General features: G+C 49.6%; 16 protein-coding genes across 18 annotated transcripts; 5 read left to right on the top strand and 11 right to left on the bottom strand.

Annotated features, from left to right (window-relative positions):
* Positions 1-3,733: 3,733 nt before the first annotated feature.
* FOXG_06484 (uncharacterized protein) lies at positions 3,734-5,524 on the bottom strand (the record flags this gene model as incomplete). Its single annotated transcript, XM_018385172.1, has 1 exon — positions 3,734-5,524. One exon carries the CDS (start codon positions 5,522-5,524, stop codon positions 3,734-3,736), a length of 1,791 nt encoding a protein of 596 aa, XP_018242393.1.
* Positions 5,525-11,623: 6,099 nt separating this feature from the next.
* On the bottom strand, positions 11,624-16,633 carry FOXG_06486 (uncharacterized protein). The gene is made up of 3 exons (XM_018385173.1): positions 15,582-16,633; positions 12,487-12,827; positions 11,624-12,427 (listed from the first exon to the last, which is right to left on the bottom strand). The coding sequence occupies exons 1-3, from the start codon at positions 16,549-16,551 to the stop codon at positions 11,648-11,650; spliced, it is 2,091 nt and encodes a 696-aa protein (XP_018242394.1). The 5' UTR covers positions 16,552-16,633; the 3' UTR covers positions 11,624-11,647.
* Positions 16,634-19,147: 2,514 nt separating this feature from the next.
* On the bottom strand, positions 19,148-21,813 carry FOXG_06487 (uncharacterized protein; the record flags this gene model as incomplete). Of its 2 annotated transcripts, XM_018385175.1 has the most annotated exons (2): positions 19,664-20,466; positions 20,533-21,444. In XM_018385175.1, the coding sequence occupies 2 exons, from the start codon at positions 21,442-21,444 to the stop codon at positions 20,077-20,079; spliced, it is 1,302 nt and encodes a 433-aa protein (XP_018242396.1). In that variant the 3' UTR covers positions 19,664-20,076. The 2 variants fall into 2 exon arrangements, with proteins under 2 accessions (XP_018242395.1, XP_018242396.1); XM_018385174.1 differs by having other exon boundaries at positions 19,148-21,813.
* Positions 21,814-22,660: 847 nt separating this feature from the next.
* FOXG_06488 (uncharacterized protein) lies at positions 22,661-24,627 on the top strand. 2 transcript variants are annotated; one of them, XM_018385176.1, is made up of 3 exons: positions 22,661-22,897; positions 23,143-23,374; positions 23,433-24,627. In XM_018385176.1, exons 1-3 carry the CDS (start codon positions 22,841-22,843, stop codon positions 24,326-24,328), a joined length of 1,185 nt encoding a protein of 394 aa, XP_018242397.1. In that variant the 5' UTR covers positions 22,661-22,840; the 3' UTR covers positions 24,329-24,627. The 2 variants fall into 2 exon arrangements, with proteins under 2 accessions (XP_018242397.1, XP_018242398.1); XM_018385177.1 differs by having other exon boundaries at positions 22,661-23,374.
* A 456-nt stretch (positions 24,628-25,083) lies between these two features.
* On the top strand, positions 25,084-25,622 carry FOXG_06489 (uncharacterized protein; the record flags this gene model as incomplete). The annotated part of the gene is made up of 2 exons (XM_018385178.1): positions 25,084-25,471; positions 25,606-25,622. 2 exons carry the CDS (start codon positions 25,084-25,086, stop codon positions 25,620-25,622), a joined length of 405 nt encoding a protein of 134 aa, XP_018242399.1.
* Positions 25,623-29,336: 3,714 nt separating this feature from the next.
* Positions 29,337-31,519, bottom strand: FOXG_06490 (uncharacterized protein). Its single transcript, XM_018385179.1, has one exon. The coding sequence runs from the start codon at positions 31,424-31,426 to the stop codon at positions 29,741-29,743; it is 1,686 nt and encodes a 561-aa protein (XP_018242400.1). The 5' UTR covers positions 31,427-31,519; the 3' UTR covers positions 29,337-29,740.
* Positions 31,520-36,887: 5,368 nt separating this feature from the next.
* Positions 36,888-37,267, bottom strand: FOXG_19273 (uncharacterized protein; the record flags this gene model as incomplete). The annotated part of the gene is made up of 3 exons (XM_018399469.1): positions 36,888-36,992; positions 37,047-37,152; positions 37,220-37,267. 3 exons carry the CDS (start codon positions 37,265-37,267, stop codon positions 36,982-36,984), a joined length of 165 nt encoding a protein of 54 aa, XP_018242401.1. The 3' UTR covers positions 36,888-36,981.
* Positions 37,268-37,429: 162 nt separating this feature from the next.
* On the top strand, positions 37,430-38,966 carry FOXG_06491 (uncharacterized protein). The gene is made up of 3 exons (XM_018385180.1): positions 37,430-37,589; positions 37,655-38,430; positions 38,486-38,966. The coding sequence occupies exons 1-3, from the start codon at positions 37,544-37,546 to the stop codon at positions 38,837-38,839; spliced, it is 1,176 nt and encodes a 391-aa protein (XP_018242402.1). The 5' UTR covers positions 37,430-37,543; the 3' UTR covers positions 38,840-38,966.
* Positions 38,967-43,404: 4,438 nt separating this feature from the next.
* Positions 43,405-44,351, bottom strand: FOXG_06493 (uncharacterized protein; the record flags this gene model as incomplete). The annotated part of the gene is made up of 2 exons (XM_018385181.1): positions 43,405-44,254; positions 44,338-44,351. 2 exons carry the CDS (start codon positions 44,349-44,351, stop codon positions 43,405-43,407), a joined length of 864 nt encoding a protein of 287 aa, XP_018242403.1.
* Positions 44,352-45,011: 660 nt separating this feature from the next.
* On the top strand, positions 45,012-49,651 carry FOXG_06494 (uncharacterized protein). Its single transcript, XM_018385182.1, has one exon. It carries the CDS (start codon positions 45,251-45,253, stop codon positions 45,731-45,733), a length of 483 nt encoding a protein of 160 aa, XP_018242404.1. The 5' UTR covers positions 45,012-45,250; the 3' UTR covers positions 45,734-49,651.
* On the bottom strand, positions 47,116-48,840 carry FOXG_06495 (uncharacterized protein; the record flags this gene model as incomplete). Its single annotated transcript, XM_018385183.1, has 3 exons — positions 47,116-47,211; positions 47,291-48,634; positions 48,781-48,840. 3 exons carry the CDS (start codon positions 48,838-48,840, stop codon positions 47,116-47,118), a joined length of 1,500 nt encoding a protein of 499 aa, XP_018242405.1.
* A 1,488-nt stretch (positions 49,652-51,139) lies between the features above and the next one.
* On the bottom strand, positions 51,140-51,337 carry FOXG_19274 (uncharacterized protein; the record flags this gene model as incomplete). The annotated part of the gene is made up of 1 exon (XM_018399470.1): positions 51,140-51,337. One exon carries the CDS (start codon positions 51,335-51,337, stop codon positions 51,140-51,142), a length of 198 nt encoding a protein of 65 aa, XP_018242406.1.
* A 294-nt stretch (positions 51,338-51,631) lies between these two features.
* On the top strand, positions 51,632-52,686 carry FOXG_06496 (uncharacterized protein; the record flags this gene model as incomplete). Its single annotated transcript, XM_018385184.1, has 3 exons — positions 51,632-51,700; positions 51,853-51,880; positions 51,950-52,686. The coding sequence occupies 3 exons, from the start codon at positions 51,632-51,634 to the stop codon at positions 52,684-52,686; spliced, it is 834 nt and encodes a 277-aa protein (XP_018242407.1).
* A 5,190-nt stretch (positions 52,687-57,876) lies between these two features.
* Positions 57,877-57,984, bottom strand: FOXG_19275 (uncharacterized protein; the record flags this gene model as incomplete). Its single annotated transcript, XM_018399471.1, has 1 exon — positions 57,877-57,984. One exon carries the CDS (start codon positions 57,982-57,984, stop codon positions 57,877-57,879), a length of 108 nt encoding a protein of 35 aa, XP_018242408.1.
* A 27-nt stretch (positions 57,985-58,011) lies between these two features.
* On the bottom strand, positions 58,012-58,958 carry FOXG_19276 (uncharacterized protein; the record flags this gene model as incomplete). The annotated part of the gene is made up of 2 exons (XM_018399472.1): positions 58,012-58,152; positions 58,812-58,958. 2 exons carry the CDS (start codon positions 58,956-58,958, stop codon positions 58,012-58,014), a joined length of 288 nt encoding a protein of 95 aa, XP_018242409.1.
* A 3,392-nt stretch (positions 58,959-62,350) lies between these two features.
* On the bottom strand, positions 62,351-63,345 carry FOXG_06499 (uncharacterized protein; the record flags this gene model as incomplete). Its single annotated transcript, XM_018385185.1, has 2 exons — positions 62,351-63,162; positions 63,300-63,345. 2 exons carry the CDS (start codon positions 63,343-63,345, stop codon positions 62,351-62,353), a joined length of 858 nt encoding a protein of 285 aa, XP_018242410.1.
* Positions 63,346-67,611: the final 4,266 nt, after the last annotated feature.

The raw sequence follows: 67,611 nt of genomic DNA on the forward strand, positions 1-67,611 counted from the left end.
GGCATTGAAATAAGAATGGCGAGATAACAGAGAAGTCATAGTTAAAGGTATCACGAAAAAGCTGCAGTTTAAGAAGTGGTTAGAAGTCACAGGGAAGAAGAATGACTATTTATCTATGGATACACAGCGGTCTGCTATGACTGAAGCCCTCAATGAAGTCACTGACGGATTCATGATAGATACACAACACCCTCCTGATCTTCGTGAGTCTATTCGCAACGCAGCCTTTGCAGCAAAGCCTCTCGAAGCTGTAGACTTTTCCCTCCTCCCTCACAGTGACGATTCCGTCACTTTTCACCTCACGAGGCCTGAAGAAACACCATGCCCCAGCGATTTCAGCTTCAACAGTTAAGTCGTGATGCCCTCATCGCCGCCCTGCCTGCCTGACTACGAGTCACCTCCCCAGTCATCGTTACCCTCAGTCCCCTCAACACCCTGCCCCTCACAACACCAAATACAGTATCGCGAGTCTCTTCGAGATCTCATACAGAGAGAAAGGCAGGTCGCAGAGGCCACAGTCACAAGGAAGGGGAACAGAATGCCGCCCATTTTAGCAGGGAAATCGTTCCTCAAATCGGGCCCGGTTGGGTGCCGCCACAGTCATATCCCCCCTTCAGCTATAGTCAATAGTCAATTCAGTATCACGAGAAGCTTCAAATTAGGCATTTTTATCATTTTCAACTAATCACGACATTATGAGAACATCAGGCTATTAAAAAAGCTGTTTTCGCCACCTAAAAACTAACCTTGCCGATGTCTCACGGTTTTGTGCGTGTCTCAGGGTTTTGTGCCCAACTAAGCTTGCTTAGTTGGCCCCCCCCCCCCCCCCCCCCCGGCTCGAGCCAACGGGTATAGCACTGCTAGCTTCTTGAAAATTTTATCCATAGTCTCCTGAGCAAAAAGTCATATATTTGAGGTTCCTCCAAACCATTCGGCGGTCTATTCAATGTTCTATGCCTGAAAATAGGAGAAAAGACAGTGCGAATACAGCTTTTCCTCGTAATATTCTAAATAATACAAATGGAATTTAGAAGACGTCTCTTCTGTGTATTCCCGTTGTTCATTGGCCTGAATCTAAGTTTTCAGGTAGTTTAAGCCTGATTAAGGCTTTCGATGTAGTTTTTTAAAATGGCAGTTTAAGGTGTAAAATGTGTTTGGGATACTCGCTTGTATGGGACACTCACTTGTGGAGTACGTTACCGCTCTTTTCTGTATTTTTTAGCCTTATTCTGTGACAACAATATGAAAATGCCTAGGTCAAGACTTTAATGGGAATACATAGAGGAAGATATGGCAGGGGCCATATTTGATGTTACTGATAATGGTTTTTCACCTCCTCAAGCCGCTCAGAGACGGGGAGTGCCTCGGAGCACTCTAATCGACAGACTTAACGGCCGCGGGGCCGTGAAAGAGCAGGTCCACCCTTATTGACGTTTGTCTAAGAGCCAAGAGGATAGGCTCACTTTCTGGATACTCTGTCAGGAGTCTTTAGGCTATACTCCGTCCCACAGTTAGATCCGCGCTTGCGTCATGGGCCTGCTGAGACAGCAGGGCGAACATCCCGACTTAGGACGTAACTGGGTGATCAAGTTTATCAATCGCCGCGCAGACCTAAAGATCAGAATGGGTAGGCGTCAAGAAGCCAAGAGGTTCGACTCTTTCACGCCTAAAGCGGTTCATTGGTACTTTGATATCCGGGAGGGCCAGTACGGTTGGATCAAGCCTGAAAATACCGTCAACGTCGATGAAGGGGGTATTATGACTGGTTTCGGCAAGCATATACCTCTATCCCTTATTAATGCTTGAAATTTGACCGTCTAATCCTCTGGGTTCAGGTCTAGATATCCTGGTTGTTGGGAGTGTGGACCCCAAGCGCAAGGCGTTTCTGAAGGGACCACAAACCCGAAATTGGACTTCATTTATCGAAACTATAACTGCTGACGGCCGCGCTTTAGTTCCTGGCATAATATTCAAGGGGAAGCAACTGCAGAAATAGTGGTTTCTTGAAGAGTTCAAGCAGATAGCAGACTAGTATTATATAGCATCGCCTAACGGGTGGACTGACGGCCATATTGGCATTAAATGGCTCGAGAGAGTTTATCTGCCCCAGACCACTCCTGCTGACGACTTAGACGCGAGAATGATTATTTTAGATGGCCGTGGAAGCCATGCAACAGTAGGTTCTTCCCTTTCTCCACCTCGAGATTAATGCTGAGTGATGGAAGGATGAATGGATGGCCACGTGCTTTCTGAACAACGTTTATTGCTGCTATCTGCCAGCACACTGCTCTTATGGACTCTAGCCACTGGAAAACGGAGTATTTAACGCGTTGAAGGCTGCATATCGACGAGAGTTGGAAATGTTCGCTTCGTTGACTGATTCCGCTCCAATGGATAAGGTTTATTTCATCAGGGCTTACGTCAAGGCTCGCCGAGTTGGAATGACCAAGAAGAACATATTGTCTGGCTGGAGTGTCACTAGAAATTGTCCGATCTCACGTTCGAAAGCGCTGCGGCACCCTGAAATCCGACAAGGTAGACCAAACGGCAGCCCAAGAGTGACTCCTGAACCCAGGCCGTATCTTGGCTCGGACGATATGCCACAGACGAGCCGTCAAATTCGTGATCTTGGGTTGAACAAAACCCCAAAGACGCAGAGACGGTACAACGTAATAGCCAAGGGCTTTAAAGCTCACCAGCAGACAGTAGCGGCGCATACGCAGAGGATTGCCAGCCTAGAGGAAGAATTGACTTGGCTAAAAAGAGGGAAGAAGAGGAAGGCGGTGCGGAATCCTAACAAACGTTTCATGACTCTTGGAGAGACTCTAGCTGGTAAAGAGTCCATACCAGAAGGGGCGACTCGTTATATGCCTATCGGAGTGAAATTTGTCTCTTTAAGCGAGCAAGAGTCAGAATTGGAGGCTGGCTCTGTCATCGAAGTCAGAGAGGAAAACATACCGCACCAACCCACCAGGCGGTCGCGGCGGATGGTTAAAAAAACCAGATTACAATAGATAACTCTACTTATGGCTCATTAAATGAATGATTTTACGCATTTCTCTCAATTTGGTCAAATTCTGTGCAAGTGAAGTTGGTGAGGTTTGGTGGAGCTTTTTTATTTTATTTTGCCTGGCGAAAGAGGGGTTGTGGATGGTACACGTGAAAGTCGATTTATACCCCATAATGCACAAATTGTGCCCAGTTCAGTGGCATACTGAGATTCTCTGCACGTACGGCCATCACCACCTCCTGCAGCGCCGATGCCACCTTGTTGTTGGTAACCGACTGGTTCCGCTGCAATACCAAAAAGTAGAACCGCTTCGATACCTCTACACGCTCCGAATCCCCGGCGGGCCACAGGCACCCTACAACATGAGGGGACCCTGCCACCTGGAACCCGCTCATGACGTGTATCACTTCATCCGATAACCTCGCCGCCTTATTCTCCGCTGTAGAGCACGACGAGAGGTACGCCATCTGCGCGTATCTAAGCCGTAGGTCCGAAACCCGTTGGACTGTGAGCCGGTTCTTGTACCAAGCGCTCGTCAATTCCGGTACTCTTCTGCAAAATCAGACCACTATTGGAAGGGTCTGAATAGACTGATGTTCCGTGGCATGCGAAGTGTGCGATACGGCAGGTTTTGAGGGCCTCTAAGACTTGATCTGTGCTGGGGTGTGTATAAACTGTCGTACGCATATGAGAGCGAGTTAATATAAGAATCTTCCGCATCTCTTATTCTACTCTAGGGAGCTCTTTCGGCGCTTTCTCGTCGCCTGATCCTTTTGGTGATATTGGCATGGCTGCAATAAGCATTGTGTTTGTATCTTGCGCCATCAAGTCTTCCTGGGCGCGCTTCGCCTGATTCTGTGCATAGGCAAGTTCCTTGATCGATGGTGTGTAGGAAGATATTAGCCTGCAATAGGCGTTCTCCGTTGATCCTCTTGTATGTACCCCTGCAGCGTGGAAGAGCATCGAGCTCGCCAGACCGGAGCCTATCCACCATACTCGTGGAAGGCCTTCGCTTGGATGTGTCTTTGAAGCGGAAATCTCGGCGACGATGTGCTTGACACAGGCATACCAAAGCCAAGAAAGGTAGTCTAAAAACTGATCGTTTTCCCCTCGCTGGTCAGACCTCTTTTTTGTCGACCAATCTTTACTTACCCACAACCTCGCTTTGGATGCGGATAACTCGGGAAGTACGATTGTTCTCAGTGAATTGTTGGAGACGATAATGGCATCGCTTCGGAAGTTGGTGATATTAATAACCACAATGCTGCCCTCAGTGATACACTCCTGCATCTCAGTAACGGTCTGTCCAAGCATAAACCGCTCATGGCCGGGGACACATCTGATTTCCTTCAAGCACATATCTAGCTCGGCTGCAGCTTCTTGCCGCCGCTTTCGTAACAAGGCTTCAACCACACTGGGAGTGGTCTGGCGGGTCGGAGCATTCACTTCGTCCACGAGACTCTGATATCGATTGGCTAGCTGAAGGTGATCATGACGAAGTGAAGAAAGATCGCTGCGATCATCTAGTAGTTGACTTAAGATGATAGCGCGGCCTTGCTCGAGACATTCAAGAGCCTCAGTTAATCGATTTGTTGATAAGAGGAAGGCACATAGGTCGGAAGCGACGCCTGCGAACGTTGAAATAACGAACTGCTGATCATTGCGATCAAGAGTTCGTGTATGGACTGAAGGAAGAAGATCGAGTATCTTCCTCCCAAGATTGATGCCTTGGTCGACTCTGTTCTGTATAGCGAGTAATTCCAGACATTTAGCGGCAGCCGTGACACGATGGAATGACACAGCATGCAAACAGGACCAAGCCTGGAGGAGATAGGCTGACGCCTCTCCCAGGTCCCTCATTTTTCCCGTCTGTTCATACAGCCTCTCAAAGAATCTTCCGACGTTATTCAACCAGGCTGCCAGGTTTGGATGGTCGTCAGGCGTCGAATCTACAGCCCGTCTCCCTGCCTCGATTGCCTCTTCCAGATCCTTCATCTCTTCTGTCCGCTCATACCGCCGAATAAGCTTGATTCCAAGGTTATTCGACATGGCTGCCTGGTCTGGACAGCCATCAGGCGTCGATTCTACAGCTCGTCGTGCTGTCTCAATTGAGTCTTCGAGGTCTTTCATCTCTCCTGTCCGTTCGTACCGCGTCTCAACCTTGTTTCCAAGGTTACTCAACATAGCTGCGAGGTCTGGATGGCCGTTAGGCGTTGATTCTACAGCTTGTCGTACTACCTTGATCGCCTCTTCCAGGTCCTTCATCTCCCCTGTCCGTTCGTACCGCGTCTCAAGAAAGACTCCGAGGTTATTCAGCCATTGCGTAAGCCATGGGTTCCTGTCGTTTGTTAGATCTATACCCTGTTTAGCCGAGTCTATGGCTTTGCTGATATCATCTCTGCTTCCTGTTTGCATATATCTTTCATATGCGCCGATTGAAAGCTTTGAGAAAAGATGAGGGATATCTTCCCTACTGATATCGTTATCTGTAGCAAGTGCCTCGATATCCGTCATGATAAGCACAGGTTTAAGGCTTGTTAGTTTTCGATTTCGTCACTGGCTAGCTAGGGTCGTTCATGAGGATATTGTCGCGAACATTGTCACTGCTTTATTGCTGCCTAATTGTTCCGTTGTGCGCACGACGTGTTGGGCTTCACAGCAGGTGACGCTTCTGTCTGCGGCAGTTGGCACCCGCACAGACGTGGCGCAAGTCATGTTCCCTTTTGTAGCGATGGCTCATTCAATGTGTCTCGCTAATCCATGTAACGCACTGCCTCCTTGCAAGCCTCCAAACAGGCGGCCTCTGCGGGGTTGCGCCTGGTGGCCCCTGTTGGGGGCCTTAGTTGGTACAACCATTGTAGATGCGCAAGGCGCTCTGTCATCTTGATGTAATGCTTCGACGAGGAGTGTGGATGCGTGCCCAAGGACTGTGCTCTTGGCGGTGATTTAAGACGCGTTGCCGTGGTCATAACTGAAGAGGGACTCAATGTGGCACCCAGTGATTTCTGAAACGAAGAACTCTTATCGAACATTGAGGAGATCGCAAAGAGAAAAATCAAGACCTGCAAGGTTGATTCAACTATCATTGTAATGCCCGTGAAGGGCCGATCGGAGCCCGGTAACAAAAAGTTTTAAGGAGCTACAGATGAAGTGGTCCATCGTAGAGAGGTAGCTGCAAGCCTGGTGCCACCTTCTCCGCATTGGGAAGTGGCTGAGGATTAATGTTTCATTCAAATATGTGGAGAGCAACAAAGACACCCCGCACTAGCAAGCCGCATTAGAGGGTCAGTGCATATTGTGAGTGGGAATGCTTAAAAGTTAAAGGAGTTGAGCGAAAGAGGCATTATGAGCTGGTTCGGGACCTCACGTTGGAAAGAGGGGCTGGACCTAGAGCTCATTTATGAAGACAATGATGCACACCTTTTTATAGAGCAAGGGGTATTAGAAGGCGTCGCAAGACGATTTGTTCGAGACCGAAGTTTTCCTTGACCGATATATTGGTTTCTAGACTTTGTTATGTATTCATTCCAATGCACTTTCCCCTGGAGCTCATTAATAGAGATCCCAGCGCGGCGGAAGTACCCTTGAGCATTCTCTTTTCGCTCGCCCACTACACTAACGCAATGTTCTACGAAAGAAGCAAAATCGTACTTAATGCTATCCCCATGTTTGTTCCAGATTTCCCTCATAAAGTTCTTGGTCTCTCTAAAGTTCTCTTCAATTGGGTTCAGATCAGGGAGGAAAGCGATTGTAGCTTGTACACCACTCCAGCCTCCTCGCACATCCACTGGATCTCCTCCGAGAGGTGAAATGATGCGTTGTCCATCACTAGAACAGATCTTGGCTCTGACCATCTGCCGCAGTACGGCAAGAGCTCCTTAATGAAGTGCCTGGATATTTCGGCATCGATCGATCCTCCGTATACTCGGAAATGAATTACACCATCCTGACCTAAAGCAGAAAGGACTTGAACCCTTCGACCGCGGTGGAATTTCTTCACTTGACGAGGTCTTTGACCTCTGCGCGCGTAACCTTTCTTCAATATTCCAATGCTTCCATCCATGCCAGACTCCTCAATAAACACAAGCTGATAGGAACGGAAATCAGATAACTCGTAGATATGTTCTCGCAGGTTTACGTTGCGCTCTTTTGCGACGTTTTGCATGGTCTTCCTTGACCACCCAGCTTTGCGGAGCTTTCTACTAATGCAATGATGCGACACAGTCACCTGGAATTCTTCATAGAGGAAACTAGCCATATCCGAATGACACAAACTGGTATCTAACATCCAGGACCACCTAAAAGATAACCAAAATTTCGCTCCGCCCACATGAAATCCAAATTTTGATGCGTGCGCAAAACACCAGATTGTCAATTAAAAAGTGAAGCTTTGGAGAGAAATTCTATAAAATTGATCAATTTTTATTCTCTGCGTGGTCCTTGATCTCCCGATCTCCCTACCGCTCCGTGTGCGCTGGCAGTGCTTTGTTACGACCGTCAAGTACTCACGTTCGTCCTCTGACCTGACACCCACCTCAATCACCGACTCGACCTCCTCATCCACATCTACCTCTATTTCTGCCTCTTTTGGGTCATGAGGAGCTTCTCCAACCGCTATAGCCTCTGCTAGAGCCATGAATCGTCGGTTCGGGTTCGGTATCGCCTTTCTTTTCTTCCCTCGCCGCACCTGGGCCATCTGCTCTTCGAGGCCAGTAACCCGCGCTTTCTGAACGGCCACCTTCATCTCTAAAGCTTCTAACCCCTTTTCGATCTTACCGTACTTCCGTCTGGTCGGCCGACTTCGGTGTTTGGTCATATCCCTTACCTAACGGCTCATTGTCGGTGTGTCATCTGAGTTAGCGCTCTTAACAAGACAAACTTAACCAAGACCAGACAAGCCAAGACAAGTCAAGCCAAGTCAAGTTGACGATCTTATCAAGCGAGACGGCTATTTTAGCTGACTTGAATTGTCTTGATACCGGCTTGGCAAGCACGAACCCTATAGCGGTCACAGCTACGGAGGTATGGCGGCTCGGATCGAAAAAATCCTGCTGGCACGTGTCAATATCAAGTCGCTCGCTCACAAAGAGACAAGAATCGCTCTCATCGTGAAAAAGTTAACGATGAGAGTGAACGACCACAACTAGCATCAGGCAGCAGCCTGCTGCCTATGATATCGGCAGATTGGATATAGGTATAAGAGATCGACCTTCGTCGCTCCTTTAGATAGAAAATCAAGGTCTTTCGTTGCCCGATTCGCAGAGGATCTTCCCGATCGTTGTTCAGTCATCCAAACAATCGTGTCGTGCGACAGCACGGCTAAAAGTTAGCCCCAAGCACCACGCTCATCACCGTCAAGATGTCCGATATTGACGATACCTCTTCGGTGGCCGCCCTCTCGGAAGCAGTTACCGAGACGGCCAGCCAACCGTCGACCCTGAACACGAGATCCGCCGCAGCCGGAAGAACCGCGTTTGCTACTTTTCGCGGGGGACGGTCCGTTGCCGACCAGCTTCGAGACATCGACACCAACGAGATCCCTACCGAAGTTAGCTTGATGAGCAAGATCAAGATCCAACGCGAAGATTACGTACCGACCGAGTGGCTACACAGGAAGAAGAGGGCGAGGAAGTCGCCTATCGACCCGTATGGCCGGCGGCTCACCAAAGTCGTTGGAAATAGGGAGAAGGGGGACTTCTGGCCTTGCAACCAGTGTGATAAAAAGAAGGAAATATCGCTATGCGCCCTCGTCAACAGCGGTACAAGCGGAGCGCTTCTGCACTTAAGGAAAGATCACGATCTTCTTGTTGGCGAGGTAGACAGCGAGACTATAGAGTCTGAGACACCTCGCCAGCGTCGACGCCAGCGAACGGTACTCGACTTGCAAAGGCAAGCCGCAGAACGGTTAGCTATTCCGAAGCCGAAGGCAGAGCTGTTCAAGGAGCTACTGCTCCGTTGGATTGTAGATGCCGATGTACCCTTCTCGGCCGTCGAACACCCTGATTTTCGAAAGCTTCTCGGCTTGTCGAATGAAGAACTCGTTGACGAGCTTTTGCCTCGCAGCGGCGTTACAATTCGATCGTGGTTAGAAGCAGAGTGCTGGTCGCAAAAAGAGCTATTGAAAAGTCAACTTACCACCTCTATGTACGAGAAGCATCTCACCTTCGATCTTTGGACTTCCCTTCAAAAATACGCGCTTCTCGGCGTGGCTGTTCACTTCACAGACGCGTTAAAAAGACTGCAGACGTCGCTTTTGGCGTTGAGGCGGCTCTGCGGCCAGCACTCTGGTGAAAATATCGGTCCAACGTTGCGTGAAGTACTCTCGGAGTACGAGATCTCTGCAGAAGAGGTAGGTTACTTCACATGCGATAACGCCGACGCAAACGACAGCGCAGTCAACTAAATTATCGCCGCTCTTTTACCTGACGTTCAGCCGCAGGAGCGTAGAAATCGATGTATCAATCATCTCTACAACCTCAGCGCTACGAGTTACCTCGAGGGGAAGCTCAAAGACGTGCTTAAGAGCTTCGAATCGCAGCCAGCGGAACAAGCAGCCCTTCAAAAGGTCCTCAACTTCCTCGAAGAATGGCGGCCAACAGGCGCATTCGTCAGGATTCACAATCTTCAAGGCTGTGTCCGAAGGTCTTCGCAACGCCGAGAGGGTTTCCTCCAATACGCGCAAGACAAGCTTAGCGATGAGGAAGTCGACGAATTCGGCGAAGTTCTGTGGGAGGTTAGCCAACTAATGCTCCTCCAAGACAACGATACTCGATAGAATTCCTTTTTAACTGCCATAGAAAGAGCTTTCCGGTTAAAAGACCCGATCGAGATCTACACAACAGTTATATCTCGCCATGCAGATAAAACGAAGCGGATTCCGGACGAATATCTTCTCTCGCAAGACGACTGGCACGTCTTAGCAATTACTCTTGCAGTACTACTACCGTTTAAAAAGCTAAATAAGTATTTCGAAGGCAGGTTTTTCTCTCGGCTTTTACTCCGGTTAACTAATAATTTGACAGGTCGAGTGCCTCGTTATTTTACCTCGTTGACCACCTCCGCAAGCAGCTTGCCGAATATAGCGACTCTGACCGAGTTCTCCCTGGGCCGGAGATCGAGGGGCCGGAGAGAGAGATCCGAGTTGGCGACGCACCACTCCGCTTTGCTGCCGCACACGGTTCCTCGTCGCCCTCTTCACCGCCTGTTTCACCACCTGCTGCTCAATCTCAGCGACCCCAGCGCAGCGTGGGCTTACCTCACAAATACCGGGATTCCATGATTGACCGTCCAGGGCGGCCAGTCGGATCGATCAACCCACCCGTAGCGTTAGAGGACTCCGGCATCGAAGAAATACTCGAGCAGGAAGATGAAGAGGAGGGCTCACAACGCCAGCGGTGTGAGAAATGGCCAAATCCACCCTCCAAAGCCGAGATCGCCGACGTGAATCTCAGGGCCATACGTGGTTGTATCACATGCGCCATTTACAAGCTCGAGAAATACGTTACTTTACTAGAGGACTCGTCTGCTTACTGGACGGCTATGATTCTACATCCGGCCTTCAAGGATAAGTGGATTCGCGAATACCTTCCGGGTGAACAAGCCAAACGCATAGTCGACGGCTTTAAACAGTTTTTCGACCGGGACTACAATAAGCTCCCCACCCAACCGACCCCAATACAGAAGAAGACGAAGTCTTCGCATCTCGGAGCGCACAGCTACCTCGCTCAACGCCCCTCTCCGGCCAACCGAGACGAAATTAAAGAGTATCTTGAAGACCCTATCTACGAAGACGATGAGGTTGAGGATCCTTTCGAGTGGTGGCGGCAGAGAGAGAAGGACTTTCCACGGCTTGCGAGGATGGCGTACGATCCCCTATCTATACCTTCGACGGCGTGCGAATGTGAGAGGGTCTTCAGCCTCGCCAAGCTCTTGGTTGGCTCGCAGCGACACTCTCTCCAAGATCTGACGATGGAGATGCTCACTTGTGTAAAGTTTTGGCGGCGAAATCCCCTGATCTAAAGCCGGGCTCTTTGTTCTAGATGACTGTTTCATCCGTAGATTCCAGTCTGCCGTTGAGCTCACGATGGCCAGCCTGCTTACTAACACGGCTTGAATAGGCTTGACAAGATATCAGAGAGTCGATTCGACTACAAGAAATAGCTGGTATGACAGATTGCGTCTCGATAGGCTGGAGCCTCTTCGTAGTTGGAAGTAGTCTATTTGAATATGATGTTAGTTCAGCTTGACAGTGGTCGATCATAGGGTGGATAGAATTCCAAGGGCTTATTTAGTCGGCATCATAGCCATAGGCGAAGCCATCGAGTAGAAGAGCAGTCGCCGTGTAGACGTCATTTGCCATACTGCTCCCGTCTCCTGGTGTAACAAACGGCGCTGTATGATCCGCCGACCACAAATGCCTCCCTGGGAGGGGTTGGGAAACGCATCTGGTCCCGAAAGGTGAATCGTCTTCTATGAGGCCCAGCACAGCTAGAGCGCTACCATGCAGTACCCACCTACCAGTAAGCAAAAAAAATATTTCCCCATACAAAATGCAATTTTTCAACCAGATTTAGGAAACCCACCAAAAATAATAAGAGTGAAATAATATTCGTATTTCGTTTTAGAATTAAGTGGATTTCAGTATTCTCGCGGTTTTCTAACTTCACGCCCTGCCCGCGTGCGTACCACAGTTAATTCTTCCTCCTCCGAATTTGACCTCTCATCTTCTTCCATCCCTCCTACCTCGATCACATCCTCAACAGCATCTGCCCTTTCAATTGCTTCGTTTGGCTCTGAAATAGTGTCACCAGCCACTAGAGCTTCAGCCAATGTCATGAGCCTTTTGTTAGGATTCGGAATCGCCTTCCTCTTCTTGCCTCTGCTCAACCGGCCAACTTCCTCCTCCAGGCTGGCTATTCTGGTGCTGAGAGAGGCGATCTTTAACTCTTTAGCTTCAAACCCTCTCGATATCACAGAATAGCGCCTTCTTGTTGATGGACTCTTGTTCTTCCCCAGATCTCTGATGTGGCGGCTGGTCGTTGGCATATGATCAGAGTCGACTTGCCCGTCTCTGTGGCCGTGTGACCCGGGCGTCGTTTCCTTCTTGTCTGGCTGAATCTCAGGATGCATGAGCGCTTTCCGACGTGAAATCGGCCAGTTTCCCGTCCCTCTCCAGCCTGAGAGGATGTTTTTCTTCGTCATACCTACTGCTCTGGCTCTGGCATAGGCCTTGATGAAGTTGACCTTGTCCACCGGTGCAGAATCGGTCAGACTGGTAAGTTTCTGCAGTTCTTTTCGATAGGCAGCCTTGGAAGCATTGAAGGCACCATTGTCCAGTGGCTGCAGACCATGAGAGCAGTGTGCAGGCAAGTAACAGCAATATACGTTGTTCAAAAAACACATAGCCATCCACTCATCCTGGATTTAGGATCAGCGCCGTCAGCGGTATTTCCGATCTCAAACAGGTAGACACCCACAGATACATGGCTCCCACGACCATCTAATATGATGAGCCTTGCATCAGTCTCATCTGCTGGTTGCGGTTGAGGCAGATAGACCTCCTTGAGCCACTCGACGGCGATATGGTTGTCCGTCCAGCAGTTGCCGGACGTGATGTAATACCAGTCGGCGATCTTGTTAAACTCATCAATAAACCACTGCTGCTGGAGCTCTTTGCCTTTAAAGATAATCCCAGGCTTCAGAAGACGGCCATCTGCGGTGACGGCTTCGATAAAGGTAGTCCAAGTGCGGGACTGCGAGCCCTTGAGGAAGGCCTTCCTCCTGGGATCGCTACTGCCAATAACCAAAGAATCCAAGCCTAGTTTTTTAGTGGATTAGTGAGGTTTATAGCAAAAGTGGTCAATACTTACCGGCCAGTCGGCGTATGTGACGAGTTCAAATAAGGTCAAAAACACCGTATCGCGCAAAACAGAGACAATGAAACAAAAACGCTGCCAGTCGCAATTGATATTCCGGTGATTCAGCACGTTGAGCTTTGTTGAAGTGGTTTCACTATTGCGTTATTGCAGATGCTGATGGCAAATTACGTGTGAACGCGTTCACCTGCAAAGCGTTGACAGGGTAAGTGCGCCACAATCAGCCACAAGGTAAAATTATGCTCCAAAAGTCTGTAAACGCTGCCCCGCCAACAGCTGATCCACCACCATAAAAGTGAACTGGTCCAACTTCTTCAATCGTCTACAACTTCGACAAAAGATGTCGCAAAAGAACGGGATTTTGTCCGTTATATGCGCCGGGCGCCAAAGTAATCACGAGCTGAGCGAGGTTGCCAGAGCTCTTATCGTTCAAGCTGTAGAAAGCGGGAGGTCATACCGGGATGTCGCTGAGGAGGCTGGATGTTCTGCAGCCGCAGTCTTCAAGATCTTTCAACGCTGGAAAACTCACCAAACCTTAGACAAAAAGAGTCGTTCTGGGCGTCCTAGGAAACTTACAGTTCAGCAGATTCGGTACGTATTAATATCTCTTAAACGCGACCGTAGGATCACATATGAATCGCTAGTTAATGATCTAGGTGGCGAAATCTCACGAACAACAATACGCCGAGTTATCAGGTACCATTACGGTCGCAAATGGAGGGCTATGCAACGGATACCGCTATCTAAAGAAACCGCTCATCAGCGGTTTCTTTGTTGTCAAGCTTGGAGGGAAGATATCGATGAATTGCTGGAGGTATGTCGTTTTAAAGTTCGCTGATGGACGCCGCCCGGGAATCGTTCACCCGACTGATAATACATTCAGACTATTTTCAGCAACGAATCGTCAGTTCAATCGCAACCCAATTATAAACGAGGTTAGGTATTCCAGAAGCCTCATGAGAAGTTCATAAAGGAATTAGTTAATGTGACAGTTCACGGAAAGTCACGATTATCTATCATGGTCTGGGGAGCAATCTGGAGAGGCAGCAAATCTGATATCGTGATCATGATCCGCGATCAGACTGCACGAAGAAGAGGATATACTTCCCTGAGTTATCAGCAGGCTTTAGAGGAAGGTTTACTTCCTATTTGGACTGGTTTTCGCCATTTTCAACAAGATAATGCTCGTATACACACGTCAGAGTCTACAACGAACTGGCTGTTGGAACACGGCATATCCTGGATTGACTGGCCTGCTCACAGTCCTGATTTGAACCCAATTGAGCACATTTGGAAGCAATTGAAGCTAAACATCCGTAAGATGTTTCCTCATTTAGATCTCTTGAAAAATAACGAAGTCGATAGGGCAAAGTTGATAAAATACATCAAGTTGGCGTGGGCAGCAATAACACCAGAGCAAATTAACCGCCTGATTGACTCACTCCCCCGCCGACTTGACGCATGTATTCGCGCAAGGGGATGGTATACAAAATACTGAAGAGAAAAATCAGGGCTTCAAAATGATATGACTTTTATTATGATTGGAATTTAATTGAATTAAATGTATATAAGTGAAGTTATCATGGTTGAACCGGTTGAGTTGCTACAGGGTGGGGTGTTTACAGACTTTTGGAGCATAATTTTACATGAGCATTGGTTGGGTGTGGCGGCCAATACCTAGGCACCGAGGTGCCCAAATAAAATTGCGCACCCACTACTGATAAGAAAAAGAAAAAAAAAGAAAAAAGAAAAAGAAAACCTATGCTTCGGTTGGATCGCTATTGCTGCGTAATCCTGAAGTTGATTATCGTTCACGAGGCTTTCGTCATGCCGCCTGGGGTGAAGTTTCAGGCAATTTCTACTGAATGACTCATGCGGACCGCTGCAGAGAGCGCATTTGGGTGTCTGTGCCTGGCACTCACTGTAATGGTGGCTCTCGGCGGCGCATCTTGCACATACTCGATTCTTGCTGCACAAGAATGCTTTGTGACCGAGCCCTTGGCAGTTACAGCATTATTCCGGTCCAGTGATCTGCTCGAATACACTCTTATATGTCGATTCACCTGCGACGAGAAAGTCTGTAGTAGTCTCTTGGCATCGTTGTTTTTAGTGAGGTACACCACCATGGGCCCATATGTCTTAGGGTTGACCTTTCGGCTCAGCCAGGCCACTTTGGCAATCTGGACTCCATTCTCATGGCTCAAGGCTTCCATTGCTCCGGGGAGAACATTAAATTCCTGGTCAAAAACGGTGGTACGATTCATGCTATCAACTTTGATAGGACATAATTGGTCTCGAAGGACTCTTGCACCTGGAGCTTCCTGGTTTCGAGGGTGGTCTTGATCTTTTGTATTTCTTCTTCGTTCCTACCAATGATCCTGAGGCGGTTGGTATTCCGTCCATCTCTGGTCACTGCGACGCATCGCAAGTGAGGTTGGTCACTCGACTTTCGCATTTCCTGCTCAACTGTCTTGTGGATCATCGTCGATGTAGCTTCTCCAATGTGGTCTTCAGGAACTCTGGACGTATCCACTGTGCAGAACACCGGTTCCGGAGTTGCCCCTCAGTGAGCCGGTAATGGAATTTTGGGCCTGTGTTTAGCCATGCCAAGCGAAAAAGGTAGCACCTTAAATGCTGAAGGACTCGGCTATATTTTTTATACGTATCTTCTCTTAGGTTGTGGATTCGTGGCTTACGGGACGAGCGACCAGCGATAAAAAAGTTGAGCCGATGTTGGTCGAAAGCGTTCAACGTGCCATCCTGAAGCGAACTCCGTGATCGGGTGATCACGCGCGAAAGAGAATCAAGAAGAATAGAGAGTAAAATTTCAGAACAGCCTGGGGAGCCTAGCTCATAGGACTTGGCTAGGTTTGGAAGTGAAACTAGAGCAGCGACCTGAGGGAGCTCTTGTTTGTAGGGCTCTAGGAAGCGGGGCCATTCCGTGACTCGAAGCCACTGGGATTGATGTCGCGGGTCAGAAGATAGAAGGTTTATGTTAAAGCCAGTCTGGTTTGATACTGCTGAGTTTTCGTTTTCCTGCTGAGCAAGCTGAAGGTTTATGATGTCCTCGAGTCTAGGTTGAGTAAACGCAGGGCCCATGTTAGTTGCGTCACTTCCTGCATCAGATCCAGATGGGCTTTCCTCTATTTCCTCGTGAACTTTGCGAGTCTTGACGATAAAGTACCTGCATCGTGGGCCGTGAAAAAGGGTTTGACAAGCGACTGGAGTCCGGACCAGACCGGCCTGGGTCAAACCTTTGACCCCTCCGGCCTCTCCCCTTCGTCTACGCCCTGGTTGGTGCAATGGTTGATTATGAACCTTTTTGAGATGATCTTCTATTGCTGTGCGGCCTCGACAGACATACCGGTCTCGGTCTTCTTGACAAAGTAGACAACAAATTCCATCGTGAAAAATATCAAGGAACCGAATCGGATGGGCGATCGGCAACGGTCGCACGTTCTTACATATCTCATCGCCGTCTCGTATGAGAGGTAGATGGTCCAAACTTCGCTCAAATAGCTTGATGGCAGCAACCTTAAAGGCACGCGTCGCGTTGTGGTGCCGTCGGATATGCCGGGTGATATTGGTTTGCGGTACAACGCCACACTGTTTGCAAATAATGATACGCCAAGAAGGATCGTAGTAAAAGAGATCTTCAAGTTCCATAGTGAAAGTCGTTTATAGTCCACTAGCCTCTCGATGGTACGAGCTTTTAAAATCGTTGGAGGAAACCTCGAATTGAAATTACAGCAAAGAGAGTAGATGATGTAAGAAAGCTGAAGTACGCGTTTACGCGTGTTTACACGCGTAAGTAATGCGCCCGCGGGAACTGCCACAAGCTGGCCTCCCGCAAGGGTCACCACTATCGCCGATACTGTTCCTGTTCTTCAATTCAGACTTAGTGCAGAGCAGGATAGACTCGAACGGAGGCTCGATTGCGTTTGTCGACGACTACTTAGCCTGGGTCACAGGTCCGACGGCCGAAGACAACAGAGAGGGCATTCAGGCCATCATCGACCGTGCACTGGACTGGGAAAGACGCAGCGGAGCGACATTTGAGTGCGACAAGACGACCATCGTGCACTTTACCCGCGTCATCGACCGTACCAGCCGCATACCGTTCACGATCAAGGGAGATGTGATCAAGCCGAAGCGGAAGGCCAAAATTCTGGGCGTCATCATGGATGCAGGACTAAGATTCAAGAAACACATCGCTGAAGCGGCCACCAGAGGTCTCACGGCGGCCATGTGTCTGAGAAGTCTGAGGATGCTATCTCCACGCACGGCTAGGCAGCTGTTTACGGCGACCGTCGCTCCGGCGATGGACTACGCTTCGGTCGTGTGGTCGCATGCACGAAACGAAAGAGCACTGAGCTGGTTCAACAGGGCTCAGAAGATAGGAGTACGAGCCATCACGGGTGCTTTCCGGACAGTCGCGACAGCAGTGATGGAGGCAGAAGCCAACATACAGACGGTATGCGAGCGACATGCTCAAGCAGGCATGCAGATGTACATCAACATCAAGACGGTGCCAAAAACGCACCCGCTAGCAGCCTTCAAAGTGTCGGCGAGTCGAAGATACATGTCACCGTTGAAGAAGCTGGCGCTTGCGTATGAAGGCAGCGGAACGGAGCGGATGGAAACGATTGAGGCCTATGCGGTACCACCGTGGTACAACCGGGTGCCGCTTGTACGCGAGGCCGATCGTGAAGCGGCGAAAATAGCTGCAAAGAACGTCAACGACATTGCCATTGCGACCAGTGCTTCCGACAGGGGAGGTCTAGTGGGTATGGGCGGCATCGTGGCCCAAAGATCGCCTGGTCAAACAGACAGGATAGTGGCCAGGTACTCGGCCACGCTCGGGTCACGAGACGATCAGAACCCGTACACCGCCGAGCTGGAGGCGATAGCGATGGCATTGCGATGCATGCCGGATGGTCTACAATGTCGAAAGCTTACGGCGCTGTCAAGTAGCCAGTCGTCACTCAAGGCGATTGCCCGACCGCAACAGCAATCAGGCCAGACCTCCATCCGTCAGATCTACGAGCACATCGAGCGACTGAAAAAGGGAAACAATAGAGTCAAGAGGATCTGGGTACCATCCAGAGACGATGACCTCAGCATGAGTCGTGAAACAAAGAGACAAGCCAAGAAGGCTACCAGAGCGGGATGCACGCCGCAATCGCTACCGTACCAGGCCCGCTCCACGCGGCTCAGGCTGGCAGTGTCGCAGCTGCATCAGCAACGGAAACTACCCAACAATGTAGGCAACTACTCCAAACGGATAGATCGGGCCCTACCAGGCAAACATACGCAAGCACTATACGACATTTGCAAGAGACGAGAAGCCGGAGTGCTCTCGCAGCTCCGCACGGGAATGGCGAAGATCAACAGCTACCTCAACAAGATCGGGGCCGCAGAGTCGGACATGTGTGAATGTGGATGTGGACCAGAGACAATGGAGCATTTTCTGTTCCGATGCACAAGATGGGAAGCAGGGCGTGAAGCCATGCGTCGAGTAGGACAAAACATGATGGGCAACCTTTCCTTCTTTCTAGGTGGAAAGTCGGCGTCAGACGGAGCAAAGTAGAGGTGTTAGAAAATCCGGGAATCCCCCTTCCCTTCAGGATTCAGACTGTTAGTCTGAAAGTCCTAGATTTAAAGTTTAAAGTCCTAGATACAATTATCTAGAGATATAAACCCGAGAATAACTCTCAGCTCAATAAGAAACAACCAAGTTTTACAAAAAAAAAAAAAAAAAACATTTTCACCTAGCACTACTGCGCAATATAAACAATAACCTGGAGGCGGTGCGAGCGACAGTCAAATTTGCGATGGCGACAGGAAGATTGAGCCAGGAAGGAGTTTGAGAAGGAGAAAACAAATGACTACTAATATTAACATCACAGCTGATTACTAACAACAAACAGCCTCAAGTTGACAGACCATGCTTCAGCTGCTGAAGATAGGATGCTGAACACTTGGAGATGGTATTGGTTGGCCTTCAAGCAGGTCTGTCAAGCAGAGTTCAAGCAAACGGGGCTAGAAAAGTAAGAACTGGAAGAGCAGTAGGGCTTTCTTTTGTGTAGAATGGACGAAAAGCGGGGAATACGTGAATAGCTTAGCGTAGCCACAGGCCCTATGAGGTCCGTTCTCCCGGGCGTAATAAATACTACTACTACTACTACGAGGGTGTGGGGACAGGTGGTGTTAGATACGCATGAATACGATGGGGTGAGTGTATCCAAGTGTGTACCAGAATGTTGTGATGTTATTGATCGTCGACTTGATTCTTTGATCAGTCTGTCAAAGAGGGGTGAAACCCCTCTTTTGGATACAAGAATAATATTGCAATAAGGGAAGTGGAGCCCATTCCTGTTGGATTAGTGATAGCGCCTCGATAAAAGAAACATGTATTTTGTGGGTCCCCGGATATATCAATACCGGGTAGCGGGGAAAACACCAAAAAAGGACAGAACAGAGACAGAAGCTCCTGGGGACTAGATTGATCCTCAAGTGTGAAAATTAATCCTATTTTAATTGGATATTAACCCTACTCGCGTATCTAACAATTCCCAAGCCGCCAATCTAACAGGTGGCTTCGTCAGGCAACTCGAAACGCGACGGACGCAAGAACTTTAAGGTACGCGTTGGGCGGGAGTGGGTCAACCAGGGGTTACAATACCAGCAATGATTGGTCAGTGCTTCAATCCAAATGAATCCAGATATCCAAATAAATTCGGCTCCCGCAATTTGATTTGATTTGAGTTCATTTCGACTCGATTTGATTTGATTTGATTTGGATTTATTTGGATTTATTTGATTTCATTTATTTGTTGACAAGCCTGATAGGAGCTTTTGCCTCCGAAGAAAATTCATGATTACCGGTATGCCGGCGCTTAGTACATGATTCATGGAAAGTCCCACGTTCTGAAGTATCCATTTGCTATTATTGCGAACGATTGAGGTTGTTGAGATGTCAAATCGCGTTGTTGTCGTTGACGCGAAGCTGAGGTTTTGTTCACGGACTTTTGGACCCTAATTTTTACACTGTCTCTGCTTTGTTATATCGGATCCGCTCGACCCGAGATCTATTCTCTTCATTTATATTATCGAGCATGGCCAGTGGCAGCAGAACACAAATCAGAAATACAGCCAGTGGCAAAAGTGAAACCATCGATCCATCATCATTCAACATAACCCGTACGGACGAAAGGGTAGTGTGTTTAAGTTGTCGTGCATGTCGATGTCACTAAGGAGGGTGCGTGCTGTCAGCGCGCGCTGAGAGCAGTATCTGTCGAAGCCACTGCGCATTGAGATGGTGAATTTTGACTCGGAGCAGCCTGGGCTGATGCCAGACTTTGTTGACTTTTGTGAAAATGAACAAGACGATAGCCTGAAACTGCCAACTGTAGCGTTCATAGACACTGAGGTGTCGTTTCTAGATGCTTTGCGTCTGGCAGCCCGGACCGTTGCATTAAGTGGTGCGCTGATGCTGTAACGTTTTGCGAGGTCCAGCCCTCGAAAGGAACTAGACGTGGCCTTCACCACGGTGACATTATTGGGGACTCCATTATGTGACTGTAATGAAACAATCTGAGCCACGATATTGTCATCCAGCGGCAAAGTCTTCTTGAAAAAACAGACCTGATAGTTGCGGCCAGAGTTGTTGTCCCAATACTCTTGGCCATTGACCGTGTAGCGTACGCACAAGTAGGCAATTTTGGATTCGAGATTGACAATGTCGGAGAGCTCAATGGTGAAGACGAAAAAGTCGTAGCCCGAAGGTGCTTCTCCTGAGGCGTTTCCATCGCTGTATGCTGCGGCGACGTCCGAGATCGTCTTCCAGTTGTCAAACGTGAAGCGACAGGTAACTGACTTTCGAAATGCCACATCCCGGACAGCCACCAAACCTTGCATGGAATTTTGGTCGTCTAATAACCTCAATTTCTTGATATACACGAATTGAGACTCGCGCGATCCGCTCTGTCGCGGGAAGTTTGGCGTAACCATCTCCCACCGACCCGCTACATCTTGTCGGGACATGGGACGTTCCCTGCTGTTCTTATCAACTTGACCAAACTGTGACCCAGCGCTGATAGAAAGGGGACAATCCAGTCGAAAGAAATTGAGAGTCTCTTCCAAGTGGCTGTGGAAGCTAACCGACTTTGTGGCGGTGGGACTGGTTGGCATGCTGGCAGTGCGCTGACGAAATGGCGGACGTAGTATGGGCCGGACCAACTCACCAGACATTTTGCGAATTGCCCGCTGTTTGCTTTGTTGCCAGTCCTCTGTTTCGTCTTCAGATTCAGTAAGGACTGCATCATCGGAGTCGTGAGGGGTATCACAGGGTGCTCTTAGATCTGCCACAATATCTGAAGGGGGCGGCGTCACGGATGATTCATGCGTCCGAGATTCCCTCAGCCCTTGGAGGAGAATCTTGGTGGATTGGTTCTCAGATTGTTGGGGTTTCGTTTGCAAAGACCATGGTACATCCAAATGTACTGTCTCAGATGGCGGGGAGCATGGAGATGGTTTCAATGGACGGGTATATGGCATTTTTGGATCAAGTACAGGGAGATGTGGGTAAGCGCTCAAAGTGGGAACGGTGTGAAGGCTGGAATAGTATCGCTGAGTGGTGCCGACGTGACCGACGGTGGGAATGCGACAGCTGCAGAATCAAATGGTGCCAAGCGCTCAATTATAGCAATATTAGCTGTAAAGAGGTTAAACTTTTTGGTTCTTAGAATATGATGAGGCTGAGGGGAAGCGGTGCAAGATAGCAATTGGTGACACAAATGTGGAGGTACGCTAAAACATCGAAAGTTTTCTATGCATCTCTTCTCTCGGTGTACATTCGCCAGGGAGAAAGCCATGGGCGCACGCCAGGGCATCGGTCGTTTAAGAAAACATACACGCATGCATGATTTATTCTCCCCTGATGCTTGCACCGGTCGAGACCCCGCATCATGTCACTTTTAGCTATCACAGCCACGAGGTAACTCGTACTGTCGCGTGGTGGCGTGATGGAAGACGGGCACTTCCGTTGCATCAGTTGTGGGACCTTTAATAGGTGAGCACTAGCTATCATTCTCGCAGCCATGGCTCAGTACGAAGTTCAAATCAAGTAGAGGACGCCCGGAGCTGTGGATAAAACAAGGTGAGATAAGATCAATTGCATATGCATATTTCGATCTGTATATTTTTCTCCACAAATGTCACCATACCTGAAGCCTTGACCGCCCACTTTTTGTTAGCATTGATAGTAGAGTGTAATGGCCGATGCCACATGGCTTCCATCTCGCCCTATAATTCGCCATGGAGGTCGTCCGCAATCTAGACCCCAAACCCCGCACGCCCCTTAAAGCCTTATCGCCGAATTGCTGGTAAATCCTACAGTACATAGTAGATACAAAGTCTGTAGCTTAGTCCCTGCAGGGTTTCCCTTGCCAACTGCCCCAGTCTAGACCTAGAGGCGGGATTCAACCCCCCCTGTAACCCATTCGTCATATGTATCGTATGACGTACACAAGTACCGGCTCAGACCCTTGGACAAAAAACTATGGATCAGCATCAATAAGATGCTGATGATTGGCTGAAACAAGCGTGGCTGAAAAGGTCCAGAACTTGAGCCCATCGTTCGATCGTGCGATTCGGAACCCCTGCGAATACATCGGAGTGGGGTAGGACAGGGTAGCATCCCGTCCTGGGCCGCCCATGGGCCTTCCCCGTGACTCGGCAATCGCCGTTCTAATCAGCCCATACTTTCACCAAGGACTAAGTTGCTGCCGGATAGTGTTATTCCCGGCATCCAGAAATACTTCAACTCAAAGGTTATATCAAGTCCCTGAAGAATCATAGTTCTCGCCCATCAGGCCATCTCACACGTAATCCATTCTCTAGACAGCGCAAAAATCACTATTGAGGTCACACTAACCTTATCTCCCGCACGAAAATGGACGCTACGATATGTCCTTTTGACCTGGTTCTGTCATGTCGCACAAGTGAAAATGTAAGTACCGGGGATCCTCTGTCACTGAATCCACTCGGGGTCTATCCCTAGCTACTCCGTGCAAATCAGCCTACCCAAACACATCCTTCTCCCCAGCATCCTGCTCCACATTCCCCCAAAAGCCGGCATCCCTGTGGCGCTCTTGCGTAAGTTTCCGCGGCACATCATTAAGTATCCAGATCGCTGGAACAAACCGTGGGGCATTGTCATATTCCAACTTGAAGAACATACTCATCGTTTGTTAGGCTGTGGCGTCAGAAATCGGTCAATTTCCACCTGTGTGGGATCAACCCATTCCCAGATCCGACTATTACTCCAATAAGGCACCATTTTACGAAAACTACTATGGAAAGGACTTCCCGGGCCTTTTTTTCGATGACCCTGCACAGTCGCCTTTCCAGAGCACAGCCGATTCCTCTCCAGAATCTGACTGCATCTCATCACCCATTCTGGATGTAGATATGACACTAAATTTCTGTATGTCACACCAAAGCTACTTGGAACTCGCAGTCGTGACTAAACCCAATGGATGTAGCGGATACGTCAATGGATATCATGGAGCCCATTCCTTGGGACCTCAGTCTAGATCAACCAACATATGGTGGTCTTCCCACGTCAGACCTGTCTCAAAATGTTCAAACTGCCTCCGATTATAACCGAACAACAGCCTACCGACAACAATCAGACGAATTTTCTCTAGGGACAGTAGCGAGCAAGCCCTGGGCAGAGCCGGGCCCAGACGGAGCACAAGAAGATGACCATACCTCGAGCTCACGACAAAAGCGAACCGCCCGATCTCGACGACAGAAAAGAGATAATAGAAAGTCTTCCGAAACATCCCTTGCTAATACTGGTGGCGCTCCCTCGGTATCGGACGCTGCCAGTCCCAGCTTCACGCCGCAGGACAGCCGCGCCAGCATTGGGTCTGGATCCACGCCGATGGCTTCTGCAGCATCAACAGCTTCTAGCCGTCAAGCAAAGCTCAGAAGCGCGTCTCATACTTCGAAAAACAGTCATTCCCGGCCAAACGATACCCCCAAGGAACGCCGAACGCGCGCGTCCCACAATCTTGTCGAGAAGCAGTATCGAAATCGTCTCAATGCCCAATTCGAATCCCTTCTCAGCGTCCTACCAGAACAACTTCGCGCGGCGAACAACGGAAATGGCGATACTGACGACTCGGAGGGGAATGACGCGGACCGCCGTGTGAGCAAGGGTGAAGTTCTGGAAATGGCTCGCAAGCATATACAATTACTGGAGCAAGAGCGTGCTGAGTTGGAACGCAAGAATCTCGAGCTTCATGGAAACCTCCGACGGCTAAAGGGATCTGCCTCTGATGGTACAGTGTCCTCGTCGAGCCAGGAAACTCCGCTCGATTTCAAAGCCGATGCGAATGGCGAGACACAAGCCGGCGACCAAGACAAGAATTGAAAACGAAGGATCGCCAAGAAACAGAGAATGACTGCGCAGGAACATGATGGAATGTTCCAAACCATCCGATGGCTGCTCTGGAAGGGAAAATCCGTTGGCACTGGATGCCCGTTTTCCATGGTACCTCAGGCATAGAGTCCAGGCCATCCTTCTTAGGCCTTCCTGGACTTTTTAAGTTCTGGCAATGGTAGCACTGGCGGCAATGCGCTTGTTTCCCTTAATGTTGTAAACCTCCACCACGGTCACTCCAGGGGGCTCTAGCCAATTAAAATGCGTTAAACTAAAGGTACATGATATCTTACATGATTTGTATTGTGATAGTAAGCCCCAAACGATCCGGATTGTTATAAATTGCTACCGGATGTCACCCTAACGAATTGACCATCCAAATGTCACATGGTGTTGGAATGAGGATAGAAATGAGGCAAGGATCGCGATGAGAGTGAACGACCACAACTAACATCAGGCAGCATCCTGCTGCCTATGATATCGGCAGATTGAACATTGGTATAAGAGGCTAACCTTCGTCGCTCCCTTAGATAGAAGTGTCACAAGCCCTGATTCTCTCATGTGTCTCATTGGATGTGTGTATGTTCTTGGTTGAGTTGTGTTAGATACGCACGAATACGATGGGGTGAGTGTATCAAAGTGTGGACCAGAATGTGGTGATGTTGTCACGTTGTGTATTTTATATAATGGGGCGTGCGATCGTCATTGCGGTGATACTCCAGTCGGGCCCCAGTATAAAGATGTATATGGGACTTATCGTCCCCATTGCAGTCAACCTTGAGTCAGTCCGCAGGAGCGGAGCTGGCGTCCTGAATGATGCCGGAGACGTCCTAGATGACGCCGGCAACATTGTCGGCAAGATCGCCGACACCCATAACCTCAAGAACCTCATGGGCAACACAGTCAACACCACCGGTGATGTTGTCAGCTCTCCGGGCGATGTGCTCGGCAAGACCATGCCTATAGGACAAGGAAAGCCTGAGGAGAAGGACGACTCCCACGACGAGGAAAAGAGTGAATACACAACCCAGTCCAAAAACAAGAAGTCCGGCGGCCTGGGAGACACCGTCGGTAGTGTCACAGGAGCTGTCGGCGACACAGCTAAAGAAGCCACAGAAGGTGTTGGCGATACAGGTAAAAACGGTCAACGATACAACAATAGTCAACTTTTATTGCCAGAACGACGAGCTCAAGCGCTTCGTCGAAATCGTAGAGCTGGGATCGACGCCAATGTCCGTCGCCGCCTCGAGCTCACTAAAACTAGACAGGCTCGCATCCACACTAGTGAGCCTCTTGCAATCAGCAGCAAAGGCAGCGGGCCTTGCCTGCGAGGAAGGGAGCACGCAATGTTCCGTGGTGGACCGAAGGGTGCGCTCTTGCTGCTGCCGAGTATCGCGCGATCAGAAGGCTGTGCCCTCTCGGATTCAACCAAGAGGTTCAAATAGCCAAGCGAGATTTCCACCGTGTGGTCCGCCGCACCAAAAGGCTCTATTGGCGGAACCTGATCAACAGCTTCTCAGATAGCAGCTCCGTTTTCAAAGGCCGTCCGATGGCTGAGATCACCAGGAGCCTTCCAACCGCCTCCACTCCAAGTAAACAACGTGATCTGCGAAACCCAGCTCGACAAGGCCAATGCGCTCCGGCGAGCGACTCTAGAGCGTCGGACAGCTGAGGACGATATCCAGGATCCCTGGATCCAGGTCAGCCCTCGCAAAACGATCCCATTCCCGCAGGAAATCTCCCTAGAAGAAGCACAGGACGCGACCCTCCGCACCGGGAATACATCGCCGGGGGCAGATAACATCACAGTCAAGCTCCTCACAGCAGTATGGCATATTATCGGAACACACGTTCGCCGCCTCTTCGAGGAATGCCTGGCCATGGGCCACCACCCAAAGCCTTTCAGAGCGGCCGAGGTGGTCATGATCGCCAAACCTGGACGCAGGGACCTGACGAACCCGCGAGCCTGGCGACCTATCTCTCTGCTCTCCTGTCTCGGCAAGGGACTGGAACGGTTAGTCGCGCGCCGTCTCGCGTGGATATGCATTCACTATGGAGTCCTTCACCCGCAACAAGCTGGAGCGCTTCCAAAGAGGTCTGCAACAGACCTCGTAGCCGCCCTAGTTCACGACATTGAGGAGGCATTTGCTCGCAAGGTGTCCACGCTGGTCACGATGGATATCCAAGGCGCGTTCGGCACTGTCCTGCGCAACAGACTGATTCTGCGACTTCGGGAACAAGGCTAGCCCGAACATCTCGCCCGATGGACCAAATCCTTTATGGATGACCGATCTGCCTGTGTTAGGTACCAATATACAATCACCCCGCTCTTTCCTCTCCAGTGCGGTCTCCCTCAGGGATCGCCGGTATCGCCGATCCTCTTTCTGTTATATACAGAGCCCATCTACCGACTGAGCAACCATCAAGGCCGGTTCGGCTATGCAGATGACACAGCCATCCTGTGCGTCGGCGACACGGTCGAGGAAACGGCCGCTGCGGCATCACGTTCTGTCGAAGAAATGGTCCGCTGGGGCGCCGCAAACGGGGTATCTTTCGACCCCAAGAAGACCGAAGTCATGCACTTCTCTCGGAGCAAGCTCGAGACCGCACCGGCAATACGCCATGGCGACGTCGAGAAGCACCCCGAGGCAGCAATGCGCTGGCTAGGCATTTGGCTGGACAGCAGCCTGTCATTCCGAGTTCACGCAGAGAAGTGGACGGCTAAGTCACAGGCTGTCGCCTACCATCTGCGAGGACTCACCAACACGATACACGGCCCGCTTCCCAGCGCTGTACGGAGCGCCTTCAGTGTTGTTTATATTGCGCAGTAGTGCTAGGTGAAAATACATATTTTATGAAACTTGATTGTTCATTAGTGAGATGAGAGTTCTTCTCAGGTTTATATCTCTAAATGATTTCATCTAGGACTTTAAACTTTAAATCTAGGACTTTCAGACTGTTAGTCTGAATCCTGAAGGGAAGGGGGATCCCCGGATTTTCCAACACCAACTGTATGTTTCCAGTCCTGTGCAAACTGTGTGTGTGCTATTATGTCTGTTGTATTGACCCTCTTGATGTTTAGGTCACTTTTTCTGAGATGGTTAGAGCATATCTCTAAATTTACCATGAAAGCCTGTCCCCATCATACATTAATTACGTCAGTTGGTCTACTAGCTACTGCTTTGGGGGCAGGGCGACCGGCGAGAGTGGCGTCCTATGGAATTGCATAAAGGATGTTTAAGAGCTACCAGGAGTTGGCGGTGAACTTCCAAGTCCCTGGACTTTGCGCTTTATAAGAATACCCTTTATGGTGAAGAGAGAGGCATCCGCATTGTAAGAACCCGAGGCTCGGCCCTGAACCTTTGTCAAGGGCCGACATGAAGAAATTACCTGAAGCCATTGTTGCCATAGTGAGATGTATCAAGGGAGAAGCTGCTATATATCTGTAGAATTGTTGCGAAAATCTGACTCGGAGTTCCGAAGACCGGCGTAATGTTTCGGATTGAAGATATTTGAAGAGCAGAAGAGGAGAGGACGTTTCAATTAGATATTCTTAACCTACCCATATTCTCTGCATTATCGCCTCAGGTAGATTGTGCTATTTATCGGGTGCAAGTCGTCAAGTTTACAGTAGCTTAGGCAAACCGAGGCTCGGGTCAGAATGGCGTGGCTCGGCTTCTTTTCCCGATACACCAAGATAAGCATCAGCTTTCAGCCAAAATGAAGTCTAAATAAAATTATAGGACAAAAGTCTGACAACACCAGCCCCACATCCAGCCTCCCTGATTACAACACCGATTAAACACTTAGCGATTGCATCGCGAATAATTAATTAAATTTAATAAAAGGTATATCAATCAATTGCCCTGAATCAGCGCTTTAATATTTTGTATACCATCTCTGTGCCTGAATGACTGCGCGAAGGCGGTTATGTACGGAAGTCGTCAGCTTCAAAATCAGGTGGGGAGGCAAGGCTGCCCACGCCACTTGCAACCATCTGATCAACTGAGCTCTATCTGCCTTGTTATTCTTCAATCTGATGAATTCAGGATGCATCCGTCATAGCTTGGCTTTTAGAGCTTTCCACACGTGTTCTATAGGGTTTAAATCAGGGGAATGAGACGGCCAATTAATGGGTTTTATCCCATGAAGAAGCAGCCAATCTAGGGACGGTTGTGAGGTATGTATCCGGGCGTTGTCTTGTTGAAATTGGTCAAATTCATCTAGGAAAGGAAGAAGACCTTCCGTCACGGCTTTGCGATAAGACCAGCTGGAATAACCTCCTTTCTTTGCCGTCTTATCCCTCGTCATTGGAATGAGATGACTGCTTGTCTCTGACGACAGCTCCCCAGAACATGAGCGAAATAGTCGGTTTAACATGCTGCTGGACATTGACTAGGTCCGTACAGTATTTCTCATCAGGTCTGCGAAAGACCCAGTCGTCGGGGTTGTTCGGTGCATTTGAAACCGTGACCTCGTCGGTGAAGCAGATCTGTGAGAAAGTCAGCGTTGAAAAGGGTGCCTTTTGGAGGGCATTTACGAGAATATATTCGTCGATATGACGAATCCAAAAACGGGCATGTTGTGGCCTTGCTTTTGCATCGTCTTTTGACAGTTTAATCCTCTTTTTTGACCTCCATTTGCGTCGCCAATACCTCTGTAACCGACGACGTAGCGTCCGGACTGACACTTCAACACCAAGCTCCAATAAAGCTTCATTCCACGTAATTGAGCGATTTCTTTTAACAAATGACTGGATAGATATAATCTGCCGAGCGCTAAGTTTCTATGGACGCCCAGAACGTGGTTTAGAGACGTTGTTGTGGTGTTCTTTCCAGCGTTTAACTGTCTGGGAGACCGTCCCGGGATCCGTTGAGTAGGAGGTTGCAGCCTGTCTCATTGATTTGCCGGCATATATCTCAGCCACCATGGCTGCTCTTTGCTCGGGAGTAAATTCATGGTTTCTTTGGCGATTCCCGCTTATTTCAGTACCAAAATTGCGTTGTTCAGAAGCCATTGACTATATAATTCTTGTTGTTAAAGTAATTGAGTTATTTGGTGATGCTGGACCGAAGTGGGGTAGGCGCCCTTGGTGTTGTCAGACTTTTGGCACGGGATTGTATGTATTGATAAAGTATGGCACAGCGTCGTTAATTGTACAGTTTGAGAGAGGAATCAAGGGAACCATCAGTGTGGCGTGGACGCATAGTTGCCATCGTAGCAGCAATTTGACAAGCTGTCGAGCCAACAAGCTGATCATGCAAACTGGTTACCAAGAAGAGTGTCAACTTAAGTAAGAACTACATTTAAATGAAGAGCATAGACACATAATATAACCTAGAAGACATTACAAGCGTTTCGACGCAAGGCTAAGCGCCGCTGACTGCAGTCTACCTCGTTCGATCATGTCCGGTGACGGCGGTTGTAACTCTCTGCAAAAACACCCTCTGAAAGCTCTTCCATCTCATAATTTTCCCTCTGGATCTTTTCCCAATCAAGGAGGCGGGTCGAAACGTCAACGGTTTCAGGCCCAATTTCTTCGTGAGGACCATACAGCATCAAGCGCTCTAGTGTCGAGACTTCGGCCGCTGCGGATTCGTCGTAAATCATTTCATAGTCCCAGGGCTGGTCAAGCGTGAAATCACACTGAATAATAGAAGCTCTCTCGCTCACGGGGGTTACACCTTCGGCAGAGCTTCTAGAGGTAAATGGATAGTCACTGTGATTAGATGGGGCAATGACCCTGTAAGCGACACAATCCGTATGAGCCGTAAGCCAGGCGACATAAGGCTTCAAAGATATGGAAAAGAGCTCCGTTGCACGATTCCGATCAGGATAGCCACCCAGAATAAAGGAGTACGATTCGGAAGGCAGTCCTTCTTTCAAGGCCTCCAAGGTATGCATAATAAAGCCGGTAAAGGTACTCCCGATAGTCCTAGGCATAATTTGAGGTAGCTCCGGAGTATCGTCATAAACCTGACGGGGACCTTCAACATCAAACATAACGCCCTGGATTCTGATCTCATCGCCTTTGGCAAGGACATTTCGCCAAAGGTTTATACGGTGCTCAACATGGAGCTTCGGATTCTCTCGACAATATGGAATCATGCCTATGATATGGGACTCGGGAAAGGCAGCCGCATATCTGTCTTCCTTAAGTATAAGCTTAGATATCAAGAGGCGCTGTTGGTGAGAAAGTTGTCCGAGAAATCTGATTGCCTGAGCAGCGGCTGAGAACCAAGACTTCCGTTTGTATCGGTATTTTGGGCCAGTGTAGCCTGGAATGTCAAATCCCAACTCATACCACGCATCTGCTCGCTCCCAATACTTGGTCATTTGCATTAGATCTACCATGCTTTTGACTTCAGACCGAGTGGGCATAGCCCATGGATCAAATCCCAGACCGAAGAACTCAGCAATTGAATGTGAATCGTTCCATCCCGGCAAGATTTCTTCAATGGCCTGTGAAAACTCTGTGGGGTGCTTCTCTGCAAGTTGTCGCAATAGGTAGGTCCTTGTTCGTTTGAGGGAGACTGTGTTATCATCTAGTCGCAGTCTCATATTAGGTACCCCGACTCTGAATCCTTCACCATACCTGTACTCCCGTGCTTCAGCAATGATGCGTGCGTCCACATAAATGTGAGGCAGTTGGCTCTCACGATCGATGAACTCTTCTACTTCTTCCCTTACGATTGGTATGTATTGGGAATACTCAGAACTGGGGTCCTCGTACATGTCGGGCGTCAAAAGTCGCCTGAGACGAAGGACCATGCCACGTAGGAGTTCGAGATGATAATGGGCCATGTGTTTGAGTGTAGAAGCCTGTTTCCTCCAATCCGGCCTGTAAATAGTCGAAAAGGTGATTGTGTTGAGAGTGAAAGGGAAATGTCGAGTCTCGCAGGCGATCAAGCGACATGCCAACCGAAGCGACATGCTAGCTGCTTGGCCACTGGCCTGAACCAGCTTATCGCCATCTGAGATATAGCCACCATCTGCCTTGAAGTAGTAGAAATAAATTTGTTCGCGCAGTTCCAAGGGAAGGCCCAGAAGGCTTGTCCTTGGAACGACGTGAGAAGCCTGAGTAGACATTGTGTTGGGGCCGGGGACAGGTCTGTAATGGTCTGGTATGGAATGAGACTTGTTCCGTCTGCTGTGGATCTGGAGAAACGGATTTGGGGTAGAGAGGCGGGGGAGCTTCTATTTATAGCCTAGCATACTGAATGATGACTCACAGCCAGCGGCGGCGGGAGAACAGACTCAGCGACCATGAAACTTTACTCACATCACACGCAAACTCAAATCAGGGACAGAAAGGTACTATGCTAGGGTATCATATTTAACGAGGTAGGGGCGCGCGATTTGCATCAGCTTATGGCCATCATCGACTCTAAATAACACTTCTCAAAACACACTTCAGGCAGCATACCAACTGCCTACACAATTGCCCAAGATAAGTGTCGCAGGCCGGGCATGGTCTCAACGAGCCTCAGGAACAACAGCCCTTAGTAATCAAGCTGGGTGATTTAAAGTAAAACCTGTGGGATGGAATACCCCACACAGATAGATGTACAATCTTTACAATCTTTAACGTTGTGGAGGCAGCCGTTTGGAAAATCAAGCGGGGCGCGACGCGACGCGAAACGGCGCGATGGACGCGGTTGCGGACAGCATCGTTGTGACCTCTGAGGACGCCTGCCCTCGGGATTCCAGCATGCGCAAATCAGACCGGCCACGAAAGCTAACAGCGAAAGGAATGGAGAACTTGTCTGGTAATGTTGGGATAGTAATGCAAGCCCTGATTCGCGAAGTACGCGACGAAACAATGAAACAGATGGCGAAGGCGCAGCAGGAAACCGTGAAGGAAATCACGACTTCTCACCAGAGAATCATTGAAACTCTGTGGAATGCCTGGAAAAAGGAGCAACAGGCGCTCAAGCAAATGATCGAAGGCCAGGAGAAAGCGATTAGGCAGCTGCAACAGGATATTCAAGGCATTCAGGCGCAAGCCGCACAGGAACGAAAGCTGATGCAGGAATAGGTTGACGAACTCAAACGAATGCAGCAGCACGCCCCATGCGATATCGAGCCCCTGCAAGTGCAGGCTTCCGAAGAGCTCAAACGCATCCATGAGAAATTAGACATCACGGCGCAGCACGCCGTAGCCGGCTCCGCCCGGACGAACCCCAGGCAGTCATTTGCAGACATAGCTCGTATGTCGCCAACAGAGGGGCAGAATGGCGGCGTTAGAGGCCCCGAGGTGGTGTCATCACCTACGCCGCCGCTTTCATCCCCTGGAGAGGATCTGTTCTGCATGATAGACATCTCCGGAGTGGGCGACGATGACAGAAACAAGGCGCAGATCGGAGAGGTCCGACAGGCTATCGAAGCCGCTGTGAGGACAAAAAAGGAGGGCGAGAGATGGAGATGCGCAGCGGTGGTTAGAGGGGCTAGGAACGCCAACATCATCAAGGTAATCTGTAGAAACGTGGCGGAACTTCACATGGTTCGACAAGCAGTGTTGGAAACAAATATACCGGGGGCAAAGCTCCTGAGAGAGCGGCTGTACCCGGTCAAGATCAATGGGGCTAACCGGTCGGCGGTCCTGGACTCGAACCACAACCTTCTTCCCGGCGTTGCTGAAGTACTCGGCCAAGAGAACGAAGTGACGATTGCTAGGATGAGCTGGCTTAGCGATAAGGGAAACGGCAAGGCATACGGATCGATGGTGATTTACGTGACGAAAGAAAGCGATGCAAGACGGCTCTTGGAAGACAAATACTTTCACCTCGCAGGCGAATCGGCGAGAACTAGCATGTTCGAGCCTAGAGCCGAGGTGGTGCAATGCTACAATTGCTGGGGGCTAGGCCACAAGGCATTCGTCTGCAAAGAAGCGCAGAGATGCGGCAGATGTGCGGAGCGAGGACATCACCATGGACAATGCGAATCAGCAGAGCCAGTGTGCGTGTCATGCGGAGGACGGCACGAATCATTCCGTCGAGCATGTCGATTGCGTCAAATGCGAGGAGATGAGCACTAGGCTACAAGTGTACCAACTGAACGTGCGTAAGAACGATAAGGTGCATCTGAGCATGATGAATGACAAAGAACTTGAGGACTATGTAGCGCTGGCGGTGGCAGAGCCATGGGCATGCACAATCGAGGGACAGGTGATGACGGTGCCTAATCACCACAGCAACTGGACGAAGATGATCCCCACCAAGACGCGTGAGCCGCGTGTGTCGCGATGGCCGATCCGCAGCATGCTCTGGGTACGGAGGGACTTGGAGGCAGAGCAGGTCCCGATACCGTCACCAGACCTGACGGCAGCGATCGTCAGGTTCCCTGAGCGTGACGTGCTGGTTGTGTCGGTATATATAGAGGGGAGAAACGAGCAGGCACTCGAAGCGGCGATGGGACAGCTGCACACGGCGATTGCAAAATTCCGCAATGGGTCCGGCAGAAGAACTGACGTGATCTTGGTAGGGGATTTCAATCGTCATGACACACTATGGGGAGGTGATGAAGTGACGGGAAGGAGGCAAGGCGAAGCTGGACCGATCATAGAGCTGATGGGAGAACATGGCCTTCACGGCCTGCTGCCCCGAGGCACGAAAACGTGGGAAGGCCCAGGGGGTATAGCGAGCACGATTGACCTGGTGCTGGCATCAACGGAGCTGGCAGACGAGATGACGAGCTGTGGGATACATCCAACAGAGCATGGATCGGACCATCGGGCGATCCGAACGGAGTTTGACACAACACCGCCGGAACGAACGCCCAGCGACAGACTGCTATTCAAAAATGCACCTTGGTTAGAGATCAAGGAGAGGGTGAGGACGAAACTGGAAGCGTTGCCGTTTGGCGGCACAGTGCAGGCTCAGACGGACAGGCTAATGTCGGTGGTGCTGGACGCGATCAACGACCTGGTCCCACGGGTCAAGCCGTCGCCTTATGCCAAGAGGTGGTGGACGACGGACCTGACCCGACTGCGGCGGATGTACACATATTGGCGCAACCAGGCAAGGGCATGCCGGCGACGAGGACGAGAGGCAGCAGACCTAGAGCAAAAGGCCAGAGAAGCGGCACAGGAATACCACGACGCGATCAGGAGGCAGAAAAAGGCACACTGGGACAGCTTTCTCGAAGACGGAGCCAACATCTGGCAATCAGCCAAGTACCTCTCGCCTGGAGGCGAAGCAATGGGTGATAAAATACCTCCTCTAAAGAGAAGAGATGGAACGACGACGAGCGACAAGGCAGAACAGGCAGAGGAGCTTCTCAGCGTCTTCTTCCCCCCTCTGCCGGCTGTGATCGAGGATGAAGAGCGCCGGCCGGCGCAGCGAGAAGTAGCGATGCCAGAGTTGACGCTAGAGGAGGTGGAAGAGAAGGTGATGGCGGCCAAGGCATGGAAAGCCCCAGGCGAAGATGGACTGCAGGCGATGGTGTGGAAGCAGCTCTGGCCAGTAGTGGGAGAGCGGGTGTTGCATCTGTTTCGGACATCCCTGAGAGACGGAGAGCTGCCGGTCCAGTGGAGGAGCGCGAAAATCATCCCGCTCAAGAAGCCAGGCAAGGACAACTACAAGGTAGCCAAGTCATGGGAGACCGATCTCACTTCTATCGACTTCTGGGCAAGATTCTAGAGGCAGTCATGGCGGGACCGGATCTCGTACGCGGAAGAGACATTCGGACTGCTACCCACCAACCCATTTCGGCGGAAGGAAGCAACGATCGGCCAACCAGGCTCTCCTGCTCCTTCAGGAGCACATCTACAAAGCGTGGCGCAACCGGAAGGTGCTCAGCCTGATAAGCTTCGACGTGATGAGAGCATACAACGGGGTATTCAAGGATCGATTACTGCAGAGACTGGAAGCCAGAGGCATCCCCAAGGGGGTAGTAAAGTGGATCGACGCTTTCTGCTCCAATCGATCCGCGACGATCGTGGTAAACGGCTACACCTCTGGGCGACGGGATCTGCCACAGGCTGGGCTTCCGCAAGGGTCGCCGCTGTCACCGGTGCTGTTCCTTTTCTTCAACGCAGACCTCGTGCAATGCAAGATCGATGCAAAAGGTGGATCGATCGCCTTTATCGATGACTATTCAGCCTGGGTGACGGGTCCGACAGCAGAAGCCAACCGAGTAGGCATCCAGGCCGTCATCGACAGAGCACTGGAGTGGGAAAGACGAAGCGGGGCGACATTTGAGGAGGACAAGACAGTCATCATACACTTCACGCGCCATCACGAACGCACCGATGAAAGCCCGTATACGATCAAAGGCCAGGCGATCATCCCAAAGAAAAGTGGCAAGATACTAGGACTGGTGATGGACTCGGAGTTGCGGTATGAGGAACACGTAAAGGAAGCAGCTACACGGGGACTTCGGGCGGCCATGTGTCTACGAAGGACTGAAGATGTTGACGCCCCGGACGGCGAGACAGTTGTTTGTAGCAACGGTGGCCCCGACGATACTACGCTTCGAACGTTTGGTCCCACCGACGCGGGTGGAGGGAGACCAGGTGGCTGAACGAGGCACAGAAAATGGGTGTGCAAGCCATCACAGGAGCCTTCAAGACGGTTTCGATGGCAGTGGCGGAAGCTGAAGCTGGTATTCTACCCATCGGTGAACGCCACGCGCAGGCCGGCACACGGCTCTACGTCAACATGCAAACACTGCCGAAGGCGCACCCGCTGGCGACACTTAGGGTGAGGGAGACACGGAGGTATATGTCGCCGTTGACGAAACTAGCACTCGCCCACGATGGCGCAATAGAACGGATGGAAACGATCGAGCCGTATGCACTACCACCGTGGCATAGACACATGGTGGTGGAGTACGATTCAGACAAGGAGGCAGCGGCATATGTAGATACAGGTGACGACGTGACCGAGACCAGCAACATGAGACAAGTGCTCATCGCAACGAGCGCCTCTGCGAGAAACGGGACTAGTCGGCATAGGTGGCATTGTGCGCAACACCGCCAGCGGAGGAGCGAATGATAATATTGTAGCAAAGTACTCCGCCACTCTTGGCCCGAGAGACGAGCAAAACGCATACATGTCGTGGGCCCTATGAGGCGTATCCTCCCTGGCGGAATAAATTCATTCATTCATTCATAAGAGATAACTTGAGACAAAAATCAGCATATTTTTGCTGCTGCTCAACACATTTTACTTTAACTCTTTAAGCACGCTCAGTGCGACACCAAGTTTTGGGCAGCCAATCAAATAACGTGTGTGACTGTACCCTCATGCATCATCAGATCACGAAGTAAAGGGGGGGAATTTTACTCACGGCAATATCCGCTGAACTAACACCACTAGCTCTGATACACCGGCTTCTAAACTGGTGATATCGAAAAGTAGGTTCATTTAGTCCACGGGTAAGATGTATGTAGAAGGGGCTATGATAGCAGTGACACGTAGTGCGGGCAATTTGCTAGTCAGCAACAAACAAAAGTATCGTCATATTTCTCGCACTAACCTTCTCGACAGGATGTAAAGCCCGATGGTAAATTTTGGGTGTTGAACTTATGCATAAAGCTAACCGAGGTCTGATAAATATCGGTTGTACGGCAAACAAGGTGAGCCGCGAATGCAGCCATTTCTGCTGAAACATGTGGCGCATCCAACACCATGACACTGTCTCTAAAAATTCCCTGTCCAGTCTATGATTAATTTCAAGGCCGCGTAAGTCTTTCCCTCTAGCATACCACCAAGAGGCTCAAAATGGAGCAACTTCCGATCATTGACGCCAAGACTGGGGGATCTCTTGGCAACGATCTCTGTGCATGGGCATGATCCGACCCTAAAATGCTCCTACTGTAGTAGTCGGCCGCCATTTTAGGTGATTGAATATTTTGGGATAAAGGGAGGGCTGACGTACTTTCGGCTGGAAGTGCAGCCACCCGACATTCTGGAAAGGCGTAAGCATAATTACATGACTTGTGATTGGCGCAAAGAACCCGGAGGTTTTAGATCAGGGCTATTTTTGCAGTGGCTTTTGAGGAGGATTACGTATGCTAACTGTTGGTTAGTCAAATTGGCCAGAAAAATGAAGCTTAAAGAGCGTTAAATCCAAAAGGAGTTTCATGATGGTCTATCGAGTATCTTTAGAACGCTCTACTCGAGTATCAGCACAGTATACCTTCTCAACACATTAGTCACTCATTGCCACAATTAGCCGTTGAGACATTCATGATCCATTGACATGAAGCTCACCCCGACAAAAGCCATTGTTGGCGCTCTAGCGCTAAGTAAGACCCCCTGACTGCTCAAAAAATGCAGCATTAGGCAGGATCTCATAAACCTTCTTATCTAGTCGCTGGAAAGACATCAGCATCTCCAGTGTCCTACTGCGATGGAGATTCTAGCAAGATTTGTTACAGCTGGGGCGTGCCATCTTCAACAGCCTCGTCAAGCTCTGACACGTTATTCCTACGACTCGAAGCTCCCACCGATTACCAATGGATCGCCCTCGGAACCGGAGACCGCATGAGCGGCTCTACAATGTTCGTCGTTTATCAAGACGGTTCTGGGAATGTTACCTTGAGCACGAGAAAGGGGCATGGCCATAATATGCCTGAGTATAGCCGCATGAGTTCTGTCAAGCTTCTTGAAGGAAGCGGCGTCTCGAATAAAACGATGGTGGCAAATATAGAATGTGGTGACCTAGGTACTTTGGACTTGAAAGGGTCTAGTGACTGGATCAGTGCTTGGAGGACTGGTAGTCCTTTGGACACGACCGATGTCAGTGCTGACTTCGACGAGCACGACGGCACCGACGGTTTCTCAGTCGACCTTTCAAAAGCATTCATAACTTCGAACAACAACCCTTTTACCAACAAGTCGAATACTCAGCCTAGCTCAGGCTCCAGCAACGACGCTGTTGCCGGTGGCGGTGGTGGTGAGGACCATACTGGCACGATTCATGGTGTCATTATGTCCGTCGTTTTCCTACTAGGATTTCCCATCGGTTCCCTATTGATGCCGTTGCTGGGGAAGTGGCTTGTTCATGCTTCATGGCAGATAATTATGTTTATCGGCATGTGGGCTGGCTTTGGTGTCGGCAAGATTGCTGCCGACCGCGGCGGAGACGTATGTATTCCAACAATTGTTCTTTGAACGACAATACTTGCTAACTCGTGTTTAGTGGTTCACCGAACCTCATGTCCAGCTCGGCACCATTGTATGCATCCTCATGATTATACAGCCAATCCTAGGATGGTGGCATCACAAGAACTACCTCAGATACGAACGACGAACCGCCGTTAGCCACGCCCATCTCTGGTACGGCCGGGCTTTGATGATAATTGGGATCGTTAATGGTGGGATTGGTCTGCAGTTATCAGGTGCTTCTACGGGTCTGATCATTGCCTATGCTGTTGTCAGTATCATTGTATTTGCAATGTATACTGCGGGTTCTGTTCGCAAGATGATTAGAATGCGGAGGAAGGAAAGCCGTCTGATGTCTGATGTTTCTAGTAGCGCACTAGAGCTGACGTAATTTGTGTTGAAGGAGTCGTGGTTGAGACTTGGGAGTTATGGGCTTGACGAAAGAACTAGCGAATAATCTAGAATAGACGGGCCGAACATAATATTCGCTCCTATGCACTTTTACCAGTCTACAGTCACCACTGGGTGGAATGTCATGCACCTCAGCGAAAGGATCATCGCACGCATCATCCATTCTCATGAACTCAATCGTCCCCTGAAGGTCCTTCGCATAAGTCGCGCCATAAATCTCTTCAATAAAGGCGAAGATTAGATCCAAGCCAGAAGTAACCTGCCCCAGCCTTGTTAGCATATCCATTATGTCAAAAGCTCTAGAGGGGAATACTCACACCCGACGATGTCCACACGTTTCCATCGACATTCCATCTTGCTGACGAAACCCACTTGACATCCGGTCCCATCGCTGTAACTGTCTTCCAAGCTTTCTTATTGGTCGTTGCCCGTTGCCCGTTTCCCATCCAATACCCCAGCCCTAAACGAAATGAATGAAGTTATTACGCCCGGGAGGATACGCCTCATAGGGCCATCTCGTTACATTGTTCTCCCCACATTTTACCCTTAACATCCTTAACCTCTCCAGTCCTTACACCTTGCCACTTTTCCCAGCCTCGCTTGTCCCTGTGACAGTCCTGCTTGAAGGTCAAATTCTCCAAGTGTTCAGCGTCCCATCTTCAGCAGCTGAAGCCTGGTCTGTCTACCAGAGGCTGTGCTGTGCAGCGCTCATCCAGGCTGGCGATCCATTCCACGTCCACTGTCCACGTATCCATGGCGTGGAAATGGATGGTCCGTGCATCCATTTTCATCCACTCCATGGAGCTGCCGTTACATAATCCATCCATCCACGCCAGGGCTCCGTGGAATGGTTAGGTGGAAATGGAAGCAGGGGTATGGACTGGTAGGGGGTTCCTAGCCTAGTCCCCAGAATACCCTGTAATTCAGGGAGGACTAACTTGGTCATGGTCGGTAGAGATCGCAAGTACCTATATACCAGGCATTTTCACATACAAATTAAGGTATCTTTAAACAGAACATAACAGCCATGGGGTCGTGGACATTTCGCGTCACGGTACCGCGTTCGAGCGTCTCCATGCAACTGCATTCTGTACCGCGTAGAATGGCTGAGAGTCGAATTGTCAGCTCTATGGCGCTCGAGCCGCCAGACCAAGGGGATAAGAAGACCTCGTGGGACCTCTTCCCTTGGAAAGACTTCCCTGGCTACACGCAATCCCAGCGCTGTGCGTCTATATCGTCGTGGATATGGCAATTCGGCTACGATATCGAGAAGAGCGATGACGATACAAAGCGGCGATGGGTTTGCAAGGTCTGTGTTGACAGTCGCAGGCCAAACCCTCATTCGGCGGCCTCGAGTGGTACGCAGAACGCGGAGATCCATCCCTGGAATGACCACAAGGTCTGTGACCCTTCCGGAAGACGGAAGCCGCCTAGCAAAGCAAAGAAGATACCATCGAGGAATATCGCCGAGATGATGAAGTTGAATACCCGTGATGCGCGAGAGCAGCAGATTGCAAACCAGATCATTGGCCGTTTTGACCGGTTAGTCTTCCAGCGCTTGGTAGTCTCGTGGATTATCAACAGCAATTCTTCTTTCCGACAGACTGAAGATCCATACCTCCGCGCCGCTTTCGAATATCTCAATCCACTCGTGAATACAACCGAAGCGCATATTACCCACAATACCGTCTGTAGGCGTATTCTTCAGGTATACGAGGAAAACAAGGCTGAGATCAAGCGAGCATTAGCGACAGCTCCAGGGTTACTTCATATTGCGTTCGATGGTTGAAGGTCCAATAATCGCCACGCTTTGTATGGAATCTGTTGCTACTTTCTCAACGCCCTTGGCCAGCCAGGAAAGCTTGTGCTTGGCCTTCCTGAGCTTGTTGACCGCCATTCTGGGGACAATATCGCCACCCACGTGGTCGAGGTCCTTCGAAGCTACGGCATAACCCATAAGGTGGGATATTTCACACTTGATAACGCCAGCAATAGCGACACGGCGATGGAAGAAATTGGGAAAGCGATCGGTTTCAAGGGTAAAACTCGGCGATTGCGCTGCTTTGGCCATATCCTCAATCTCGCCGTTAAAGCACTTCTTTTTGGCCATAATTCCGAGGCCTTCGAGGATGATATCCAAGGGAACGAGACCCTTGACGCGAAGGCCCACGAGCTATGGCGACGAAAAGGACCAGTTGGGAAACTTTATAACCTCATCTTCTGGATCCACCGCTCAGACTCGCTTACCAATCTCCTCCGGTCTCTTCAGCTTACCGCGTACAGCAAGTCTGACGATCCGGTGGTTCGAGCGAAGAAACCTCTAGATGTTATCATTGATGTGGTTACCCGTTGGCTTTCCACCCTTTATATGATTCGGCGTGCCCTTCACCTGAAAGACTTCCTCGAGGACCTTTGGTATGCGCAGAAGAGCGAGTGGGAGGGGTTGGTATTGAGGGGAAAGAAGTCAAGCAGCGAGATGCCGCTCTGCCTTAGGGACGAGAATAAACTCGAGGAGAAGGACTGGGCTATTATTTCCTTATTTAACGTGGTCCTTCAACACTTCGAGCACGTCTTGATTACTCTTGAAGGCGACGGTCAGCAGCGCAAGCGGAAGGAAGGTGTCAGATATTAAGGTGAATCGTGTATATTTCTTGATTCTTTCGCAATCGAAGGACCATTGAGACCTTATATCTTTGACTGGTTCCTTCTAGGACTTGAGTCCTAGAAAGTCCTAGATGAAAGTCCTACGATCTAAGTTTAGGGCGTCAAACCTTAATTCTGAACCTTAATCCTGAAGTTGAGGGTGAACCCTCCAACATTCAACAGAAGGATACGTTGGGGCATATGGATGTCCGTGGGATACCCTGCTAGGCTATGAATACCTCCTTGGCAAAATGGAGGTATATAAGGCTGCTGCCCATCGATATCCCGATTCCGAGCACTTCAAGGTTTACATTAACCTCTGTTGGAAAAAGCTTGACAAGTACTACTCGCGGCTTGACGAGACGCCGGTTTATTATGGCGCCATTGCACTTAACCCAGCGTATCGTTGGGGATATTTCGAGGACGTGTGGGCGGACCGCCCAGACTGGATCCAAACTGCAAAGTCCCTTGTAGAAGAACTATACTGGTCTCACTACGAGCCGCGAATTATCTCTCGAGATCGAGAACGCAACTAGCCAGCCACGAAGAAGCGGCGCATATATCGGAATCCCTTTGACGAGTATCGTGGAGAATATGGTCAGGCCCGACTCTATTACAAACACCTTCATTGATGACTACCTTGTTGCAAGCCGAGGATGCGGCTAGCAGTTCTACACATGCTGTTGGCGACGAATACAGCGATTGGTTCCGTGACGTCCACAAGTCCGACCAGAATATCCTAGATCCTATTAGCCATTGGTATGAGAGACGAGAAGAGTATCCACGTCTGTCACAAATGGCTCTCGATGTGCTCTCTGTCCTTCCTATGTCTGCTGATGTTGAGAGACTCTTCTCAACATGCGGTCGAATGGTTCGAGACGATCGTGCCAGGCTGGACGCTAGTATGATCGGGATGACACAGACGGTGAGATCATGGCATTGCGGAGGTTATATTAAGAGCACGGAGAAGCTCCTTGAGGTTGCAAAGGTGCCAGGGACTGATCTGTTAGCTGAAACGAGCTTTGCGGAGGCCCGGGAGGCAACGGGTGGGAGGATCACGTGTACTGTACCTTTATAGCGTCCACGCATTTCCATTTCCACGTCCATCCATTCCACGGGCCCACTCTTAGCGTCCATTTCCATCCATTCCATCTCAGGTGGGACTAAATGGACGTCCATCCATCCTACAAGAGGCTGCGTGGATGGAAATGGAATGGACCGCCAGCCTGGGCGAAAGGAATCAAGTTCTCCCTAGCAAGATGACGTTAGTGCTTTAAGAGTTCCCCTGGATCTTGGGGTAGCATTTCTGCGGAGAATGAACTGTAATCTGCAACAGGGATAACGTCCGAGGTCTTTTTTAACTGTCAAACGGATATAGCTCCGTCACATGTCAGTAAAAGAAGTGGCGGCCTTCGCCTCCGGCCGATTCCGACCCTCCTACAGCAACAGTTCATCAATCAGCCTTCATCAATAAACGGCAGTAACTAACCCCTCAAGACCAAGACATGACCAGTGGCAGCATATTACCTTCAGGCTAGCCCTGCGCATTACACTTGCAGCATGCATATCAACATCCTAATTCGGGATGGCTTATTCCTACTGTCTCAGGAGGTCAAAGTTCGGCCAATTATATCAAAGCTATCCTGGAGTTTCTTGCTAATGCAACTTCAAACTTAAAAAATAGTTCAGAGTAACACACTTCGTGGCTTGTAGCCGGTCACATGCAGGGTACAGAATCAGGACATGGGGAGCGGGGTTATACGCGTTCTAGAAGCTGGCAGATCGCCTTGGCCTGGGTCTGTTGGCGACGGTTCTGGGCGAAGCCAATCAGAAGATGATCGAGGCGGCACGTCAATGGCATGATAATACTGGGTACATGCCAGTTTCAACCGCCGGGGAAATTTAATGAACCGACGAATGTGGCTGAGGGTAGTACATGGGATACAGGTTCCAGGCGGACTGCTGCTGCTGTTGATGCGGCATGTAGGCGTGAGAATAGGGAGTGCCGGGATGCAGTGGAGGATCACTGAGGCGGAACCCGTCGTCTGGATATTGAACGTGACTAACCTCCTCGCCATGCCTCATATCGGGTAGAGGAAGCTCTTGGGCTATTGTACCGTGATGGCCCACCTCGTCATACTCCATCTTGACAACTCCCTTGTCGCACACAGCGCTGAGACTTGAGGAGCTGGTGTCGTTAGAGGGGAGGACCGAGGTGGGCGCGCTGGTTGGGATATAGCCAGCGCTATAGTCGGCTGATGATGATGGGGTCGAGACGCTGGAGGGAATGGGGCAGGAGACGGTGCTCGCTAAGGATTCGCAGTTGTTCGATAAGGGGACATATTGTTGGCTGTAGTCGGGGAGGGAGTTGTAGTCGCCAGAGAATGGTGATCCACGAGGACTATCAATGGCATCGCTATCAGTGCTGAGGTTTCCATCGTAGACTGATGGCGTTAAGAGCTCTTCGGGCAATGAGAGCTGTCGTAGAGTTAGACCTGGTGCAGAGTAAGATGACGAAGTGATTGACATCCTCATAATCTGCTCGAGTCGAATCAGCTCTTTCTCGATTGCCTTGTTGCGGCGCAACAGCCCTTGAACGATCTGGTCACGGCTTTCCTTGCTCTTGAGCACCGCCAACTCGCTCTCTAACCGCTCTATGTGCTCTTTGGTACGGGCGCGGATCACCCTCTGGGCCTCTCGATCGTTGGCTCTCTTACGGGCGCGTTGTGCGGGAGTAAGGGTAGAAACACTTCTGGTGCCTGAATGATGTTGTATTAGTAACTTATGGTAGGGGTAGGTTGTCCTGCTTTGGTTTGCTTTGTTCATGCTTACTACAATGCGCCGGACATCCATGGCATGAGAACAATGAAACAAGACTAACAAATATACAAAGGGAAATGGCAACATACCCTTTCGCTTGGGCTTGGCGGGCTCTGCTGATAATGATCGGATCATGTTAATTGTGTATGATGAGGCAAGAGGTGGACTAAAGGTTGGCGGCGGGCAGGATCAGCGGTGTTAAATGTACCAATTCCTTTTGGTCTGCACTTGCCTAGTGTCTGTGCATGCGTCTGTGTCTCTTCTCCCCAATACCTGACCAACTCACCTCCCCAGCTGATTTCTTTGTCTTCCAATCACATCCACTCGAGGCAGTCCACGAATAGTAGGCTTTGGAAGCCAGTCCGTTATTGTATAGCCAATAGCAGCTCTTGTTTTTGAGACGATCCCCTCCTGCAAACTGGCCCCCTCTCAAAGTTAGCTTCTCCCATGCTTCCAATGTTTTTATTCTCTGGTGCAACAACCATTAATGGCCCCTTATTTCTCCTCACCAGGTACAAATGCCACCTGGCCCCGGGACCAAGACGTTACCTGTCCGGGCTATCCACTTTAGCTTCGACGTTACTTGTCTCTACTACTCAGCTCTCAGCTTTTGTCGCCATCTGACATGGGCTCTTTTTTCTTACCTCTCTTTGCCGGTAGTGAATTGAGCTCGTAACATAACTACGACAACAACTACTACTACTACAACAACTGCTACAACAGTAATGGGTAGTGTCTTCCTCAACTTCTACCATGCGGGCCATCCTCCTCCAAAGAATGGAGTATCAACCTTTGATGATTTTACATCAGATATCTCTCCTGCCTGTACTGTCGCGCTCAGACATGACTTATATAAACCAAGGTCACACCGCAATGAGCACATACGGTACCCTACCACAAGTGCGGTGGGAGCAGTGGTGTTTCCTTGATGATACTATCTTTCCCAAATCCTCCGAGATGGCTGGTTCCCAATGTTGACGCGCCAGAAGAGCCCCAATTCAACAACGACAGCAGCACCTACTACTACACGTACAAACCAGAATATTCAACGCAATGGGCCTCATCTGCTACCTCCATGCAAGGGTATCCCATTCCGTCCCCAGCTACCGAGTCTACCTGTTCAGAGATGTCGACCGGCGGCTCAGAAAGCCGGCGCGGCTCTTCATCGACTCAATCCGACAAGCACCAGCAAAACACAAACCAGCCTGCTGCTACCAAGTCTACAAGGCGTGGTTCCAGCAAGAAGAAGGAGGCGGGGATAAAAGATAACGGTAGGAAAACAAAAGCTCGTGCCAAGGCCCAACCCGCTCCTGAGCCTATGAGCACCTTCCCCCAGAGTGAAGGCATGGATGACTACAACAGGCGAATCCAGCAAAGGAACAGGATCGCCTTATATCACCCATCCTCATGACCAAGAATAGACACTCGCAGGAACGAAGAAGGACAGGAAATCACTCATGATCTTTCAGGCTAACGTCGGCAAGATCCCTCTGGTCCACGACTGCGCCCTGGCGCTAGCTGACTCCGAACGATACGATAATATCCTTCTGCAGGAGCCATGGACAACCTTCACAAGCACTCGTTGTCTCGCCAAAACCCACCCGGCATATGACACATTCACACCTATCGCAACGTGGGACAGGAACGACACTTGGCCTAGAGTCATGACACATGTCCGACGAGACCTAAGGCTTCTGGCAGATCAGATTCGGTCCTTTCAGACTCGAGATACGCTTTGGCTTACAATTAACGGCATGAATATAGTCAACTTCTATTGCCAGAATGGCAAGAAGGAGGCCCTGGATATACTGCTATGATGGGCTGTTCCAGAATGATGCCTCGTTGCTGGTTACTTTAATGCCAGACATCATAGCTGGCAAACGGGCCACGCCACCGACCGCGGCCAAGAAATTGCAGATTTGGTATCAGGAAATAACCTCTACATACTGAACAGTCTAAGCATACCAATAACTCCGCATGGACATACTATTGGTCTTGCCCTTACGAATATCCCTCTCGCTGAGGCCTCTGTCGAGGACCACCTTGCGAAAAGCTCCGACAACTTCACACACAGCTTGGCCTCTCTCTGACACCAGGCCAGCCCCGATGCAACCTGGTCGGATCCACGTAACGACAAATGATGAACTCAAACGATGTGTCGAAATCGTAGAGCTTGGTGATATAGAAATTCCCCTCGCGTATTCGCCCACCAGCGGAGTTGGACGACCTTGCCTCTGCAATCAGAAGAATCTACCCTCTCGACTTCAACCACGAGGTTCGGATGGTCAAACAGGAGTTCCACTGCGTGATTCGACGAGCCAAGAGACTACCGGCAAAATCTCATCGACAGTTTGTCCGACAGCAGTGCTGTCCTTAAAGCCGTTCGGTGGTAGAATTGAATCTGGGTTTTGACGGATATAGGCCCTGATATTCTTAGAAGGCACCCCAGCACTTGCAAGGCTAGCAACCGTAGACTTCTCCTTACTAGATAGTTTCCGGTGTGTTGGATGAGCAGATGGATCCAGGCTTGACTCGTGGCTACGTGAGGCAAATCGTCTATCCGGGCGATGCCTTAAGGACCAAGTAGTCTTATCCCGTGATTCCTTGGCGATAATAGAAAACGGATAGTTCGTTCCTCGGGTAGTAGTCTTGCGCTGGCCATCCCTTGAGGCACTAGGAGGATGGTACCATCTATCACATGCGTAGGTGACCAACTGCCTCCCGCTAGTTGACTACGAAGATCTCCCAGTTGTGAACGCGTATTCTCTGGGTGCCGCCCATGCATTGATAGCCCTAGCCCCGCTCAGGACCCTTTCCAACTAGGTCAAGCTTGTAGCCTCGTAATTGCTGCTCATACTTGGGGTTGCTCAGAAATTTTGGCACCAAGTCCTGTTTCTGTTAGCGTCTGGTCGGAGATCCCGAGAGCGGCCATTTTGGGATTGCGAGGTGGGTATTAAACCAAACTTACGCTAGCCATCAATTTGAAGACAGCATTTTGGGCATCTTCAAATAGAGATATAACTTCTTGAAGAGTGTCGATCATGATAGTGTCCTGACTCACAGCCTTCGTCATCCGGGTGGTAAGGCTGTTCCGCAGCTGGTGGTCAATATTGAGCTCGGAAGGCGAGCCGGCAGCAAGGAAAGCATTATAAATTCTATACGCCTGAGCTATATTCTCACTCATAACGTCCATTGCGGCGATGTTGGGCTCCTCATGGGCAGCGCCCGTGCCCACCTTACAATTTCGTATGAACTTATCCACTTCTTGGTAGAAGGACAGATTTTCCTCGCAATATGTGTCTCGGCAGTGCTCGCAGAAGAGAAGCCGCACGGAAGGATCTTTCAGGATCTTGTCGAGTCGTTGCGTATTGGAATCCTTGAAGATACCGTTCCGCTGGAAACCAGCGCTGCCCCCCCTCTCCGAAGACCGTGTTGGTGGCCTTGAGCCATTAATGAGATCCTTAGCTTGCTGCGTTAATTGGTAGATAGCACGCTTTCTAGGCTGGAAGACATTGTTCCCGGGGCTGGGATTCTGGGAAGTATATGTCCCGTCCTCGGCAATACACTCTATTAGATTATAAGCCACGAAAAGAGTGGCAACCGCAACGGCTTCACGCTCTTCCATGATGGTCGAATAGTTCATTAACCAGTCGTTTATAGCCTTGCCGGTGAAGGTATCGCGGTGGGTCTTCCCGTTAAGCTTAAGCTCAGCAGTAATCTTGACCTTGGTGGTATTATCCCTGTATTCGTGCATCGAGCTTGAATCAGCAGCGGTCACACCCGACATAGCATCGCAGCTATCGGCACCGACGAGCCGGCGAAAGATGATCTCGAGGGTGCCTCGGTCATGGTGAAGTTTGTCAGTTTGCGAATCTCGTTCAAGGAGAACAAGCCGCGTCGCTCTGAGATGAGTAAGTTCTGATACCTGCTTCTGCTGAATGCCATTTCTCGCGCAGAAACGGCCCAATACAGTGATTCCCTTTGGTGTCAATTGCCAAACGGATCCCGCCATGGTATACACCTGCTGGTGTTTACCATCCGCCGATTCAACAAGCCGGGCTTCAACAAAGCGTTGGCAGATAGAGCGGGCCACATCCTTGGCCATTGAGAATGTGGTAGAAGTGGTTGTGGTGATAATGCGAGAGGAATCCTTAGGGTCGGGTAGATGGTTGGATTGGGAGAATTTGAGACACATCAGGTTGTTGATAGCTTCTTCGGAGAGGAAGGTGTACTCGACCTTGATGAACCGGACGCGGTGGGCCGAGAGGGGCAGCAGACTGACGATGAGGGTAGAGAAGATATCCTTAAAGTCCTGTTGGGTGACCGAGTCAGCCAATGGCCAATATCATAGCGAGGAATGAGGTTTCGAGAAGCGTCATGGCAGTGGCGGCCATCCTTATGCTTCGCCGCAGTATGACAGGCAGGCGTGTCAAAAGAGTAGAGAGCCATCGTACATACCTTGCTGAACGGTCGGCTATCGTCCGCCATGCGTAGCAAGCGCGACGATGCCTGATGCATTTTGATTGCGCAGGGAGAGTTGATAGGAGGCGGATGATTTGCCGGCACTGCTTGGAAGAACGAATTTGCTTTGCTGTATGAATTGCGCTAGACGGAAGAGACTGGCTTAGTCTATTGCTCGAACAATGGTGTTTCCCATGATCTAGGGCTCCGACGAGGTTCCAGAGCTGGTGAGCAGCCCCGTTGAACTGGCGAGGTCGTATAGCCGTAGGCTCCGAGATGGGCAGTAATGACCTTTTGGATATGATCGAGGGAGGCCGTAGCCAAAGCGGGAATGCCGCTCGACGAATAATATCTGAGTATAAAGACAGCAACGGTATGACGATGACCGTAAGGACATCTAATAACGTAGGCGGGATTGGGAGCAGAGCGGCACCGTCGGCTGAAGGAGCGAGTAGTACAGGATTGCGCTAGTGACAGCTACAGGATGGTTTAGATGAGAGATGCAGCTACATCTTTTAAGAGAAAACCCTCTGCAACTAGCCTCATTGCTTGTAGGTAGGGTCTTGCACCTTGACCCCCGCCTCATCTTATCGAGCATAGGGCTAGTAGCAAGGTTAGGGCATTATACCCCTAGAGCCACGCGGTCGCCACAAGAGACCTCGCATTGCCACTCTACAAGCTGGCGGGTGCCTCGCCCACTCATGCCCACCGGCTCCACAAACGATGAATGTAGGTAAACACTGTCGAAACGCTGCTTTGAAACAGTGGCAAACAGTAGATACTCTTCGTGGTTATGTTTGGAATCATGATCAGATTTAAAGTTTGGGAAGCTTAGTACAATTTGTCTCAGTGTTGCCATATCTGATGCTATGCCTGCTTCTCCAATACCTCATCGTGACATGTTTATATCCACTTAATTCGGTCCCTAACTCTATGCTCTGTCATGGCTTGTCACTGATTGGTCTATTCCTAATTCGACATAAGCCCAGGCCCCAGAGAAAACGCACAGGTTAGACAGGAAATACAGCGGACACAAACCGAGACCCACCTGACATTATATCATGGGAATGATTGGATACCATACTTCGCGATTGCATTCTGTATGAGCCTGAACCAGTCGCGAATCATAGTTGGGTCTTCGCATTTGGCCCTCCGATAGTCATATCTCCGCTGAAAATGCATCTTGAGATCTAGTTGCCGCTTAACGAAATTGATAGCCCAACGCTTGCCAACTGGTGACGCGTCGCGGTTAGCAAGTAGTCGATTCGCCATTTCTTCAACACCACGCAGTCGGGGAGGAAATCCTCACGAATCTAGGTTAAGAATTTGCTGAACTATCCCTTTAGTCGGCATAGCCCTTCAGCAGGTATCTCGCCCCACTTGCCCCCACGTACAGTATGGTTACAAGAGCTTGCCCAGTATAGGGTTAGAAGGCTTGTCACCCTCCTGTAATAGCTCGACTTTTATCGCAGGTAGATAAGTTCACAGATTTGTGACTACAGGGCTTATCTATATACATTTGATGCGTATTGCCTGATTAGCTAGACTCCCCTGTTGTGACCGCTCTGAAGGGCTATGCCGACTAAAGGGATAGCGATGCGGAGCTTCCAGCGGGTACCGGCATCAGGCGCGATTGCTATGATCTGTTAGTTGCTATAACAGCCTGGGGTGAGTTTGACGCGGCATCGGCTCTGGTCGGGTGTGATATGATCATGAAAGTCTATACCGACACCTTCACAGTCAGCATACAGGTCGCGGGGTCAATAGACTGAGATTGGTACAACCAGCCACATGCCATGGCAGTTGGTCAGTCTCGATAATAGACCCTTGAAGGCATCTCCTCGGCGCAGACAACGAATCAGAATTGAGATCGATATTTCGCTGTAGCAAAGATATGGACGGAAATGCGGAGATTGTCCTTGGATCCCCGGCGACCCGCACCAAATTCTCCGAATCCTTACGTTGATTAAGGGGACCTTCTCTTAGGACGAATCTTTCAAATGACAGTACTGTAAACTGTGGTCAAGCCCTTGACTAATATACGTTTGTGCGTTAATCCCTAAATGCAACATGATACGGCACTGGGGGATTAAACACGTCACCAAAGGCAGCGTGTAGCCAATAATGTCACCAGCACACAGGCCCAGAACTCGATTATCCTTCAGTTACTCAGTACTTACGTAGGTAATAATCCCCGCATCCCCGAACCACCGACAAGTTAAGCGAGCCATGGAAACAGTAACTTAGGTCAAGCGCTCTTGACCGGATGTAGATGCTCCTATCTTTTCTTACCCCTCCATTTAACATTGAGGCAGAGCTTGAAGGGTTTACAGTGTCAACCGAAATTACATGCATCTTACACGTGAGGAATAACAACACCTGGTGCTCCGTGTCGGCGCAAAGTATCGTCTGTAGCTTGAAGCATTCGGACCAATCCAGCCGATTCATCTCCTCCATGCCGTTGCCTCGAGGGACACGTCTGCAACTGGACGAATGGCAAGCCGATTGAGTCCCCATCGTGCTCATCGACATCCAGCTCCTGCTGTGGCACCATCCTGTCTTTGCCATAGCTTCTAGACGGCTACTACGGCAAATCTTGAGGCGCTTCTGATGGTGGGTTGAGTGTGTACTGTTGATAAGGTACACTCGCTCGGCGGGCTACAAAGTCGCTTGCGGGTACGCTCGGGATTGACATTGCCAATGGAGTGGTGGTGCTAAGCGACGTGCTCTCGTAAAATAAATATTACTGAAATATCGCCAACTTTGGCATGTACACGCACAATTTCTTTCAATATCCCATTGTAAGATACGATCCGAATTGCCTCTAGAAAACTGCGCTCGACCCAGAATGGCTAGCTATGACTACCCCAACGAGCTTACTCTTCCTGGCTGGTATCAAGGAGACAACCGGTATGAGGTAAGTCAACGCCTCCGGCAGTACGACTGAGGGCAGCTGCGTAACGGTCGTTCTGTTTCCACCCTCACTTACTTGTCAATTTGATTAATTCACCCTGGCCTTGTAACATCCGAAATTCCTTGTTTCGTTAATCGCTAAAGCCAAACCCACAGCTACTCTCGAACCAGACTCTGGATCCAGGTACGGAATACGCCACAGCATGATCGATGCTTCGTCTGTACTGATGAATTACATGAGCTTGTGTTGTAGGCACTCCTTATGAAATACATGCTCTCGGCCACTTCACAGTAAATAATAATCAATCCTTCTCATCACCTCAGCCCACATCGGACTACTCGTCCTCCGATCAGTACATCCTAAACCTCCTCCTCTCCCAGCCCAACAGCCCCCTCAATGCCACAAGCGAACACCCTTTTCAGTCTGGCTCTGCCACAAGCACGGAGAACACGGACAAACGGCCAAATCATAGCCTATCAGTCACGGCAGACAAGACTCCATCACCAGGGGGCCACAGCAGCATTAGCACCGGCGACGACACCAACATCGACAACATCAAGAACGAACACAGCGGTAGCGGGTTCGCCGACGTCAAACTCCGTTCAGCATCCCGCAAACCCAAGAGTCCTCGCAAAAAAATGGCGCCTTCCTTGCAGGCTCGTGAATGCCACAACGACGTCGAGAAGCCGTACCGCACACGCTTGAAACTGCGTTTTGAGAACTTGCTTGCCGTCTTGCAAGCGTCACGCACGAATGATGATGACCTGAGAGGAGCCAGAGCAACAGAGGTAGGATACGTCTTGAGCAGAGGCGAAGTTTTGGACACAGCGACACATCGTATCTTGGCATTAGAAAAGGAAAATGATAGGCTGTTCGAGGGTAAAACAACTAACCCATGGAGCGGCGGTAAGGTATATGTATTGAGCTTACTTAAAACAGCTGTCAACTCTAATCTACATAATGTCTTTACCCCTGAACAGGATATATAAACTGACAATTAAGTTTGGCTTTTGATAACGTATATGATAAGCATGCGGCACAGATAGGTTTGAGGCACAATTTCAAATTTCTTAGTATTTACACTTTAGAATCTGCTACGGTATCAGGCATAGGTTTTCTAATCCCGGCTCCACTCACAGATGGGTCAAAAAAGGCTATCTTTTTCTCCCCTTGATATACCATCAATCTAAGCTATTTCTACTATTTTGTATACATTCCATTTGCATCAATAACATCCTGACATCGTTCTTGCATTGTAGCTAGAAGGTGATCAGAGAAGGAAGCTTCAAGGGAATCCTAAGCCTCTTTAACTACAATCCGTAGCCGATCATATGACATCGTCTCTGGAAAGTGCACAGCGATAGTCCATCATCCTATTCCAAGCAGCTTCTATAGGGTTCAAATCGGACGACAAAGGAGGTCATTCTATAACTTCAATATCTCTCTCCCGTAGCTCTCTAATAGTTAGAGCCGTCTTATGGCCTGGGGCATTATTATGCATAAAATAAAGCTTAGTTCCCGGATAGAGACGAAGTCAGCCATCAACAATCGGGACAATATGCTGTTGGTAGGAATACTAATCAATACGGCCCCAATCCTTTTCCTGGAAGATACCTGGGGCCCGGGCCTATAAGCCCTGAAAAGCAGCCCCAAAACATCCAGCCATACTTCTTTTGTTCCCGTCCAATAATGCAGGTTGGGTCAAGCTCTTCGCCGGGCCTTCTTGTTATCCATATTGGCGTGTGCCTTCCGGCTGTAAGCCAAGTCTCATCGGACCATGAGATGGTCTTCCATTGATCTAGGAACCAGCCGACATGGGCCTCAGCAACGGCTAGCCGTTTCTGTTGATTTGCCTCTGTAATTAGTGACTTGCGCCGTGCAATATATCTCTTAAAGTCAGCACGGCTGAGGGCATGGCAGATAGCATACCAAGAGCAGCTGCAACCTAGTGCTTGTGGTAACCTTTGGCATGACATCCAGCGCGCTGCTTTGGAGCTACATACGAATGTGATGAGGCCATCAACCTAAGAACCGGTTAGCTAGGAGGGAAAGAAGGAAGGAAGGAAGGAAATTCTCTAGCCTGGGCTTCAGCCAGTAGGGAAGGGCGCCCTGACTGGCGGCGAGGGGTTTCAGAAGGCGCCGTAATAGCCCATTGGGCCTGCCATTTAGTTGTCTTTAGCTGCGAAGCAATTTCTGTATAGGCATCAGCGCTGCCCTCAAATCAAACAAATCAACTCCGGGGTCATATTTGAGAAATTTGGTAACCCTCAGTGCTGGATTTGTTGTTTGAAATATTTATTCAAACAATTCAAATATTTCAAATCTTACCGTCTACACCCTCCATGCTGCTATTTCCAATCTCCAACTGGACCTCGTCTCCCCCATCTGTTGTCGCCCCCCAGCTTCACAGCACCATGTCTGACCCAATTTTTGAGGCACCGCAACTTCTCCAATGTTACCGTCATCATCGAAAGCCTCTGCTTCGTCAACGTTAACTTGGCTAGGCTGAACGACCTCTCGCAATCAGTCGCCATCGCCGGTATCGCGAGTATATCAAGAGGCAACTGGCTTACCATCGGGAATTGTCCCTGGTGAACCATCCATCACTCGGTTGGCTCCTCAGTCTCTTGCGGCTCTAGCCGCAGATACCGCTCAGGCTTGCTTCCCATCACCGTAGTCTTCGCTGTCCTGCTCTTCACCCACTGCTTGAACATACTGTCTACCGGCGTTCTCTGCGGCACGCTTGGGGATGCTATAGTCTCAACAATTGCCCCTCGCTGCTCCTCCACCGGCCGGTTGCAACAGTACCAGCAATCCAGGTAGACTCCAAGCTTGATATAGTATTCATCGAGTTTCTGCCAGGCGGTGATGATGGAGTCTTAGATAACGTGGGTGATCCTTTCCCATGTCAACTCCCGATGATCCTGATGGCTTGCCTGATCCATCATCACATTGTCCCGAGCCACGACCTGGCAAAGAGCTTTACAAAGTTTGCATTGACTTTCATGGATGCATATCCATCTCGCAACCACTAAATCTAGCAGGAAGCTGCCGATTTCGGTCTGATCGCCCTCCGGCTAGCTCGACCTACGAGTTGGTATTCTCTCTAGCTACCTCGTCTAGAACAGCATGATAAAACAGCTTCCGATTCTCAAGGTGTTCCAGCAAGTATTCCATGCCTCTCATCACCTTCCAAAGCCGTCCATTACCTCACTCGCTGCCCCAGCCTTGCGTTCTCTTAGTTTGGAGATAGAATGGCTCAAGAATATGTTTAATATCTGCCAAAGGTCTCCAGTCATCCCCCTTCAACACGTCGGCCTCGGGAAGCCATTTCTCCACCGCTGGATGGACTAAGAACGTCTTGATGTCTCCTTGCTTGACGAGCGCTCGAGAGATCATGAGATAAGTGGAGATCAATTTTATTTCGTTGTTCATAACGACCTCTAGTTCTGCTGTCGACTCACTCGCCAGGAGATATTCTTGTGCTTGGTCATTCTCGCTTGAGATCCTCTTAAAGAGCTCACACCTCTGAGTGGAAGATCCGATGTACTTGACAACGTTGTGGGGCTTCCCCACCGGCCCTTTCTTTCTCCAGTATCGTAGATCATCCTCGTGGCGACCGAGGAAGTTGAAGACGTGATATTCGGCTACGAAGCCTCGAAATCTTCGCCGTAGAGGAAAACACGAGCAACCAGGTTTACCCATAGCAGCGCATGCGTCTGGCCCGAACGTCCGCCGGGCCCATCTCTGCGTCGAGATTTCTGCAAAAGTTCAGAAGACAGCTGTCGTTCGAAGATGCGTTATCCGACATCATTGTTCCAACTCGATCCTCTATCTTCCATTCACGCACAACTTGCCCAAGCGTCACCGCGAGATTTTCCCCGCTGTGACATCCGAGTTGGCGACGGAGTGCCAGAAGACACGACTGGTGCTTGCCCTGGCGGTCAAGAAAATGAGCTGTGACTGCCATGGCAGCGTGCCGATTGGGTGAGGTCCACAAGTCGAACCCTAGATGGAATCTGGTAAGGGCATCTGAGAGCTCCGGCTTGACATCATACTTTTTAGACTCGTACATGTTATCCAGCAAACGGCCCATCGATTGCCGGCTCTATGGTATCTGATCAGATAGGCGAGGGTCAAGTTGCCAGGCGAGTTGCTCAAAGAATGTATCGCTAAAGAAAGAAAAAGGAACATTGGTGTTGATCAGAAGTCCCAGGCTCAGTTCTCGGATCATCTTGACTCTGGCGCGCGGCACAGTACCGTACTGCAAGCGTCGTCGCTTAGGCCGTTCAGATTCATCGGTTGACAGATCTGGATCAGCTGCTTGACTGCTCTCGAAAATCCTGTGAGACCTGGCGTTGGTCAATAGTGCTCAAGCTCGCGACGTCACATTCACATACTTGCGGGGGTGGTCAGCTGCCGAACTCGTAGCAGCAGCGGCGAAGAACTCGGGCTGACCCTTCGCGTCGCACAAACGACAGGCCCAGTAAGGACTCAACGGACTATCGTTAGTGTCAACCTCAACGAGGAAAAAACCAATGGCGCTTGGTCCAGCTCTTCCGGCCCTTCGAGCCTTTCCGGGATAAGAGCTCTTCCAAAACATATCGTTTGTTCCTCCAAATCGCTCGTGGAAGATCTGCAACGGTAGGGTAGTCTGGCAATGCCGTATGCGTTGTCAGCTCGAATTGACTCGCCAAATTTCTCGGTGGTCAGAGAAAAGAAAAGGCAGAGGCTGGAGGCGAAGGAAGCATAATGTCATTGGATTCCATCGGGTTAGGCGTCGATCCATGAGGAATGGTACGCGCTGAGAGGTAAACAAACTGGCACTGACGCGGTTTGATGTCGCTAGGACGGGGCGTAAAAGTTAAAGAAGCTCCTTTCTCTTTAGCCAGTCTGACCGTGTTACTGGGGGGTAAGCTCACTAATGGAAGTCTTAATGGATGACTTTGATTGGCCTATCGCATAAATCTGAGGTGGGGAGCATCTATAGACAGAGTTAACTGGGGCTGGGTTTTCGATAGATTCATAATGCCCTTGCTTCACTGGAAAGATGAATTGGTCTGTGTTCGGGAGGAGTTTAACCTTCCTCTACAAACGAGCTGTAAGTGGCCTTTCACGGATGCCTGAGCAACTCAGTGGTTCATGTTCTCCTTGATGATGGCCATATTGATTAGGGAACTAGGGAACGGTATGGTTTAAAACGGTTAAGTGTAGTGAGGAATGGCCACGTTGAGGTGGTAGACCTTTGACTTACTTATCGGGCGGGACGACCGAGAGTCATGATGGTTTTGATCGAACCCCACTGTCCCGCTGTTCTCCATGCCAAAGAAATCATCTCTGGAAAGAGGCAAACAAATGACGCCGGACACAGGGCTGGAAAAGTCACAAGAGCTTACAATTCCACGCCGTAACAAATTGTGTGGGAGTGGTCCAATTGATATTGCCGAAGTGTATAAGACTTGGGCAATCCTTCAAGAGTTTAACTATGCGGCATGATCCGTGATTTACATATAGGACAGGTATCGTGGCGCCTAAAGAACCATTGACCGAAGCAACTCGAGTGAAAGACGTGACAGCATTGTAAATGACGGATTATATCCTTGTCCGCCATTGGCTCCAAACAAATTGCACTGAGAAGTAGTCAGAAAATGGGTTTGACATAGTATTAGACTTGCGTGCTCACCGGGCATTGAAACCGGATGCGGTGTTCACCACATCACTCATTTCGGCCTTCCACTGCCAATAAGTTCGTGCAGGGGAAATTTGGTCTAGCATCACCGGTTCAAAACTGTCGTCGCTGGACAGTCTCATGGTCCGAGGCCACTGGATCCTGTGTTGGATGCCCGTGGGATGTGAGAAGCCAAGAGCTTGATGTACCTCAGTATATATTACCAAAGTTATTACGAGGTAGAGAAACCCACATGACATGACATGTTAGTGCCAGGATGAAAATGGCGAGGAAGGTGAGCCCCAGTGGCAAGTCTGTGACTGGCGGCGAGTGATTGCCAGTCTCGTCGGATGCAACTGTAGGAATAACGGCTACCATATTGAAGATGGCTAGAAGTATTGTGTGGTTCGATTATATTCTAGGTTCAATAAATCTAATTACATGGCTGCTTAATTTGGTTCATTTATATACAGTATAGAGTGAACGTTTCCCTCACCTCATCCTCTCAATTTCAAGAAAAGAACATCTTCCACCCCTCCAGCTCATCCTTAGGGCCCTTCCACTCGCCCACTTTCAGCACACCCTCGGCCACGTTGTTGAGCCAAACTCTCTGGTTCATACGCCCGTGCCGGTGCTGCCCAGCGTGTCACCGACCTGCCCGCTCGTCGCGCCAGTCGCCGTATTGCATGTTGCGTACGCCGAGCGCCGCTGCCTCCATCACGTTGACGAGCGGGCGCATGACACCCGCCGATTGTGCTTCCCAGTATCCTCGGCACGAACTCGACGTCTGTGGTCTAGTCAGTGGTGGTATTTTTTGGACGGGGATGCGCTGGTGTTTGGGGTACGGGTGGTTGTTGGCCTTGGAGTAAGGGTCTTGTATACATTTGGCTGAAATATCGAGGTAGATTGGCGTCGGTATTCGTTATATCTGGCAGATCTGTGGCGTGATTCTTGTCATTTTAGCCCACCTGCACTTCACTAACCTTGAGGGACAAGGCGATGGAAACAAGTTCCATTCCCGAAATGACGCTAACACACACTCCCAACCTGTCACCTACACATCTTCATTGGATCGACTTTCTCGCGGCATCATCCTCATTCGCCTATAATAACGTCTCTGGGTAGTATTAATCTGCACCCGGTATGAGAATGGCCCCTACTTAGACAGAGCCTGGATCAAGAACTCTCAAGGGTAGGGTCGGCGGGCTTGTGAACTTTGTTCCAAAAACACCCCAAGAAAGTTTAATCACCTGTCACTTCACTTTGAGGGTGCAGGTGTTAGGCCACTAGAATACCCTCCGTCACTGGTGTCTACACCAAAGCCTCTTTCATGTAGCCATGGCTTTTCTTGCCCCTGACATCACTCAAAGGCCCGAGGCAGTTCTGTCCTTCCACCATCACGGCTCGCTCTTATCCAATAATGGACTCACCCGTAGCAGAATTCACCAGCATCATGGTCCTCATTTTGAGAAGATCCTGAGCCGGCTTCTCGTTCTTGGAATACTCATTGTCGCTGTCCACGTCCTTGGGCCACTTGTTCGTCTGCTTCCCCACGCCCCCGGCCATGCCGCCAGTCGCCTCAATCCGACTCATCATCGCATGCCCCCGATGAAGTTTTGAGATGTCAAAGTGCGACCAAGACCGTCGACAAGGTGTTCATCGAACGTGTGAGGGGCATTGACAGGAGGGGAACCTCCATGTGAAAATGGACGTCAGGTATCATGACATAGGGGTCATGAGGTCAGCCTGACCCTGCATAGACAGGAGATATGTCATAGATGATGGTATTGTATCATTGCCTGAACCTTTCTTATTACCTCGGCTTGTCAACAGCCCTAAACCATGAACGGATGAGACCCGCCCCCCATGTCGTCACCACTAGCATCGGGAGCGCTGGCCTTCTACCGCGTCTTACTCGATGTTACCCCGCGTTGCCCGAGTTTAGTAGGCGCCCAGGATTATTAACGGAAAATTTCTAAATTCAGGGCAATGCAAGTCTCTCTCTTCTCTCCCCAAATGTCTTGAAACGATACGAGGATCTCGATTCTGCACCCTACGTATCTCTTCATCCGCTTCAGTGTTAAATCTCGAAGCTTTAAACGATATTCTCCAAGATTGGAAGTACGCATGTGAACATGCTCTCACGACTAACACTGAAAGATAAAGCCATCGTGGCAAAATGACGCACTTTATCCCATGGCAATGAAGCGGGAGTTGTGGTAAACTGACATGGTTGCGACAGTTGTGAAGGTCCAGGTACAGATCTTCGCTGATTTAAGGATAGACACGAGGCGGTCACAATCGAACTAAGGGGTGACATAGGATAGGGCTGTCTCCCTATAAGAATGTTTTTAAACCCCACACGGGTCTAAGAAACACGTCCGGCCTTGATCACATCAACCACCAACCCTTCCATTTCCTTGCTCTAGTCCGCCCTTTAGTTTTAGATATCAGCCCAAAACCTACAGATGGAATCCTAGGATGAGGTAGATTCCAAGGTGCGCAGATACGTCCATTCGAAATTTTACTCGAAATAATTTATACGTTTCTTAGGCCAGGCAGCTTGATGATAATAGGATAGAGCGTCTCGAAGAGATATACGGAAAACCACCAACCCAAGATCTTCTCCACCACCAGTTGGACGTATGTACAAGCAGCATATAGCCCGCTCCGTGTATCGTTTGGTATGGATCCAGCTGACCTGAATATCGACTACAGGCTAGAAAGTACTTCGATTCTGGTGACTTGGCGCTGTCGCTGGCCCATAAGTCTTCTAATATAGGTAGAATCGGGACTGGGAGTCAGCATCCGCGTCGGGAACGGATATCTGGCCCATTTTCTCCCGTGCCAAACACCAGCAATGTTGATGAGAGCGCTAACCAGCCACGGTAAGATGGGAAGAATCGCGAGGTAAAGAATGAGAGCCTTCACCATGAGGTGGTGTGCCCCGAGAAAGGTAACGCGCAGGATGAGCCCGAGAATACCTAGGGAAGGAGCATATAGATGCTAGTGTCTTTGCGCATAAATAATAGGGTATGGATATAAACCGCAATGACCAATGTATTAAACGACTAATTATAACGAAACGATGATTTCTAACTATTAAACCGATTCGTGATTAGTGTATATGAGTATATAGATCACGGTATTATCCTACGCAGTGTAGACTATCACAACTCGTAATGGATAGACAATATAGTCAAGACCTTACCCGATACTGTCATGATAAATCTTGCTCAATAAAACTCCTATGGACTGTAAGCTATCAATAGACAGCTACCATTAAATTGATGGCTTCAATCTTTTGTCCATGTACTCCTAGTCCTCTCACCCCATGCCTACCTTTCAGTTTCCCAATCGGGACGGCTATAAGAATAATCTTCGCGGTATTCTCTGCCGACCTGCTTTTCATGCTGGGCATGCACCATAAGCTATCAAATAAGTAATGTGTGGCTTTTCTACATGGTCTATTCTGAAAGCTTCTCAACATTATAGCCCTTATAAGGTATATCTCAACGCCCACATTTGCTTGGAATACACAAGATTATTTCATGAAAGCAGCCGAGTGGTGTGCCAAGTGGCTCTAGAAAGGACCAGGTCGTGTGTAGGGCTTTCTCTTCGACTCGCTACAGGAAGGACATACATAATGCCCCGATTGTATCCAAAGCCCATTCATACCAATACGAAGATTGTAGTCTTGTTAGTCCTTCTCCAGATAATCAGTCAAACCACAACGTAGCTGTTTATACCAATCAGCCTTTGGGTTGTTGTTTATATTGCGCAGTAGTGCTGGGTGAAAATATATTTTGTAAAACTTGGTTATTCATTATTAAGCTGAGAGTTATTCTCGGGCATATTACTCTAGATGATAGTATCTAGGACTTTCAGACTAACCGTCTGAATATTGAAGGGAAGGGGGATTCCCGGATTTTCCAACATGGGTAACCTACAATGAAGTCACAAGGAAACTGCGTGTTATTCCTATCACTGATGTGTGTTGTAAGCAATCCAGGATTGGCAAAGTATTGCTGGTTAGTGTTGAAAGAATTGATCGTCCCCCCTCAACTTCATGACCAAGGTTCAAGATTAAAGCTAAAGCTTGATGTCCTAAAATTCAAATCGTAGGACTGTCATCTAGGACTCTAGGAGTCTAGGACTCAAGTCCTAGGAAGAATTAGTCGAAGATATATGGCCTCAAAGGTCCTTCGACTGCAAGGAGAAAATAATAACAAATCAGTTGTTAACTGCACTCGGCATCCCTGCGTGGTCTAACAACATGACATCGAAAAATGACTTTTGCCAACATGATCATTCAGATTAATTGTAATCTTCAACAGGAGTAACGTCGGGGCCTCGGGCTCTCTCTTCAGGTTCTCTCTCACTGTCGACCGTCAAACGGATTGAGTTCCATCACAAGTTAGCAAAAGCGATGGCCGCCTTCGTCGCAACTCCGACCCTTCAACAGCAACAGTTCACCGTTCACCGATCACCGTTCACCGATAAACACCGGTAGCACTCAACCCGTCACTAGGAATGTTTAGGTTTAGGTTTCGGTGAGCTCTATCACAAGAGGCCGTAATTCCTTGCTAATGAAATTTCAAGCCTAAAAATATACTTTGTGATTTGCAGCCGGTCATGTGCGAATACAAGATTAGTGGATATGGGTTGCATGGCGTCTCGGGGGTTATGCGCAAGGATGGCGCTCCCTGCGACGCGTTCTACCCCATAGCGGCCAAAGGATTGTGTCAAACCTGTGGCGAGCATGTAATTTGTTCGTGGCCGTCGTTATCTCGAAACGGAGACTGCAAGTCTAGCTTAAAATGTAGCAGATCTTGGCCTGGCCCTGCCGACGGCAGTTATGGACGAAGCTGACCAAAACTCATCGAGGCGGCAGGTCAGCTGCATAATCAGCGGGGTATACAGGTTGAGCCACCGTGGCAAGAGTTTCAGTGAACCGACGACTGCGCCTGAGGGTAATACATAGGCTATATCTTCCAGGCGGAGTGCTGGTGGCAGTGGTGCGATATGTAGCGGTGAGAATGGGGAGTGCCGGACTGCAGTGAAGTATTGTTGAGCTGGAATCCGGCGTCTAGGCTCTGAGTATTACTACTTTCCTCGCTAATGTCGGGTAGAGGAAGCCCTTGGGTGATTATACTGTGAAGGCCCACGTTGTTATACTCCATCTCGACAACATCCTTGTGAAACATAACACTGATGCTTGAGGAGTTGGGGTTGGAGGGAAGGATCGAGGAGAGCAAGCTGATTGAGATATATCCAGTGTTGTAGTCAACTGATGATGATGGGGTCGAGACGTTGGAGGGACTGGAGCAGGAGACGGTGCTTGCCAAGGATTCGCAGTTGTTGGATAAGGGGACGTGTTGTTGGCTGTAGTCGGGGAGGAAGTTGTAGTAGTCGCTAGGAAACGTTGATCCACGAGGGCTAGGAATGGCATCGCTACTAGTACCGAGGTTGTCGTTGAATGTCGACGTTGATGAGAAACTCTCGAGCAACGAGAGCTGGGGTGAATTCAGACCTGGAGCCGAGTAAAGTGATGAGATTATTTGCACTCTCATATTCTCCTTGAGTCGCATCAGCTCTTCCTCGAGCGCCCTATTGCGGTTCAATAGCTCTTGGACGGTCTGGTCGCAGCTTTGGCTCAGCTTGAGCGCCGCTAACTCGCGGCCCAACCGCTCGATGTGCTCCTTGGTGCGGGCACGGATGGCCCTCTGGGCTTCTCGATCTTTGGCTCTCTTTCGGGCGAGTTGGGAGGGAGTAAGGGTAGAAATTCTTCGGGTGCCTGAATAATTTTGTGTTAGCACAAGGAGTAAATTGACTCGACTCGCATTATTTCTATGTACTATAATCTGCCGCAGATCTATGACATGAGAACAATGAAGCAAGACTAACAATATATAAAGGGAAAGCGCAACATACCCTTTCGCTTAGGCTTGGCAGGCTCTGCTGAAGGTGATGGGGTCATGTTTGCTGGGTTTAATGAGGCGGGAGAGGTAGGTCGACTACTACAGTAAAGATTGTCTGCAGGCGGGACCAGAGGGGTTAAATATACTCGATTTTTAGGTTAGCGACTCTCTTCTCCAACTTGTCAAGCTACTTACCAGTGAAAGGAGCCCAGAATTTTAACACACCCCAGAGACCCTTCCTTTAACTTCTTTCTTCAGCACAAAGGGACTGCCTTCGAGCGAAAAATCCAGGGGGCTTAAAGTGAGCTGTCGAAACGTCCTCCGCGCAATTCTATTGGACGCCACCTTTACCGTTCGCCCGGTGTAACGCTATAACGTGCATGATAAGCGAATGTCACAGTTGCCACGTTGTGTATTTTACATAATGGGGCGTGCGATCGCTATAGCAGTGATACTGCAGTTGGACCCCAGTATAAAGATGTATATCTCCTCAGTGCCCACAAGTCTCAATTCCCGTACTGACAGCGGGGTCGGTCCAATTAAAATGCCTCAAACAAGTGGTACTTTATTGCCTACCTAATTCTTATTATGATAGAAGTACCAGCAATTCCCGTTGTTACAAAGAGGAACCTTGCACACGCTACACCAATAATCAGTCTGCCCCCTTCTTGCATTACCGCCATCCTCCCCAAAGGGCCCCCTTTTTTGGCCTTTTGACCTCACTTAGCCTTGTCGAAAGCCCTGACAAGCAAAGCAATCCGACATATCTTCCGGCGAACAAGTAGGTACTCTTTTTGCTGTATTCCAGGGTCGGATTCGTTCTCTGCGCGATACCTCTTCCTTGACTAACTTTCTTCATGATATGTGTTGAATAAGGCGTTGTAAATGCACGCTCGCCACTCTGCTTCTGTCGTATACTTCTTCTAATTTGGCCCGGGCCCTTGTAGTTGAGCAATATAGCTATGAATAAGGACCACATCAAGAAGAAAGGTCCAACAAAGTGCCCGCCAAGGGCCGCGGCGGAGAGGATCATAGGCATGATATGATCTCAACTGGTCACCTCGATCAAAATGATTCTTTTCGTCGTTGTAGGCAGCAGCAAATGTCGGGACTTTTATCACTTTGACAGCTTCGTCACCAAATAGAAAAAGAAAAAAGCTGTATCGGCTTGGCTTCTAACTTCTTAGAAGACGGCCTCTTCCTCTTTCGATCAACTCGCTCGTCGCCCGTGAACACAGTAGTCAGGAACAACACAAGGCAGCTATCTTTCCAAGCTATCGGTTTGACCTAGAAGTATGGCACGTAGACAAATCAGTAGGGATCTCACATATAAAAAGTGTCTGACGCTATATCTGATTGTCAGGGGTTAGGATCACCTTGACTTGATAGCTGGTTTTGGTCCCTCCCCATCAGCCTTCTTATCTTGTTGTAGCTCCTTATGGATGCCATAGTTAGGGCGAGCCGTGCCTGTGGCCCCATGGCCATGCTTGTGAAGGCTGCGGAAGAGATCTGACGACGAGAAGAGGTTATCCACAAAGAGCTCGAATTTGGTGCCACAGTCTGTTTCGGCCGGAAAAACAGCTACCCAGTTCGGATCATTTGGTGTATACAGCGACTATGATCTTCTTTAATAAAGCTACTGTCATCATAGGTGTTGATAATATGTATCTCTTCTAGAATTGGCGGAGAATTCATTGATAACTTCAAAATAATTTGTATGGTGTTTTGGCCGAAATTGCTTCATTGAACTTGTCAGACATTACGTGTATTCGGTCCATTGATCCAGATTGGTATATTCATCTTGTCTTCTGTTGAATTCTGCCCCTTTAGAGGTTTTACCATTTCGGTTGTAATCTTAAAGTATCCCTGCTTGCACGTGAGACCCGAGCGCCTGTTCAACAGAACTAACTTTCCGTACCCCACTTGTACTGTCGTCATGACCAGGGTCATATGGGGCGGGGTACGGGATTGAGGCTTGTGGGCACTGAGGAGATAGTGACGAGAGGAGCTGCTCGAAAAGCTCGGGGGAATTATATAACAGCTCCATCGAAAGGTACCATGTTGTAAAAGTCGTGACCAATGTATACTATAGGTTAATTCGTACTAGTTGCGCTTTGGTTATGATGGCGTCCGCCATGTGATCACAATCTCCTGATTGCAAATATGGTACTCGACGGTTGGGAATCAGATGATACCGCATTCGTAATAGCTGAAATATAGTATAGCGGGTTATTCTGTAACCTCGGATGAGGACATTGTTGTTCATTACCATCCAGGACCACCTAATGCATAACCAAAATTTCGTTCCTCCCACACAAAATCCAAATTTTCAATTACACCGGATTCGGCCAGGCATGAAGATACTCGCAAACTAAGACCCGCACTATATTGCTTTTTTCATGAAATATTCATATCGACTTGAACTTTTCTCGTTTCGCGTCGTGGCCTTGTTCTCTAGCCCTTTGAATTCTGTCGCATTTCGCCTTATGTACCCGAGGTGACTCCAGGCTGGCGATCAATTCAATTCCATCAATTTCGTCCTCGCGTGGCGTTGCGTTGAAAGCTTACTCAGCATTTGGCCAGTGGAGTTGAACCACTGCATCTCCAGATTGAATTGATGGCGTTGAATTGAATATGTTGAATATCACACGCGCGTCGAGTCCCCCAATGCTCACTTCCCAGCGTCTAGGTCATCCTCCTCTGCCTCCCATATAACGCTATTTCCAACCTCTTCTGACACATCAATCAAGCTATCAGCCGCGTCGACTAGGCCATTCCGCACCCATGACCTCAGTGTCTGTGCCATTCCTATCGAGTCCGCAGCGGTGGTACCATTTGCTCAGCAACACTAAACAAACGCTCGCACTCTGCCGACATAGACGGTATTGATAGTAGGTCAAGGACCATTCGCGACAATCGAGGGTAGTCTCTCCGCCTTTCCCACCAATATTGGATGGGATCTGTCACAAGATTGTCGTTCCTAGAGTCGGCACTCGACAGCCAGTGATCATATTCGTCTTGGCCCCTACTCCGTGGACTTTCCCAAGAACACCTGCCTACCAGAGACGAAGTCCTGTGAGCTCAGTGCCTTTCGAGTGCACTCATTGCCTTCAAACGCTTGAATGGGGGTTCTTCATTCGAATTCGAAAGAGTCGGTAGCGGTTTGTACTCTTCCTCCCACAATGTTTCTTGGGCGTGTCTTTTCCTGCTTTCCCTTCCAAAGAGCAGGTGGCTTCCTCCTCTCGGACTCGTCGACAAGTCTGTGCTCCCTGATCAGATGTTTCTCGATATTCTGTGTGCCAACCGCAGTGAAGTCTGTCACCTTGGACCTGACCCTCCGGGGACAATGCTTGCAAACCCATTTCCTCCTCGTGGGAGAATCGCGGGCTTGAATGTCAAAGCCGTGCTGCCAAACCCACGAAGTGTGCCTGCCAACGCGTTCCGAAATCGAGAAACCCGGAAACTTGTGCCATGGGAAGGCTTTCCAATCGACTGGCGAAGCATCCAAGTTATTAGGTGAAGTACTAGGTGCGCTGCAGTCGGGACTCTGGCACTTGACAGGTACGTTGGCGTCATTTGAAGGTTAGGAAAGGAATGGAATGCAGGTAATGATCTTCCTGCAAGGGTCATAGAGCGCGACGACAGCTGAGACGCGTTCATAAACCCCTAATGCTAGGTGCAGTTGGCACGTGCATCAAAAATACGGGGCAAAAGTACTAGCAGGGGTCCTGTGGACGCGTCTTATGGGACTACACGGACTGGGCGCTACCCTGAACCACTGCCATTATCGACAGTTTCAACCGATGGTCAACGTTGAAAGCATCTAGGTGGAATTGAAACAATCAATGCGAGTGTCAAATGGGATTGATTGAATTGATGCACGTGACTTCAACTTCCATAAAATTGACGAGATTGAGTTGATGGTTGAATTGATCGCCAGCCTGAAGCCTTCCATCCGCAAAGTCAATCGAGGCCGCTTTTTCGAGCTGGGGACGAATTTACGCCTATTACACAACATAAGCACGTCCAAAGAGGGAAAAAAGTCGAATTGCCACGCTTATCAGGGACTTCAATTAGGGCAGCCAAGGTCAAGAAGCTCAAGGAGGCCCTTGGCGCCGGTCAGTCGTAATAAAAGGAGGCGCCAGACAGTTGGGGGATGTGAGCAGTGTGATGTAGCGATTTGTAACTGGAGAGATTGCTGGTACTTCTACCATAGGCTAAAATAGGTGAAGGGGTAGGTACCCTTAATCCGATGCATTTTTATTGGCTGCCCAACCCTGCTGTGGCCCGACCGGAGCTCCTCGACAATAGAAGGGATAGAGGTG

Source organism: Fusarium oxysporum, chromosome 3, assembly GCF_000149955.1.
Source record: "Fusarium oxysporum f. sp. lycopersici 4287 chromosome 3, whole genome shotgun sequence".
Lineage (NCBI taxonomy): Eukaryota > Fungi > Ascomycota > Sordariomycetes > Hypocreales > Nectriaceae > Fusarium > Fusarium oxysporum.

Coding starts and splice junctions, on each gene's coding strand:
- FOXG_06486 (XM_018385173.1), bottom strand. CDS start 16,551: ATGGAACTTGAAGATCTCTTTTACTACGATCCTTCTTGGCGTATCATT. Junction 12,828..15,581: donor TATCGCTGGTCGCTCGTCCC/GTAAGCCACGAA, acceptor CTAAAAAACTAG/GCTTGGATTCTTTGGTTATT. Junction 12,428..12,486: donor GTCGTGGGAGCCATGTATCT/GTGGGTGTCTAC, acceptor TCCTAAATCCAG/GATGAGTGGATGGCTATGTG.
- FOXG_06488 (XM_018385176.1), top strand. CDS start 22,841: ATGGACGCTACGATATGTCCTTTTGACCTGGTTCTGTCATGTCGCACA. Junction 22,898..23,142: donor CATGTCGCACAAGTGAAAAT/GTAAGTACCGGG, acceptor ATCGTTTGTTAG/GCTGTGGCGTCAGAAATCGG. Junction 23,375..23,432: donor AGATATGACACTAAATTTCT/GTATGTCACACC, acceptor CAATGGATGTAG/CGGATACGTCAATGGATATC.
- FOXG_06490 (XM_018385179.1), bottom strand. CDS start 31,426: ATGTCTACTCAGGCTTCTCACGTCGTTCCAAGGACAAGCCTTCTGGGC.
- FOXG_06491 (XM_018385180.1), top strand. CDS start 37,544: ATGAAGCTCACCCCGACAAAAGCCATTGTTGGCGCTCTAGCGCTAA. Junction 37,590..37,654: donor TGTTGGCGCTCTAGCGCTAA/GTAAGACCCCCT, acceptor CTTCTTATCTAG/TCGCTGGAAAGACATCAGCA. Junction 38,431..38,485: donor CTGCCGACCGCGGCGGAGAC/GTATGTATTCCA, acceptor ACTCGTGTTTAG/TGGTTCACCGAACCTCATGT.
- FOXG_06494 (XM_018385182.1), top strand. CDS start 45,251: ATGATACTATCTTTCCCAAATCCTCCGAGATGGCTGGTTCCCAATGTT.